The 72,089-nt window shown below is 45.4% G+C and overlaps 1 non-coding gene and 1 pseudogene across 1 annotated transcript; both read right to left on the minus strand.

Annotated features, from left to right (window-relative positions):
• Nucleotides 1-16,812: 16,812 nt before the first annotated feature.
• Nucleotides 16,813-16,920, minus strand: LOC129715697 (U2 spliceosomal RNA; annotated as a pseudogene).
• A 27,214-nt stretch (nucleotides 16,921-44,134) lies between these two features.
• On the minus strand, nucleotides 44,135-44,207 carry trnav-uac (transfer RNA valine (anticodon UAC)). Its single transcript has one exon. It is a non-coding gene; the product is annotated as a tRNA-Val (tRNA).
• Nucleotides 44,208-72,089: the final 27,882 nt, after the last annotated feature.

Here is a 72,089-nt window from a genome sequence, read left to right on the forward strand (position 1 = left end):
CATCTGCCATCTTTCAGCCCATTCTTCCAAATGGCCTAAATCACTCTGTGGACTTTGGAAATCCTCTTCATTATCCACAACACCCCCTATCTTGGTATCATCTGCATACTTACTAATCCAATTTACCACACCTTCATCCAGATCATTGATGTACATGACAAACAACAAAGGACCCAACACCGATCCCTGAGGCACCCCACTAGTCACCTGCCTCCAACCCGACAAACAACCATCCACCATTACCCTCTGGCTTCTCCCATTCAGCCACTGTTGAATCCATCTTGCTACTCCTGCATTTATACCCAACAGTTGAACCTTCTTAACCAACCTTCCATGAGGAACCTTGTCAAAGGCCTTACTAAAGTCCACATAGACAACATCCACTGCTTTACCCTCGTCAATTTCCCTAGTAACCTCTTCAAAAAATTCAAGAAGATTAGTCAAACATGACCTTCCAGGCACAAATCCATGCTGACTGTTCCTAATCAGACCCTGTTTATCTAGATGCTCATATATATTATCTCTAAGTATCTTTTCCATTAATTTGCCCACCACTGAAGTCAAACTAACAGGCCTATAATTGGTAGGTTTACTCTTTTTAAACAATGGAACAACATGCGCAGTACGCCAATCTTCGGGGACTATTCCCGTTTCTAATGACATTTGAAATATTTCTGTCATAGCCCCGGCTATGTATTGATTTAGACTCAGTATTGGTGAAGGAGCAATAATATATTTCCAAGTCAGGATGGTCTGTGACCTGTAACGAGCAGTACTCCTGTGCACTTTCTGCCTTTGTCCAACAGTGTCGACATAAAGGTGTTTGGGAGGGGCCATCCAGAGCAGCTGAAGAAAATAACTGATTAGCATTTTTCAAAGTAAACTTTGAAATCCTTTTCGTTTATCCTTTGAAAAATGAGCATACGACCTGCATGCGGCAAGCGCGAGCAAACCGGAAGTGGGGGCCGCGCGGAGGTCAAGTGAGTGATGTGAAGTTCGAGCAAAGTCCGCAGCGTCAAGGCGCTGCATACGGCGTTGAGGCGGCTGCGGGCCGGCAGGCCTTTGCCACACAAAATTTTTGAACGGTCAGTTTTTCGGGATGTCGGGACCTGCTCCGCACAACTCCATACAGCTCCGGCGATTGAAGTGGAACTGGCCCCGCGAGGCCGTACAGCTCAAGCGACAATGTTAGGTCATGCTTGCCGCATGGAGTCTCATGCTCATGGGACAGGCACTTAAAGTGATCGCAATTTTACAACAACTAATGGGCCTGTCCCACTTAGGTGATTTTTCAGGCGACTGCCGGTGACTGTCAAGGCTACTGCCGGTGACTGCCGGTGACTGTCAGTGACTTTCCCCTGAAAAACAGGCAACTGGAACGCCGACTATCAGAGGGGAACACAAACACATCGCTTCCTTCATCAGCCCGTTATGCAGGCGGGGGACAGGGCAAGTGGGGGGGAGCGCTGTCTGAGTGAAATTCACACTGTGCAAAGCCAATGTGATACAGACACACACCGTAAGGTTGGTGCTGTAATTAAGTAGCTAAAAAGCATAGTGTACAGTAAGTCCTTTAAAGGGGGGGGGGGGGGGGGGAAAGAGGTGGGAGAGAGAGGAGAGTGGGGAGAGAGGGGGTAGAAGGAGTGGAGACAACTTTTAATAAGCCAGAGATACACGGCTGTGAAGCTCGGCAGACATTTAACATTACCGGTCGGTTATCCTCGGTTCTGAAAACTACTGCTTATCTTTTTTTTCCCCAATGAACCAATTCAGTCAGCACCAGCTACAACCTACGAGAACCTCTGAGAACCTTTGACCTCCTGGCAACCCACTAGGACTTCCTGGTGACCCACATACGGCTCGAGAATTCTCGCTGCTCTCCAGGGTGGCTTCATTCTGGCCGCCGCTAATTTTCAACATGTTGAAAAATTGGTGGTGACCATAATGAGGCCGCGACTAGTTTCCAGAATGCGGCAACGCCTCACGATCATGAAGGTACTCCCCGGCAACTTCACACAGACACGCTGATCAAGAAAGTACATCAACATATGGATTTTCACGGGCTTCTGTCAAGATTCAGCATGTCTGCGAGGATTCCCACGAATTTCTACAGCAGCTTTACTGAAAGCATTCCCATGGCATGCATCTCAGCCTGGTACAGCAACTGCTCTGCTCTTGGACACATGAACCAGTAAAGAGTGATCAATACAGCCCAATCCATCACTTCCATCATTCCTTCCATCCAGCCCATCTTCACTAGTTTGCAACAGGAAGGGTGGAAGTCATGTTAAGGATGCCGATCACCCTGGCCATTCCCTTTTGTCTCTACAACCTTCTGGAAGAAGATGCAGGTGAGAGGTCGGACATCCATGCTTAAGTGCAGCTTCTTTCCCACTGCTATGAGACTCCTGAACCAATCACCTCTTCCACATACCGTTTTCAGACGTGTTACCATGCACTCGTACTCTGAACTCTACCTCTTTGGGTTATTCAAGAAAGCTCAAGAAAGCCCACCTGTCCCCCCGGATCCTGACCAACTTTTACCGCTGTACCATAGAGAGTATCCTGACCACCTGCTTCACGGTATGGTACAGCAGCTGCACTGCTGTGGACAGGAAGGCACTACAACGGGTGGTGAAAACCGCGCAGCACATCATCGGTGCCCCGCTCCCTGCCATGGATGCCCTCCACCGAAAACGGTGTCTGAGACGGGCTGGGAAGATCATCAAAGACCCCTCACACCCCAACCATGGACTGTTTGCCCTCCTCCCATCAGGGAGGCGGTACAGGAGCCTCAGGTCACGTACTAGTAGGATGAGGAACAGCTTCTACAATAACACAATCACATTGCTGAACTCGGAGTCCCGACGATAGATTTCTCCGGTCCCTCCGTCCCCATTGTTTAATTATTCTGTATTTCTTGATTATTCTGTATCTTCTCTCTTTCTATTTTTTTTAATTTCTTTATGTACAACTACTACGGACTGACGCAAAACTGCATTTCGTTGTACTCATACTTGTATTTGTGTGATGACATTAAAGTTGAATTGAATTGAATTCCAATATTGTACTTACATTTTGAACTACTATCTAGCACCATTCTACTGGTTTGTATTTGTTGTTTAATTGTATTTATCATTAGCGCATGTACATGGTTTACTTTGTGAGCTTCGTGTTAACAAGGCATTTCATCACACTTTCATGTACATGATGACAATACTCTAATCTTATTTTACCTAATCTAATCAAATCTAATCTAATCAAATCCAATCTAATCTAAATGATTATCCAAATTTTGTTGCAGCTATATCATACTGTCAGCTGTTGAGTCACTTTGTCTTCCAATAAAACAAAAATAATCATATAGTTAGGCAGGTTAACAATCCCATTCTGTTTGAGATGGTCAGCAACTCTGATCAGAGGGAGTTACTTTGGAATAATCAAGTTATTATCATAAAGGGGTGCTCTTCTGGGATAACTGTGGGGATTTGCTGAATATAGAACCGATATAGATCTGCTGACATATCGGTGAGACCAAGCGGAGGTTGGGCGATCGTTTCGCCGAACACCTCCGCTCGGTCCGCAATAACCAAGCTGACCTCCCGGTGGCTCAGCATTTCAACTCCCCCTCCCACTCCGCCTCCGACCTCTCTGTCCTGGGTCTCCTCCATGGCCACAGCGAGCAGCACCGGAAATTGGAGGAACAGCACCTCATATTCCGTTTGGGGAGTCTACACCCCGGGGGCATGAACATCGAATTCTCCCAATTTTGTTAGTCCTTGCTGTCTCCTCCCCTTCCTCAGCCCCCCTGCTGTCTCCTCCCATCCCCCAGCCTTCTGGCTACTCCTCCTTTTCCCTTTCTTGTCCCCACCCACCCCCACCCCCGATCAGTCTGAAGAAGGGTTTCGGCCCGAAACGTTGCCTATTTCCTTCGCTCCATAGATGCTGCTGCACCCGCTGAGTTTCTCCAGCTTTTTTGTGTAACCTTCGATTCTCCAGCATCTGCAGTTCCCTCTTAAAAACTAAAGGGGCTGTCTACTGTACGAGCTAATTCAAGAGCTCTCCTGAGTTAAAAAAAAAATCAAACTTGTGGTAAGCACGTAGAATGTACATAGCGGGTACGCCGGAGCTCGGGACGTCTCTTGGCGGCTTGTAACGCTAACGGCAGGTACTCGGGAAACGCGGTAAGCTCGGGAAAAATGTTGAAAAATGTCCACGAGTACCCATGAGCGGCTATTACCGTAATTCTCCGAGTTCGAATTGAGGTAAATTTGAATTAGCTCATACAGTGGGACAGCCCCATACACTGTCCTACACACACTAGGGCAATTTACACCAAGCCAATTAACCTACATACAGTACCTCGGAGAAAACCCACTCGGTCACGGGGAGAACGTACAAACTCCGTACAGACAGCATCCAAAGTCAGGATCGATCGCAAGTCTCCGGTGCTGCCAGCACGGTAAGACAGCAACTCTACCGCTGTGCCATCGTGCCGCCATGCTTCACACCATTTAGAAATAAGTTTCTAGACAGGATTGACGTTGTGGTGAGACATTTGACGTCATTAACCTATCAAGGGTAAAGAAATGACAACTCCTCAGAAGCTGTGGTACACTATTATGCTGAAAAATATTAAAGTGCTTGGAGGGGGACCCCTAAGTGACCAAAGTCGATGGATATGAATAATGGAATATTTGACAATATATTTGAGAAATATTTGGGCTGAAAAGAAAGCCTGTGTACAATGTCGGGAAGACTGAAAGAATCCAAACCATTGCACAGAACTGGGATTCTATTATATTCAGCATGGAAGTGATGGACATCTACATAGTGCACGGTAATAGTAAGATTAAACGAGAACTTACCAGTTTGAAGTTTGATCTGTATTTTATGAGGAGTTATGATGAGGGATTACGTGAAGAAGCCCGCTCAGGGCGCAGGCGCGGCATGCTTCCAAGCAGCGGTGTGGAATCACAGACAGACACACGTATTTGAAGTAACATAGTGAAGAATAAAGAGACATCAATTATCAGTTTGATCCATGTAATGAGGGTGGGAGCGGAGGGCACGTAATCCCTCATCGTAACTCCTCATAAAATACAGATCAAACTTCAAACTGGTAAGTTCTCGTTTAATCTTACTATTTTACTTCGGAGTCACGTGAGTGACTTCGTGAAGATTTCAAAGCTCTGTGATTTCAAACCGTGTAAGAGTTTTACTCACTCACTGCCGAAAGCTCTTGAGGAAGGAAGTGTTATTGTAATCAACCAATTAATCTGTTTTCAAAACAAAACGGTATTTATTAACAATAACAAAAACAAATAGCTCCCCCGGGCTTTAAATTAAATATTTGCAGTTTCTAAAATTTTTGCTGCAAATAAATCAGGCTTCACCATCGGCTTGTCATAGAACGTCCGGAATGTGGATTCCCTCGACCATCCTGCTTTGTTTAGGATAAGGTCAATAGGCACATTCATCCTTGCTGCCGATGATGTGGATGCTGCCCTGGTGGAATGAGATTTATATACATTAATGTCTATCCCAGCAGCTTCCAATACCTGTTTTAACCATCTTGAAATGGTCTGGCTCGTTACCCTGCCATGTGGTTTTTTGTGGCTGACCCATAAGGCTCTTTCACTTCCTCGGATATTATGGGTTGTGTCAATATAAATTTTTATGTGGGTCACCACACACAATCGTGGCTCAGGTGGGTAAGCCCGGAATACCACTAGCGTGTTGGATGTTCCTGGCCTGCTTTGTTTTATCAGACCTTATATAGTGAAGGTTACCTGGTCTGACGTTGTTTCCATACTGTCCAGTCGAAGTTTATGCAATGACTGGACCCTCTGTGCAGATACTAGAGCCATAAGCATGAGCGTTTTTAATGTCAATTGCTCAAGGCTGAGGGATCTTGCTGGTGGTCTGTCCCAAAGGTATGTGAGCACAATACTGATGTCCCAAATTTGAGTATATCTAGGCTTGGGGGGCTTGATGTTAAATATGCCCCTCATCAGTTTGACCACCAGTGGATGGGACCCCATGGGCTGATGTCCTGCAGGTTTCAGGTAGTTGGAGAGGGCACTACGTGCCGTGTTGATGGCACTGTAGCTCATATCCTCATGATGATGTAAGTAGGCCAGGAACTCGAGAACATTGGCTACTGTGGCTGTTTCGTAAGCAGTCCCCGTTTCTTGGCAGTACCTCTCCCATTTCTTGATGTTGGTTAGGTACTGCCTCTTTGTAGATGTTCTCAGGGATGCTGACATGGTGGTGATGGTTTGTTGCGATAATCCCAGGTCCAGATAGGGTCGGTTTAAAATCTGCAACCCAGGAGATTCATGTCTTGATGGCATGGATGGCTGATGCCTGACACTGGGTGAGTCAATAACCCTGGATGACTGGGAAACACCATTGGTGATTCCACCACCATGTCATGGAGTATTGGGAACCATGGCTGTGTAGGCCAGTCGGGCACCACCAAAATTCCAGATGCTGAATCCATCTGGATTTTGCGAAGTACCCGACTGATGAGTCAGAAGGGAGGAAAGGCATAGAAAACAAACTTTCCCCAATCCAGCGTGAATGCATCTACCGCTGCTGCCTCTGGATCTGGTTCCCACGCGACATACGTAGGTAATTGGTGATTCAGTCTTGATGCAAATAAATCGATATCTGGCTTCCCATATTGCTTTACAATTTTAACAAATGCTTTAGGATTTAACATCCATTCGATGTTGTCATTGAATTTGCGTGACCTGGTGTCCGCCACTGTATTTAGCTTACCTGGTAGATAGGTAGCTGAAAGCCAAATATGTCTTTCGACACACCATTGCCAAATCGTATTGACCAATTTGTCGCATGATAAAGATTTTATGCCGCCCATATGGTTAATGTAAGCCACCACCGTAGTATTGTCTATTTGTAATCTAACATGCAAGTGATGCATATTGGATACATATGCTTTCAAACCATAAAAGGCGCCCAACATTTCCAAATAATTAATGCCCAGTGTAAATAGTAATGATGATTCTAAGTTAGTCCATCTACCACCTGTGCTGGATATGGAGTTAGTTGCTCCCCAGCCTTTAGCACTGGCATCTGTTTGAAGTACTAAAGTAGCATTAGTAATAACAATAGGACTACAACTATGCCAAATGTTTTGTATCCACCACTGTAGCTCTGATACTGCTTCAGGGGGTAAACTCATGACTCGGTCATAATGACCTTTATGTTGTTTTAGTGCCTTTACCTTTGCTCTTTGCAAATTTTGATAGTGCAAAGGTCCAAATTGGATAGCTGGAAATGCTGCTACCATTTTGCCAATTACTGCTGCCACTTGTCGAATAGTTGGTTTTTTGTTAATCTTTAAGTTATTACATGATTGTACTAATGCAATCATCTTTTCCCTTGGCAGGGTAATAGTCATTTGGACTGAGTTAATTGTGAAACCCAGGTAGTCCATTATCGTGGATGGATTTAACTTGGATTTATCTGGATGTAAGACGAACCCTAGAGCTTCTAGGAGCTGTTTAGTAGCTGATACTGCTGCTACAGCCAATTCCATAGTTTTGCCAACTATGAGGATGTCGTCCAAATATGCCATGACTATATGATTAAGTTTCCTTAACGTTGCCTTGGCTGGTTTTAATATTTTAGTGAATAGTCTAGGGGCTGAAGTAAGCCCATTAGGCAGTGCTTTATACTGCCACAGCTCCCCCATCCAGATAAATTTAAGGTATCTGCTATAATCCTTATGTATAGGTACCAGATAGTAAGCATCTTTGAGATCAATGCTTGCCATATAGTATCCTTTGGAAATCAGTTGTCTAGCAGTCACAAATGTTTCCATTTTTAAATGTATATACTTAACAAAATCATTCAGGGATGTTAAGTCAATGATGATGCGACATCCACCATCCTTTTTAGTTTTTGTAAATATGTTGGAAACAAATTCCAAGGGCTCATGTTTAGTTTTTTCTATGACCCCTTTGTTTATAAGTCTCACCAGTTCAGCTTGTCCCTCCTGTTGTTCTTTTTTGGAGAGAAAAAATACCCTTTCGGGCCGGTGTTGAACTGGCGGTATTTTTGAAATAAATTCAATTTTATACCCTCCAATGCTATTGAGTATATATTTATCATTAGTGATCATTCCCCATGCTTCTTTAAACAAGTGTAACCTTCCCCCTGTTAGTAAGGCACCCTTATTCTCTGTATGCTGGTAGGAACCAGATCCACCTACCTCCATGGTTATTGACGGCTTTGTGATTTTTTCTTCCGTTGTGCTTTGCCTTGTCGACGTGCTGGCGATGTTGGGGGGAGGCGCATTTTCCAGGGGGTCCGCGGCGGGCCCTGACCTAAAAAAGGTCTTTGGGGATAGTGCGGCCCCAAGCTTTCACCAGTCCCATGTTCCGGACGCCGACTGGTGGATGCAGTGGTGTGCTGCCGCCTGGGTGTGAGAAATGTTCTCAGCTTGTTTGTCGCTGGGCCTGCCCTCATGAGGCTAAAGGTTTTGGATGCCTCCTCCATATCCTTGAGTTGTTTATTGAGGTCATTCCCAAATAATAATGAGTCGGATTCCATAGATGGAGTTTTACACAAGCCGGTAAACTTTGGGTTGAGGGCAGGTCTGATGTTTTCTCTCTGAAGGTTATTCAACTCAAACTGAGTTGTGCACATTAATGCGAGCACATCCTGCTGGTGTGTAGTCATCTCCTCCGTCTGTACGCAACGAGCATAAGCTGTGATGGCCGACGTGAGGAGGCGAAGTATCCGCTGGAGTTTTACTTCTTGTGCCCGTATTGGTCCCCCCACATTTCCCCAGATTTGACTGTTGAGACTCTTAACCTTAAGAGCCTCGCAGTTGTCTGGTGCTGTGTGCTCCTCCAGCACTTGGGCGAGCACCTTCTCCTGAAGAGGTTTGTTCGACAGGTGATTTATACTGGCCGCCATCCTCGGCTCCAAAGGTGCTCCAACCCGTGGGGTAGCGACAAAACGATCCACAACACCCAGCAGCTGTTCTTCCTGCACACCCTGCACACTCTCGATTCCTTCCGCCTGCCCCTTATTCAGACCAGCCCTGCCCTGGTCACCGATGCTAGCCTCCAGTTCTAGGTCTGAGGTTGCAAAGGGAAGTGCCGGACTCGACACTATGGAGGAGGCGCCTGTCCTGTCTGCCCGAGAGCGCTGCTGTTCTCGGTAGACCATCCCCTCCAAGAGCTGCTGTATGCAGCCCAGGCGGTTGTCTCTCCTCCGTTTTGGGGAGGACATTTCCCCCTCCGACGAGTCGGAGTCGACCGGCCGATTGGTTTTCCGGGTGGCTTTCCCAGCCCGCCGTGTAGGCTCTGGCGTGACTGGGACCGGCTCGGTCTCAGGGATTGCAAACCGCTCCTCGAGCGGTACTACCGCCGGTTGCTGCCCCGCTGGAATAGGCTCCTCCGGTGGAGTTGGAGCCCGGGCAGTTTTCTGAGAAAGCTTTCTGCGTTGGGACATTTTGCTGTGCAAAAATACTAACGCCAACTCTCTCCGGTTTCCCAACGCACCGTCCACTTACCTGACGGTCCGTTTTAAAGTGCAGCTGGAGAGCCTGACTCCAGCTGCCGCCGGTGTTGCACTGCTGGGCGTAATGGCCGCGCCTGCGCCCTGAGTGGGCTTCTTCACGAAGTCACTCACGTGACTCCGAAGTAAAATCCACCAATATGCTGCAACTCCTGTCTGGGGTCACTTTGCATTTCCACACAAGCCTAGAATTTATTTTCAGATTCAGATTCAGATTCAGATTCAGATTCAATTTTAATTGTCATTGTCAGTGTACAGTACAGAGACAACGAAATGCATTTAGCATCTCCCTTGAAGAGCGACATAGCAAACGATTTGAATAAAAAAAAAATATATATAATAAGTGTCCGGGGGGGGGGAGGTGATTGGCAGTCACCGAGGTACGTTGTTTAGTAGAGTGACAGCCGCCGGAAAGAAGCTGTTCCTCGACCTGCTGGTTCGGCAACGGAGAGACCTGTAGCGCCTCCCGGATGGTAGGAGGGTAAACAGTCCATGGTTGGGGTGAGAGCAGTCCTTGGCGATGCTGAGCGCCCTCCGCAGACAGCGCTTGCTTTGGACAGACTCAATGGAGGGGAGCGTGGAACCGGTGATGCGTTGGGGTTTCTCTCCACAATTGTGGAGTTTCTCTCCACAATTGCCCTTGTGCTGAGCTGATGTTTGAACTGTTTGGTGAAGGTACTCTCATGGGGCTGTTTGATAAGACCCAACAACGACTAAAGAATGATAATGTTTATCCAAGGTTGGGCTGTACATGTCACTTAGAGTCACTTAATTATCTACTTTTTTAACCAGCTTTTCAACTGCTGTTTTAATCTGAAGAAAGGTCCTGACCTGGAATTGCCAGAGGTGCTGCTGAACTGCTGTGTTACTCCAGCATTTGATGTTCTACACAAGATTCCAGCACGTCCTCCGTGTATCGTTCATACCATGCTAATGTATCAGGACCAACAGCCTGAACTGTGCTTATTGTAGGTCATTGCCTATTAATCAATCTAACTCAGTTGCTATTAGGCTCCAGCCCATGGATATATATATATATGTGTGAGTGTGTGTATCTATATATATCTCTATATATTCATATATATTCAAATATATATATAATATTCAAACAAAACTCTGAATATTAATAACCCATTGTACTTAATCTGCTTATTTATGTGTGTGTGTGTGTGTATATATATATATATATATATATACACACACACACATAAATAAGCAGATAAAGTACAATGGGTTATTAATATTCAGAGTTTTGTTTGAGTTGAGTTTAATAGCCGGATGGCTGTGGGGAAGTAGCTATTCCTGAACCTGGTTGTTGCAGTCTTCAGGCTCCTGTACCTTCTACCTGAAGGCAGCGGGGAGATGAGTGTATGGCCAGGATGGTGTGGGTCTTTGATGATACTGCCAGCATTTTTGAGGCAGCGACTGCGATAAATCCCCTCGAGGCCAGAGGTAGGGAGGCCTGAGCCGATGATGGACTGTGCAGATGGATGTTTATATCTTTTTGCAGTCTTTTCCGTTCCAGGGCGCTCAGCCATGATGAGCCATGATGCAACTGGTCAGCACGCTCTCTACTGTGCACCTGTAGAAGTTAGAGTCCTCCTTAACAAACCGACTCTCCATAATCTTCTCAGGAAGTAGAGGCGTTGTTGTGCTTTCTTTAAACTTGCATCAGTGTTCTCGGACCAAGAGATATCTTCAGAGATGTGCACGCCCAGGAATTTGAAGCTTTTCATATCTGTGATCAAATTTATCACCTTAATCTCCATAATATTCCAGTTGTAATTAATTCAAATCATTACCATATGTATAGTTTACTCATAGACGTTTTAGCTATATCTATATCTCAAAACAAAAGGCTTTCAAAATGCCTTTGATAAGGTCACGCACGGGAGACTGGTGACTAAAATTAGAGCACATGGTATTGGGGGTAGGGTGTTGATATGGATAGAAAATTGGTTGGCAGACCGGAAGCAAAGAGTAGGAGTGAACAAGTCTTTTTCAGAATGGCAGGCAGTGGCGAGTGGAGTGCCGCAAGGCTCGGTGTTGGGGCCGTAACTGTTTACCATATATATTAATGATTTGAAAGAGGGAATTAGGAGCAACACTAGCAAGTTTGCTGATGACACAAAGCTGGGTGGCAGTGTGAACTGTGAAGAGGAGGTTAAGAGGTTGCAGTGTGACCTGAACAGGTTGAGTGAGTGGGCAGATGCGTGGCAGATGCAGTATAATATAGATAAATGTGAGGTTATCCACTTTGCCGGCAAAAACAAGGGGGCAGATTATTATCTCAATGGGGTTAGGTTAGGTAAGGGGGAGGTGCAGCGAGACCTGGGTGTCCTTGTACACCGGTCACTGAATGTTGCCATGCAGGTAGAGCAGGCAGTGAAGAAAGCTAATGGATGTTGGCCTTCATAACAAGAGGATTTCAGTATAGGAGTAAAGAGTTTCTTCTGCAGTTGTATAGGGCTCTGGTGAGACCACATCTGGAGTATTGTGTACAGTTTTGGCCTCCTAATTTGAGGAAGGACATCCTTGTGATTGAGGCAGTGCAGCGTAGGTTCACGGGATTGATCCCTGGGATGGCGGGACTGTCATGTGCGGAAAGATTGAAAAGACTAGGCTTGTATTCACTGGAGTTTAGAAGGATGAGGGGATATCTTATAGAAACACATTAAATTATAAAAGGGCTGGACAAGCTAGATGTAGGAAAAATGTTCCCAATGTTGGGCGAGTCCAGAACCAGGGGTCACAGTCTTAGAATAAAGGGTTCATTTAAGACTGAGGTGAGAAAATACTTTTTCACCCAGAGAGTTGTGAATTTATGGAATTCCCTGCCACAGAGGGCAGTGGAGGCCAAATCACTGGATTGTTTTACGAGAGAGTTAGATAGAGCTCTTGGGGCTAGTGGAGTCAAGGGATATGGGAAGAAGGCAGGCACGGGTTATTGATAGGGGAAGATCAGCCATGATCACAATGAATGGTGGTGCTGGCTCAAAGGGCCGAATGGCCTCCTCCTGCACCCATTTCCTATGTTTAAGATTGTAGCATAATAGAATGAATCTCTGTTTTTTTGCTCCTTATGTTTAAGAGAATGTGAATGGCAACAGGATCCATAGTTAGATGCTTCTATTCAATGCACACATTTCTTCAAAATCTCAGTCAATTCATGCAAAGCCAATCTGATTTAGAAGTACTCCTTAATCCTTGAAATGTGATTAGCCGGCAATATGTTGTTTGCTTTGGTCATTGAATCATACAGAACAGACTCAAGCCTATTGGCCACCATTTCCACACAAACCCTCAAACACTTATGTACATGAATCCAATTTTTCCTCTTGCCTTCCTTGCAACCTCCCCCACCCACCCAACTAAAACATGAGCGCATGCACACACACGCTAGTATGTAAGCATGCATGAATGCACACCCCACACACACACATGCGCGCGCGCGCACGCATACACCACACACACACGCACACATGCATGCACGCACACACACATGCGTTGATTCTCCTGCTGCCCAGGTACCAAAAAAAATTTTTTTTAAATGGGTAGGCATATGGATGAGAAGGGAATGGAGGGTTATGGTATGAGTGCAGGCAGGTGGGACTAAGGGGAAAAAAAAGTTGTTCGGCACGGATTGTAGGGCCGAGATGGCCTGTTTCCGTGCTGTAATTGTTATATGGTTATATGGTTATATGGTACATTAGAGGCAATTTACATTCACCTATAAATCAATCAATCAAGCACATCTTTGGCTCACAGGAGGAAACCAGAGTCTTGTGGACAACCACATGGTTACAGGGAGATCTCCAAACACACAGCATCCAAGGTCAGGATCAATCCTGGTTCTCTAAAGCAATGTGACAACATCACTAACCACTTCATCAATGATCCTTATGCCCTTGGGGCTGGAAAGTGAGCTTACTGAAAACAATGGCGAGATGAGGATGTTCACATGTAGCTCCTATAACCTCATATACTGCATCCGGTGTTCCCGATGTGGGCTCCTGTACATTCGCAAGACTTCTTCTTCTTCTATCATGTGGCGTGCACAGCCTACAGTTGTTGGACAACTTATTCTATTTGATCTTCCGTTTGTGCATGTCGAGTTGATTGCATTAGTCTAAACAGGGTGGACCAGGTGAAGGTTGCAATCTTCCACCCCATTAGCAAGACAAAGCGTAGACTCTACATCCTTTTTGCTGAACACTTGTGCTCGGTTCTGCAAGGCCCATTGGATCTCCTGACTGCTAATCATTTAACTTCCCTTACCATTCCCATACTGACCTTTCTGTCCTGGTCCTTCTCCATTGCCAAAGTGAAGCTACATACAAATTGGAGGAACATTACCCCTCGTTCTTTCCCCTCTTCCTCCACTAAAGGTGTGTTGATCAGTTTCACAGTTCACAACGATGTGTCCCACTTGGGCTCACACTATATCAAGGAATCTCCTTGCCTGAGGTCATCTGTTATCAGCCCAGATTTGTCCTGTTTTTTCCTCCGTTTCCAGTTCCACCGCCCCCCTACAATCAGTCTGAAGGAGGGCCCAGACCCAAAACCATGCCTATCCATTTTCTCCAAAGATGCCCAAAGTTACTCCGGCATTTTATGTCTATCATTGGCATAAACCTGCATCAACAGTTCCTTTTTATTCCAGAGAGATGAGGGACATTGTAACCGCTGCAAGAAAAGGGTTCTGATTCAGTTCCTTTATTTTATTAGGACATACAGAAAGATAGTAAGATTAAACGAGAACTTACCAGTTTGAAGTTTGATCTGTATTTTATGAGGAGTTACGATGAGGGATTTCGTGAAGAACCCCGCTTCCACGCATGCGTGTCATACTTCAAAGCAGCGGTGTGAGGTCACAGGAACCTATAATGATCTAACATAGTAAGATTATCAAAGAGATACCAGTTTTTGATATGATCATACGAGGGTGGGAGCGGAGGGCACGAAATCCCTCATCGTAACTCCTCATAAAATACAGATCAAACTTCAAACTGGTAAGTTCTCGTTTAATCTTACTATTTTACTTCGGAGTCACGTGAGTGACTTCGTGAAGATTTCAAAGCTCTGTGACCTCATGCCGTGGAACGAGTCCATGCTTCACAACTGCCTTGGGTATTGGGAGAGAGCATCATTAGTAGTTTTAAAACACAATTATACAAAGAGTTGTGTGGTATAACAAAAAAATATAACACTTTTTAAAATTTTGAGAATCATAACCCTGTAACCTATCGGGCAAATTATTTTGTTGAACCTAAAATGTTTTCTTAATACAATGATGGCTCCAAATAAACTGGTTTATTATACAACCTGTGGAAAAACCCTTCTTTAAAATGACCCTCCTGCCATTCTGGGGATTTGGTCTGTGGGTACCTGTACAATATTGCTGCGGATGTTGCTGCAGTCCTGGTGGAATGAGAGTTGGAACATCAGTGTCTATTCCTGCCATTTTGAGCCACCTTGATATAGTTTGAGTCGTGACCCTATCATGCAGTTTCTTGTAAGAGATAAACAACTCCATACTCTGACCTCGAATGTTCCGAGTATATGCTATGTATTGTTAGATGTGTCTTGTTATACACAGTCGTTTGCCATATGGGTGTACCATAAAATCAAACCCTAGACCCGAGGAACCCGATCTGTTTTCTTTTATTAAATCCTGTATGACAACACCAGTTTCTCGGTGAGATGATCAGGGAGTCCAGGCTCTGTTTGCTTAATGGCTGGACTTGTTGTGCGGTAAATAACACCATGAGCATAACCATCTTCCTGGTCTGTTACTGAGGTGACAACGCTGTTATGAGCTACAAGCTCCTCAGCATGTTGAGAAAACAACACCCACGTCCCAGATTTCGGAGTACCTGGTTTGCTTACCAGGGGTGCGCTCCCACCGCGTGCCATTCCGATCCTTGTGATAGGTAATTGGAGAGTGCACTTGTGGCACTATTAATGGCACTGTAGCTCCATCGATTATCCTAATGGAGGCTTGTTAAAATCCCAATACGGCCAGAATGTTTTTGGCCGAGATTGTTGTCCAAGCAGTATATGCCCCATTTCTTGATGTGTCCAAGGTACTGCTTCCGTGTTGACAGTCTTAGTGCAGATGAGATGAGATTCATCGTCCTGTCTGACAGTATAGTGGGTCTGTTAGACTCTACAAATCAATAAATCCATAGTGTTATGGCATGGAGTCTCCAGTCACTGGATAAATCAACAATTTTTTGGCAATGTTCATAGGGAACATGGTTCTAACACCATCCCCTGTAAGACTGAAATACCATGATTGCTTGGTTTATGTAAGGACAAAATGCCCTTCTGGTGTATGATGTACTGTGGTTATTGGGATGAGAAAAAACCCTATCAGATAACCCTGAATACTGCTGAGATTATATGAATCTGTAGTGATTATATACCATACATAACTGTAGTGTTGCAACCTCCCCTACCCTCGTAGGTCCCTATTTTAACAGAAGAAAATAAGGTTCTGGTTTAATATTTCTTGTTCAGGGTTGTGTGGGAGGTTTAGGCTTCCGCATCTTCCAGGGTGGCCGCCCTGGCCATACCCTAAAACGGATCCTGCAGGTTATATTGATTTCTGACACTGCTACTGGTATGAACCACATTTTTTATGGCCTTGCCTGTGGCTGGTATCATGCTCCAAAATAGGCCCTTGCGCTGGCCTTAATGAGCCCCAGTGTCTGGCTTAGTCCACACACGGTTCTTTGTTTGCAAATGGTAGCATTATTGGGGTCCTAGTGCTGGCTGAATGGCCGCCTTCCACTTGTAGTTCAGGTCATATTGCATATTATTAAACAGATCTAGTGCGTCTTGATGGTCTTTGGTTACCTACGTTTAGTCCAGGGTGCTGGTGTATGCTATGATGCCTTCCGTCAATCCCTTGAAGGTTCTCTGGATCTTGAGGTCCTGGTTCCTGATGTTCGTCCATATGCTGCCAAATGCATTGGTTTACACTGGGCACCTGTAATGCCTCACCGTTGCCAGGTGGCCTGGCACAGCTGCTTCCATCTATTCCTTTAACCTGGCTTCAACGCTCTCAGCACTCCTGGCTGCTCCTTTATCGTAGACCCCTGGGACCGACCCCCGTACTGACGGTACTGGTCCCTAGTGGTCGTTGCAGCCGGCCAACCCCACTCTAATGCCCTCAATTCTGGGCACTCCTACTTATATGGTCCTTAGCTAAGGGACATATAAGACATTAAAACTGATGATAACAGCTACTATAGTTTTTATTTAATATATATGGTCCGTAGATAAGGGGTGTATCAGATATTAAACTGATAAGAACAGATACTACACTTGATCTTAGCCAAAAAGCCGAGAAGCGATTATTGTAACTAAAACCCCGATGGGACTGACCCTGGTACTCACATACTGGTCCCTTGTAGTAGATTGCAGCCAGTCAACTGCAAAGTCCTTTGCTGCCGAGAAATGAACTTTCTCACCATGCTGGAGCGAAGTTGGGCACAGGTGTTTTTCCCCCCTCCGGGAATCGATGTGCCCATGCTGCTCCTGCCGTTGCCAGCTCCTCACGAAGTGCCAGCTGCCACTGCTGCTGCCTGTGCTGCTGCCGCTGTCTGTGCTCCTGCCGCTGTTAGTGCTGCTGCAGCTGCCGGTGCTGCTGCAGCTGCCGGCTCCCACTGCCGCTGCCGCTGCCGCTGCCGCTGCCGCTCCTCCGTGGTTCTCCCGCCGGCCTTACATGGACCTGGTCCATGTCTGCACCTAGAAGGTAAGTTGAAGGAAACGCAGGGTCTCTTACCTGCTGTTCCCGACTTTCCTTCTCCCGCTGGTGACCGTCGTTCCCTGTGTCGGGTTCGAGCCGCTTGGACCGACCCCGGTGTTCACGGGCCTGGTCCTTCGCGGCAGTTCCGCAGCCGGTAACCCCGGCTGTTCCTATGGATCCCCTGGACCCTGGGCCTTACCTTTTGAAGAAGGTTTTCAGCCCGGACGTCCCGTTCCGACTCCATAAGTGCCGCTGCACTCGCTGAGCGTTCCGAGCCCCTCGCTGGTCCGAGCTGTCTGTCCCGCAGCCTCTGCGCTGGCTGCTACCGACTGCTCCCAAGCCAGTCTCGTTTGAGACTGGCATAGGGACCTTTTTTACTTTGCTTCCCGCCCGGCCGAGAGGTGAATTTTGCCGGTGCGGGAGCAAAGTCGGGCTCAGGTTGTTCCCCTCCAGGGAAACTCGTGCTGTTGCTGCTGCTGGCTGCTCGCCCTCCACGGGTCTCCCCGCCGGCTTTCCGCAGCCACCTAAAAGTAAGTAGAAAAAAAGGAACGCAGAGTCTCTTACCTGCTGTTCCCGACTTTCAAATTCTCCCGCTTGGGGAACGCCGTTCCCCCCTGTGTGACTCGTTGCAATGCGTGTAGCGATATGACACGCATGCGTGGAAGCGGGGTTCTTCACGAAGTCACTCACGTGACTCCGAAGTAAAATTACTATTTCCTTCTATTTATTTATCTTGTCTTTGTTTACCTTGTATTATTTTCTATCACATTAGATTGAATTCATTTTTTGATCATGTATAAGCTTTGAGTGTTTGTCCAAAAAATTGAAGCTATTCTCACTGGATGATTGATGTTATATTATTTTATGGCCTTTTTGTAGGAGCAGTGAATTTTTTGCTAGGTGAGAGTATTTTATTCCTGCAGTTTCAGATGGATTTGTTTTTGGCAAATTTGTATTTGATTGGATTTGATTGGATTTTGTTGGGAACAAGTATTAACGTGTATGAATAAAACATGATCATTTGTACAACGTATGACTGTTCAAATTTCTTCCTTGCTGAGAGCTTTCTGAGAATAGCATGTGTATTGGAATCACATTGCTCCAAGAACCATTAGAGCAGGTCACAGCCTCTGTCCATTGTGTTCTGAAAGATTCAGTTTACTAATTCCTGATTACCAAACAGAGGTCCTCAGGTCAGCAACAAATGCTTATGATTGCCAACAGCTGAAATTACTTGGCAGGAACAAATTTCTTTGCATACTAAATCAACAAACACAAAGTGGGAGAGGATCCTTTTGGGTGGAAGAATTAGCAAAACTTTCAGCAACGCATTTAGATGTTTAGAAAATCAATCCTGCTTCCTGCTCTCAGAGAATGGGGAATTAACCTTGTGAACCTATGCTGCACTCCCTCAATAGCAAGAATGTCCTTCCTCAAATTAGGGGACCAAAACTGCACACAATACTCCAGGTACACAATACTGCCATTGTCTATGTATCTGCCATACCCTGTTTCAGTTCAGATGCTTACCAAAACATAAATTATCCATAAATTGTACAAGACAGTGAAAAGAAAAATAATGTGCGATGAAATCAAGACGTTAGATCAAACAGCCCAAACCCCAGTACAACCCGTTCCACCTTAATCCCTCTGCCTGCGATGGTTTTGAACCATAATCTCCTCTCAGCCTTCGCTCCTGCTAAAAGACATTCTCCAGTATTGCAACCAAACTTCCAGGTCGCAGGGCTGTTCTAAGCAATAGACACAAAATGCTAGAGTAACTCAGCGGGGCAGGCAACATTCCCAGAGAGAAGGAATGGCCGATGTTTCAGGTCGAGACCCTTCTTCAGACTGAAGAAGGGGCTCGATCAAAAACGTCACCCATTCCTTTTCTTCAGAGATGCTGCCTGTCCCGCTGAGTTACTCCAGCAATTTGCGTCTACCTTCGCTGTAAACCAGCATCTGCAGTTCCTTCCCACATTGTTCTAGTAAATCTTGTCTGCGCTCTCTGCCGTGCTTCCTTGCTGTATAGTGCAGTGCCCAATATCCCAGCCTTAATGACACCAATGTTTTAACAAAGTTCGACACAACCTCCTGGCCTTTGTACCCAGCAGCACCTTCAGTTACAAACCTGTGCAAATGGTTGGCATTGTTGATACTGCATATTTGGCATAGTGTATATACTGCATAGTGGAGTATCTTGCTCCGCTCTATGATCTTTGGCCAGTTGCATCCTCGAAGGGGCGGGGGATCTATGTGACATGTGATTTGCTGCCCGCCATCCGGGAGGGGATGGGGATGGGATCCATCTGTGCACGTGATAGATGTGGCCCGCACGCCATCCGCTTACAGATGTGCGTCCCAGCCCATCTGCAGAACAAGGTTGCCCACCCCTGCTCTATAGAGACAAAGAACGCAAAGAAACCAGTTACAGTATTTTTTCAAACAATATTATTATTGTTATTAGAAATGCTGCAGAATATTTAGCAGTATCCATCAGTCCTGAGAAAGAATGTCACAGCCCGGCTTTGATGGTCGCTGGTTATACATAAAACCATGTGGAACATCTGCTGGAATGTCACATTCCCTACAGTCCAATACCTGCGCCAATGAATAAGTTATAGCTAGATAAGTATTTAGCTTTCTGTGAAAAGCAACCACTGGTGCTTAAATTTACACTGTGAGTAACCCTCAGCAAATGTGGGATCAAGAGTCAAGAGTTAATAGCCATGGGTTTGTCATTATGTTCCAACTATGGAACAATGAAATTGTTACTAGAAGCAGTGTAAGAGGCCTGTATTTGCTATATGTACAGATAATATATAATAAACAAAATATATATCAATATATTAATACCATAATACCAGCATGGAAAACTTGAAGTCCTTACTGAGACCAAAACCTGTCCATAGATGATCATAACTCAATTGCTGCCCACCTGTATCCGAGCAGAGCTGTCTGCTCCAATGCAGCCCCCTGTGCAGTCATTCATGTGGAGTGAGTGTCCCAGAACTGCAGTATGTTTGATCAGGTATCATTCAGACAAGCAGCCAACTAAATTCCCCTTTGATAGTTGGTGATGTCCTTTCTACATATCTACTGCTGATAGCTCACTTATTTCATGCTAGGCAGTGTTCAAGAACGTGAAGGTTGTTGAGAAGAAGAAGGTTGTTTTTGAACCTATGCCTTCTTCCCGATGGTAGGAGCGTTGAGAGCATTGCCGGGTTGATGTGGGCCTTTGATGATATTGGCTGCATTGCAGGTCTGTTTTCAAGTGGTTTGAGATTGCACTAAGCTAGTCTACATGCCTGCTCGACATGCATGAAATAAGTGAGTCTTCAGCAGTAGATATGTTTGTCATTGGCAGGGGAGCAGAAAGGTCAACATTATGTATGTGTCTTGTTTCACATTTTAATTGATCGTAGTGCTGTGAAGCACCTTTGGTTCTACTACAGTGGGTCTGCTGTATCTTTCAATCAATCTTCAACAATGTTCCTGTCCACACTGACTGACAACCCCACAGTGTCTGGTGGTTGAGGGGAAGGGTGGGTTGAGGGCAGGGGTATAAATCCTGGGGGGACACTCCCCCCTCCCCCCCACCTGATTCGAGAGGTGGGGACGATCCCCTCCCATGTTTTGTAATCCGGACTTTATCAGCTGCTTTCTAAGGGCTGATAAAGTCCAGAACTAGGGGCCAATATTTAAGAATAAGGGGTAAGCCATTTAGAATGGAGACAAGGAAACACTTTTTCTCACAGACAGTGGTGAGTGTGGAATTCTCTGCCTCAGAGGGTGGTGGAGGCAGGTTCTCTGGATGCTTTCAAGAGAGAGCTAGATAGGGCTCTTAAAAATAGTGGAGTCAGGGGATATGAGGAGAAGGCAGGAACGGGGTACTGATTGGGGATGATCAGCCATGATCACATTGAATCACACTGCTGTCTTTAAGGGCCAAATGGCCTACTCCTGCTCCTATTGTCTATTGTCGATTGTCGATTGTCTATTGAATTGTATTGTATTGTATTGTATTCAAATTTATTGTCATTGTCTCAATTAGAGATAATAAAATTAATTTCCCTTTAGTCAGTATCATAAAAATAAATAAATAATAAATAGTAAAACGTATTAAAAAAATAAAATAGAATTTAAAAAAAAGCACAAACACAGAAAGTCCACGACGCAACACAACACAGTGGCACCAAGGTGAGGAAGGCACCATTGTCCAGCCAGCCTCCCCTCCGATCTTCTCAGGTGTTCATCCGTGGTTGGGGCCTTCCGAGCACCCGCAGTCGCCGCCCCGGGCGGCCCGATGTTCAGGCCCTCACGCCGGGCTGGTGGAACGCCGACGCCGAACCCCGACAGTGAACATCCTCCTCCTCAGCGGCCCGGACCTCCAGATCAGCCGCCTCCCGCAGCCGGAGTCCGCAGCTCCCGAGTCCGCTGGCCGAGCCGGGCAAAGTTGCAGGACCCCGCGTTGTTGATCAGCGCCGCCCGCATTGGGAGTCCGCAAACCACAGCTCCATGATGTCGGTGCAGCAGGTCCAGCACTCCGGGCTCCAGACGGCGACCCCCGGTAAGGCATCGCCAGCCCCGCGATGTTACAGCGCTGTCCCGCCGCTGCTGGAGCTCTGGCCGATCCCGGCAGGAAAGGCCGCGCCAATCCAGGTAGGTAGGCCGCTGTGGGGGGGGGGGGGGGGGGGGGGGCGAGGACGCGACCCCCCACTGAAGGACGGTATCCCCCACACCGTGCCCTCTTCCCCCACATAAAGACATTTAAAAAATCATAAAAAACACACATCAACATAACTAAATAAACAAGAAAACAAAAAGATAGGGCTGAAGGTGGAGGCTGCTGGCACCAGCGCCACCGGAAGTACAATATGGGGAATTGGACCATTCGCAGGGCCATTCAGCGCCCAGCGTGGCTTAAAATTAAAATGCTGCATCAAGGCGATCAAGGCTCCCGATGTTGAAGCCCCCGTCAGTCGATAAAAGACCCCGTGAAGGGCTGATTCAAACCCCACGATTCAGGGCAGACGAAGCTGCTGTTGCTGGAGTTTGGAGTCGTTCACCAACCAGATCAGCTCCCAATGTTACCGTCCACAGGCCCCACAGCCGAAGCCTCGTATGTGCGCTCAGCCGCCATGAATTTGAGACCTCGCATGTTTTGATAGCGATTTCCGTGCCTGGTTGGGGAGAGGAGGGAAACAAGGCATCACCAAGTATCGAAGGGGAATTTGGCTGCTTGTCCAAATGATACCTGGTCAAACATAGTTCTGCGACTCAGACTGCACTTGAATGACTGCACAGGGGGCTGCATTAGAGCTGACTGCTCAGCTCGGACACAGATGGGCAGCAATTTTTGGGAAACAGATGATCTGACAGAGTATTTATTTATAACTTGACTAAGTGGGACCCGTTGGGTCCCATGTTCACACGGGAGGGCTGGTCCCCCAACAAAATATTCAACCTCTCCACCAATTCCAATATTGGCGACCGGGGGGGGGGGGCTTTCTGGAGTGCTGGTGTGGGTTCTTGAGGTGGCAGCTCAGTCCCTCAAACCTGATCTGCTGGCAGCTCACTCACGGCTGGTGGGCTGGCAGTTGACTCATGACTATTCCTTGAAATTCCATTTCAAGCAAGGTGCAAGGCCACCAAAATTCAAGTGCAGTTTCTTACCACTATGGGCAGGGTGCAAGGCCACCGAATTCAAGTGCAGTTTCCAACCACTTCAAGCAGGGTGCAAGGCCACTATATTCAAATGCAGCTTCGTACCATTTCATGCAAGGTGAAACCACCATAAAACCACACAAAACACCAAACTCACAGTTCCGTAGACATTCAGTGTGTTCAGTTGATTCACAGCTCAGACAGAGTCATGACCTCTCCCTCCCCCATCATGCAGAGACTGAGGCACACCCACACTTCCGGGTTTTATAACCTCTCCCCCTCCGAACAGAAAAGATGTAGCTTTCAGGGCGTGATTGACAGGAGAGAGATTTGTTTCATTGACGGGAAGAATTCTCTGCACCTGCTCAGCGGAGGAGGGACTGAGTAAGATGGCCAAAAATCACAGACATAAGTGGCAGCGTTTTATCTAAAATCAATATACAGTGCAAACAGGAAATGTGCATTTGCAGTAGTGCCTTTTAACTTCAAGCCAAATCACCCAAGCCACCATTTGCAGTAAGTAGTGCCATTCAAGCCAAAGCACCCAAGCCACCATTTACTGTAAGTAATGCCTTTAAACTTCAAGCCAAAGGACCCAAACAACAATTTGCAGGCAGTGCCTTTTTACTTCAAACAAACCATATTTCCATTTTCAAACCACATTAAGGGTACTCACATTTGTGTAGACATTTGTTCAGTGTTATTCAGAGCTCAGAGAGACGTGACCCTTGGCTTCATCCATCTTGCAGAGACTGTGAGGCACACCACTTCCTGGTTTTATTGTCCCTCCCTCTCCCTCCAGCAGGCGCAGCAGAGAGAATGGTGATTTTTTTTAAACTTCAAGCCAAAGCTCCCAAGCCACTATTTGCAGTAATTAGTGCCTTTCAACTTCAAGCCAAAACACTCAAGCCACTAATTGCTCTGTGGTGCCTTTCAACCTCAAGCCAAAGCACCCAAGCCATCATTTGCAGTAAGTAGTGCCTTTCAACTTCATGCCAAAACACCCAAGCCACCATTTGCAGTAGCAGTGCCCTTCAACTTCAAGCCAAAGCTCCCAAGCCACCATTTGCTATAAGTAGTGCCTTACAACTTCAAGCCAAAGCACCCAAACAACCATTTGCAGGATGTGCCATTTTACTTCAAACAAACCATATTTTCATTTTCAAACCACATTAAGGGTACTCAAAGTTGTGTAGACATTTGTTCAGTGTTATTCAGAGCTCATAGAGACGTGACCCTTGGCTTCATCCACCCTGCAGAGACTCTGAGGCACACCACTTCCTGGTTTTACAGTCCCTCCCCCTCCCTCCAGCAGGTGCAGCAGAGAGAATGGTGATTTTTTTTAAACTTCTAGCCAAAGCACCCAAGCCACCATTTGCAGTAAGTAGTGCCTTTCAACCTCAACCCAAAGCACCCAAGCCATCATTTGTAGTAAGTAGTGCCTTTCAACTTCAAGCAAATAACCCAAGCCACCATTGGCATTAGGACGTGCCTTTTAACTTCAAGCCAAATTACCCACCACCATTTGCAGTAATTAGTGCCTTTCAACTTCAAGCCAAAGCACTCAAGCCACCATTTGCAGTAAGTAGTGCCTTTCAACTACATGCCAAAACACCCAAGCCACCATTTGCAGTAAGTAGTGCCTTTCAACTTCAAGCCAAAGCACCCAAACAACCATTTGCAGGCTGTGCCATTTTACTTCCAACGGACCACATTTTCATTTTCAAAGCACATTAATGGTACTCACAGTTGTGTAGACATTTGTTCAGTGTTATTCAGAGCTCATAGAAATGTGACCCTTGGCTTCATCCACCTTGCAGAGACTGCGAGGCACACCACTTCCTGGTTTTATAGTCCCTCCCCCTCTCTCCAGCAGGTGCAGCAGAGAGAATGGTGATTTTTTTCAACTTCAAGCCAAAGCTCCCATGCCACCATTTGCAGTAAGTAGTGCCTTTCAACTTCAAGCCAAAGCACCCAAGCCACCATTTGCAGTAAGTAGTGCCTTTCAACTTCATGCCACCATTTGCAGTAAGTAGTGCCTTTCAACTTAATGCCACCATTTGCAGTAAGTAGTGCCTTTCAACTTCAAGGCACCATTTGCAGTAAGTAGTGCCTTTCAATTTGTAAAGACGTGTCAAAACGCACTACGTCTTCACTACTGTTTTATTACTATTAACAATACCCAGATACATCACTGCCCTAGCTGTCCGAGGTCTGTCACCAGAGCTAGAGAGCGATCTAGAGGTGGGGTGGTTACAATTATACTGGTGATGTGGGGAGTGGTTAGTAGTGGTGAGGTCACTATGTTAAAGGAACATGCACTAGTCTACACAACTTTAAGCCAAAGCACCCACGCCACCATTTGCAGTAACTAGTCCTTTTCAACTTCAAACCAAAGCATCCAAGCCACCATTTGCAGTATGTAGTGCCTTTCAACTTCAAGCCAAAGCACCCAAGCCACCAGGTGCAGTAATTAGTGCCTTTCAACTTCAAGCCAAAGCTCCCAAGCCACCATTTGCAGTATGTAGTGCATTTCAACTTCAAGCCAAAAGACCCAAGCCACCATTTGCCTTAAGTAGTGCCTTTCAACTTCAAGCCAAAGCTCCCAAGCCACCATTTGCAGTAAGTAGTGCCTTTCAACTTCAAGCCAAAGCACCCAAACAACCATTTGCATGTAGTGCCTTTTTACGTCAAACAAATCATAATTTCATTTTCAAACCACATTAAGGGTACTCACAGTTGTGTAGACATTTGTTCAGTGTTATTCAGAGAAGAGCCGTGACCCTTGGCTTCATCCATCTTGGAGAGACTGAGTGAGGCACACCATTTCCTCGTTTTATAGTCCCTCCCCCTCCCTCCAGCAGGGGCAGCGTATAGAATGGTGAATTTAAAAAATATATATTATATCTCTCTGATTTGTGATTGATAGGAAAAATCCTCCGCACCCGTAAGGCGGAGGAGGGGGGCTCTGAGCGAGGTGGCCAAAAATGACAGCCGTAGGTAGCGGCGTTCTGTCGGACATCGCAGCACAGTGGGCCAAAAGCAGTCATGATCAGAGATTTAGTAATATAGATGTAATGTTTCAATCAGCATTGTTAATTAATTAACAATGTTAAGGATGTAACTCATCACTGTGCCATGAATAAATTTGAATGTGCCTCTTCGAAGTCATTAAAATATATAATTAATAGCATGCATCCAAAGCAAATACTTGAGAGACGGCACTATTCACATCAGCCAATTACAATACCTGTCTATTACAGTCTCTACCATCTCTGGCTCAGTCACACTACTAATTTTTTAATTAGTCCTCATAAGAATTAGCATTAAACTCTAATTGCATGTGGGGGTGTCAAAGAGAGGCCTTCTGGAAGTCATATGATTAGCGACCATGCATGTTTCCTTATTCACTGCTTTACTTGCTTCTTCAAAATATTCAATTAGTTGCATCAGGCGTGACCCGTGTATGAAAATGTGATTACAGATCTGCATCAGTGTTCACTCCAGCAGAGGGGAAGCAGTGGGTTGTAAATCAACCATGAGAGAGATGACAGTGACAGAGTATCCTGAAGCTGGAATACCAAGCAAAGTACTTCCAGTTCTCACTGATCAGCTGCACCTGACACAAACATTGTGCTGTACCATCCCCTATTACCAACACAGGTTCAGACGAAGTGGGCCACCAGTTCCTCTTTAGTTCCACCAGTCGGTGGTCATTGAGGTACATCGTTTTACTCTTTTTGGCCACCGGTATTATTAATGCCCTTTTAGAACAGGTCGAAACCTCAAACCTCAGCAATGAGAGGCTGTCGATGTCCGCAAAAACTCCATCCAGTTGATCTGCAGAGGCGTTAAGAACAGGGCCAGGGATACCATCAGGTCCAGTCACTTTTTGAGGGTTTGCCCTCCTGAAGGATTTTCTGATGACAGCCTCTGTGACTGAGATTGTAATACCTTCGGAGGCTATGGGGGCCTGGGATGGCACATCATGGTTCTCCCTATCAAAGCATGCGTAGAATACATATAGATCATCTTGGAGTGAAGCTTCATTGTCGCTTTGTAGGAAGTGATGGCATGCAAGCCCCAACATAGCCCCAACATAGCCCCTCATCCTCCGATTCGGAGTGAAAGTCCCTTTTAGCCTTTTTGATGGGCTTATCAAAGTCAGGTCTGTGCAATCATTGCTGAGGGTTCACTCTTCAGTCGCTGCCTATGTGCCGGAAGAAAGAGCACTGCTGAGTGGTGGGCTTTCCCACATTGACGGTGAGGGATGGAGCGGTGTGCATTCTTGATGGTGGTATAGCAGTGGACAAGGGCGTTTGCTCCTCTGGGGCTGCCAATTTATTCTCCCCGCACGCCTCTCACTCATGCACTAGGGGTAATTTACAGTGGCTGATTAATCTTAGTCTGCACGAGTTTGGAATGCAGGAGGACACTGGAACACAAGGATGAAATCCATGCAATCACCCGGGGGAATATGGGACTGCATGTGGACAGCACCAAAGTGTCACTGGAGGTGTGCAGCAGCAGCAGCAGCAGTTTTACTAGCCATGCCAATGTGCCATCCAACGAATATCAAGCTATGTAATGCCCCTGTCCCACTTAGGAAACCTGAACGGAAGCCTCTGGAGACTTTGCGCCTCACCCAAGGTTTCCGTGCGGTTCCCGGAGGTTGCAGGTGGTTGCCAGAGGTTGCAGGTAGTGGAAGCAGGTAGGGAGACTGACAAAAACCTCCGGGAACCTCCAGGAACTGCACGGAAACCTTGGGTGAGACACGAAGTCTCCAGATGAACAAATAGGAACAAATTCCTATTTGTTGGTGATTAGAGTCAGGTGGTTGGTTGCTGTGTGTGAATGTAACAGAGTACAGGGTGGAACAGGGGATTTAGGTCCTCTAATACAGAAATTGTGGACCCATGTGGTTAAAAGAACATTTTGAAGTCCTGAGCCATAGTTGTAACAGGTCATTTTTAAGCATGAGTTAACATTCAGGGAAAGCCAGGTGAAAGAATCTCCTGAAACCTAAAAGTTCTAGTTGCTATGCTTTTAAGGAACAGAGATTCTAAAGAATAATCAGGTTCAAGTTCAATAGCCTCATGGGATGGAAATCTTAATATTTTGGATATGGACAAACGGTTCCTTCAAATTATCTATTTACAAGTAGGAGTACAGTTTAAGTGACAAGACTAGTTATGAATATTCAAACAACTCATTTGAGTCAAAATAGTTTGTGTTAATCTTCTAAAAACTTGCAGCAATGAAAGAAAACACAGACATCCGAAACATATTTATTTTACAACAACATGGAGGCATGGCTCTCTGGCCACACTGACACCACAGGTATTGATGGACAGAACAAATATAAAAATAATCAGTTTTGAGGTGATAGTTTGCAGAATAGCCATTCTGAAACTTCCCCTGTGATTGTAGTAGGGGGAGAAAGCTGGAGACACGTTCCACCTCCGTCCTGCTAATGTGGATGGGGGTGTGCGTGCTGCCCCTAGACTTTGTGAAGTCTACAATGAGCTCCTTGGTCTTCTTGGAGTTAAGGGCCAGGTTGTTGTCAGCGCATCATGCTGCTAGGAGCTGGACCTTCTCCCTATAGGCTGACCCATCATTGTTGCTGATGATGTTGTATGATGATGGTGTTAGTACCATATACAGGTGTGCAGTCGTAGGTGAAGAGGGAGTAGAGGAGGGGGCTCAGCACACAGCCCTGTGTGAAGACAATTCTTCTGAATGTTCTGACTATTATGGGACCATGACCCCGAGTTTAAATATTGGTAACAAGTATAGTTACTTCTTAGTGTATTAACATGTCTTTTACCTTAAATTCATACTGAATCGTTATTAAACCTCTATGACTATCAGAGAGATCTAAAGGCGAGTGGTGAATCTCTGGAATTCTCTGCCGCAGAGGTAGTTGAGGCCAGTTCATTGGCTATATTTAAGAGTGAGTTAGATGTGGCCCTTGTGGCTAAAGGGATCAGGGGGTATGGAGAGAAAGCAGGAACAGGATACTGAGTTGGATGATCAGCCATGATCATATTGAATGGCGGTGCAGGCTCGAAGGGCCGAATGGCCTACTCCTGCACCTATTTTCTATGTTTCTATGTTTCTATGTTTCTAAAAAGACGTGACAGCTGCCCAGGTTGGGCATTGGTTTCTATACTAGATAGTTCTAGACAGTTCTAATTGCATTAAAGTATTTATAGATAAGGACATGAGAAAGCACTGGCAGATATGATTGAGGAGAATCCAAAGATATTTTATATTAAGGAAAACAGGGTAACCAGAGAGAGAATAGGGCCCCTCAGGAACTAAAGTGGTCTTCTACATGTGGAGCCACATGAGATGGGGAAGGTCATCAATGAATATTTCTCCTCTGCTTTTGCAACTGAGCAACCTGGGCAAGTTAATAGCGATGTCTTGGGGACACTCCATATTCCAGCCAAGAAGGTGCTGAATGTACTAGAATGAAAATAGATGAATCTCCCGGGATTGAATAGCTATACCCGAGAGCACAGTTGGAAGCTAGAGAATAAATTGCAGGAGCGCTGGATGATGTATATGAATCGTCATTAGCTATAATTGAGGTGTCAGAAAAACTGTAGGGTAGCTACTGTAACAACTCTATTTATAGAGGGCTGCAAGATAAACCTGGCAACTATTGGCCAATAAGCCGAACATCAGTGGTAAGAAGTGTTTAAGAAGGAACTGCAGATGATGGAAAATCGAAGGTACACAAAAATGCTGGAGAAACTCAGCGGGTGCAGCAGCATCTATGGAGCGAAGGAAATAGGCAACGTTTCGGGCCTAAACCCAAAGTTACTTGATAGGATTCTGAAGGATAAGATATACATGCACATGGAAAAACTGGGGTTGATTAGAAATAGTCAGCATAGTTTAGTGCATGGGATATTGTATCTCACAAATTTTGTTGAATTTTTTGAAGAAGGTTTATGAGGGCAGAGTCATTTAATGCAGTCTTGCATCTGCAAGACCTTTTATACAGATCTGCATTGTAGGCTATGCTGGAAGGTTAGATCGCATGGGATTGAGGGAGAGTTAACTAACTGGACATGGAATTGGCTTGGTGACAGGAAGCAGAGGAAGGCGATGGAAGGTATATTTTTTTGGACTTAAGGAATATGATGTTCCATGTCTTGGTATTCATGCTAGATCTATTGCAATTTAGCATTTGTAGCAATAATTTGAATGAGAATATATAAGGAATGATTAGTAAGTTTGCAGATGACTCAAAAATGGGTGGTATCATAGAGAGTAAAAGATAGCTCTGGCAAATAATATATAGGAACATTCAAAGGGATTTGCATTTTGAGAAATCAAACCATGGGCAGGACCTTCACGGTGAATGGCAGGGTCCAGGAGAGTATTGTACAGCAGAGGGATCTAGGAGTGCAGGTACATAGTTCCTTGAAAATGGCATTGCGGATAGAAAAGGGAAGATAGCTACATAGAGTGGTTAAGTAGGCTTTCGTGACATTGGCCTTCGTCAGTCAGGGTGTTGAGTATAGCAGATGGATGTTATGTTGCTGTTATACAAGATGTTGGTGAGGTTCACTTTTGGTCATCCTGCTATAGGAAGGATTTTGTTAAGCTGGCAGAGAAGATTTACAAAGATCTTCCAAGATTTGAGGGTCTGTGTTATAGGGAGAGATTCTTGTAATGGACTTTATTTCATGGAGAGCATGAAGAGGAGGGGTGATCTGATGAAAGTGAGGGGTGATCTTATAGAGGTGTATAATATCATGAAGGGAATAGATAGTGTAAATAGGTAGATGGAACAATCCATGCAAAACCAGAGACAAAACTGTAGGAGCCCTGAATAACATATATGAACCATGTGTAGATGCTGGTTTACACTGAAGATACTGTAGATACAGTACAAAAAGCTGGAGTAACTCAGCAGAACAGACAGCATGTCTGGATAGAAGAAATGGGTGTTGTTTCAGGTGGGCACCCTTCTTCAGGTGCCATAGAGGGAGTGCAGAGAAGGTTCACCAGACTGATTCCTGGGATGTCAGGACTGTCTTATGAAGAAAGACTGGATAGACTTGGTTTATACTCTCTAGAATTTAGGAGATTGAGAGGGGATCTTATAGAAACATACAAAATTCTTAAGGGGTTGGACAGGCTAGATGCAGGAAGATTGCTCCCGATGTTGGGGAAGTCCAGGACAAGGGGTCACAGCTTAAGGATAAGGGGGAAATCCTGTAAAACCGAGATGAGAAGAACTTTTTTCACACAGAGAGTGGTGAATCTCTGGAACTCTCTGCCGCAGAGGGTAGTCGAGGCCAGTTCATTGGCTATATTTAAGAGGGAGTTAGATGTGGCCCTTGTGGCTAAGGGGATCAGAGGGTATGGAGAGAAGGCAGGTACGGGATACTGAGTTGGGTGATCAGCCATGATCATATTAAATGGCGGTGCAGGCTCGAAGGGCTGAATGGTCTACTCCTGCACCTAATTTCTATGTTTCTATGTTTCTATGTTCAGACTGAGAGTTAGGGTAGGGAGACACAAAGATAAGGAAGTGTAAGGTGTGAGAATGAGACATCAGTGGGCATGAGGTTCAAGGACAATGTATAATATATCATTGTTAGCTCGGAGAAGGTGACAACGAAGCAGATCATAAAACCATGGTTGAGGTTGACAGGCAACCACAATTGGGTAGTATCGCAGGCAACAGTGGGTCCCTCCCCAATGAGTTCAAAGGATTATATGCCCACTTTGAACATAAGGTTGGTGGAGAAACATCACCCATAATTACTAACGAGCAATTAGTTAATCCATAAAGGTGAAGGAAGGTTTATTAATGGAATACAAGGAAATGGGTTTGTATAGGGGTGGTGTTGACAATAGATAATAGACACTAGGTGCAGGAGTAGAGGCCATTCGGCCCTTCGAGCCAGCACCGCCATTCAATGTGATCACGGCTGATCATCCCCAATCAGTACCCCGTTCCTGCCTTCTCCCCTGACTCCGCTATTTTTAAGAGCCCTATCTAGCTCTCCCTTGAAAGCATCCAGAGAACCGGCCTCCACCGCCCTCTGCGGCAGATAATTCCCCAGACATGTGGAGCAGCCATGATCTTGCTGAATTGAAAAGCTGACTTACTTTCTCCTCTTTCTGAGATCTTCTGACTTCAGTAACTGTATATACTGTATATACAGAGTAAATTTAACATTACTGCAATTTGAACATGGATGCTTACTTTAAAGGCCACGAGCCAGGTGACAATGATATGTGCCATTTCCCTGCAGTGAGGTCACACGATAACTGTAGACACAAAATACTGGAGTATCTCAGTGGGGCAGGCAGCATCTCTGAAGAGAAGGAATGGGTGACGCTTCGGGTCGAGACCCTACTTCAGACCTGAGATCCTGTCTCGACCCGAAACGCCACCCATTCCTTCCAGAGTTGCACCAGCATATCGTGTCTACCTCCAATTTAAACCAGCATCTGCAGTTCTTTCCAACACACAAAAAACTGTATTTCCCTCACGAACAAATATTATTTCTAATGTTGGTACACAGATCAGGTGCACAGTTAATTGATAAAATCAAACATTCAACCATAATCCATTAAATACAATGTAATGATTAGTATTATCTGCACAATTGAGTGAAGATTATCCACAGTTCATGCGGAAATGTACACAATCTTGAATGAAAGCCAAAAATATATTTAAGATTTCTAAACAAAGCACATTATTTAATGACATATACAAATATGCTCAGGTATTCTCAAATAAAATGGCTTGTGACAATACATTTGGTGAGTCACCTGCCTATTTAATACATGTTTCACGTCCTGAATTAATAGTCCATTGTAATGAGTCAAAGATAATCTGTCTTCATTCTGTTTCACTATGCAGCTAATGATGCAGCAGCAGCAAGAATCATTTGCAATGCAATACTTTTTTATCACCTAGTTACAGTAAGTGCAAGGGAAATTTTCCATCACTTTAATGGAACTGAATTTTTAAAAAGTATCAGGTTACATGTGATTGCAATGTAGCACATTTAATGCAACTGATTGGGATACATTTTGAAACATTGAAAAGTCATGAATACAACATCAACCACACTATCCTCATTAAATCCCCTTGTCACTAAGAGCCATAGTCATACAGCATGGAAACAGGTCCTTCTGCCCAACTTACCAACCAAGATACCCCAACTACATTTGTCGCACCTGCCTGTGTTTAGCTCATATTCCCCTAAATCTTTCCTATCCACATACTTGTCCAAATGCCTTTTAAATGGTGTATTAGTACCTGCCTCAAATACCTTGGGATCAGTAACCACAGTTCTATTTGCATTAAAGTAGTTATAGATAAGGACATGAGATAGCACTGGCAGATATGATTGAGGAGAATCCAAAGATATTTTATATTAAGGAAAACAGGGTAACCAGAGAGAGAATAGGGCCCCTCAGGAACTAAAGTGGTCTTCTACATGTGGAGCCACATGAGATGGGCAAGGTCATCAATGAATATTTCTCCTCTGCTTTTGCAACTGAGCAACCTGGGAAAGTTAATAGCAATATCTTGGGGACACTCCATATTCCAGCCAAGGAGGTGCTGAATGTACTAAAATGAATGAAAATAGATTAATCTCCTGGGCTTGAATAGCTATACCCGAGAGCACAGTTGGAAGCTAGAGAATAAATTTTGGACGAGGAATATGATGTTCCATATTGGAAACAGCTCTGCCTAAGATCGCAACAATGGACCAGTGGTCCTAACATTTGCAGTATGTAAGTCACTGGGGGAGATTTTGATGGATAAGTAATACATGCTTTTGGAAAGATAGGGGGTGATTAGGAATAGTGAGCATAGTTTTGTGCATGGAGATTGTGTCTCACAAATTAAAATATGTTGTTTGAAGAAGTAATCAAGAAAGTAGTTCGGCATAGGAAGGCATAGTCTATATGGACTTTAGCAAGGCCTTTGATAAGATTATGCATGGTATGCTGCTCTGGAAGGTTAGACTGGATGGGATCCGGTAGGCTCCGGTAGGCGACGCGACTCTTGTCAGCAGCGGCCTCTGCAGCCCGTCCGCGTTTTTATTATTTTCTGTCTATGTTTTTTATGTAGTTTTTGTTTTTTTGTTGGGGTGTGTGTGGGGGGGGGGGTGGGGGGGGGTGGGGTGGGAGGGGGTAACTTTTAAATCTCTCCCTGCACGGGAGACCCGACCTTTTCTTGTCAGGTCTCCGTTATCGTTGGGGCTGCAACGAGGAGCGGCCTCCAACAGGAAGAGACCGGGGACTCTGTTGTTGACGACTCACCTCACCGTCGCGGGGCTGGCCGAGTCCGGAGCGGGTGGAGCGGTGGAGGAGCGCTGCTGCTGCTGCTGCTGCTGCGGCCCAACCGGAGAGTCGGAGGCTTCAACTGCAGGTTTGGTGGACGGCGGCACTGGGAGCCCGCGGGTCCCTGGAGGGAGACCGCTTTTCAGGGCTCTCGCAAAGGCGACTTCTCCCGCCCGAGTTGCAGGGTTGAAGAGCTCCTGGAGCGGGGCCTACATCACTGCCCCGCGCGGCTTGGAATGGCCGCGGGACTCTGCGAGCGCACGCCGGGGGCTTCAACACCAAGACCCGGTGTGCGACCTTGCACCACCCGGCGTGGCTTTAATGGCCGCGGGACAATTGCCATCGCCAGCCGGGGGCTTTGACTTTGACTCTGACATCGGGGGGGTGGAGAGTGCAGTGGAGAGATAAGTTTTTTTGGCCTTTCATCACAGCGATGTGATGGATGTTTATGTAAATTATGTTGTGCCTTGGGCCTATTTGTTTGTAATGTATGGCTGCAGAAATGGCATTTTGTTTGGACCTCAAGGGGTCCAAATGACAATTAAATTGTATCTTGTATCTTGTATCTTGTATCTTGTATCTTGTATCTTGTATCTTGATCCAGGGAGAACTAGCTCATTTATCCTCTAATCAACAATTTGGATGAGAATGTATGGCATGATTAGCAAGTTTGCAGTTGGAACTAAAATAGGTAGTATCATAGATAGTTATCAAGAATTTCAGCATGATCTTGATCAACTGGGCAACTGGGCTGAGGAATATGAAATCAGGTTTAATTCAGATAAAGGTACACAAAATTGCTGGAGAAACTTAGCGGGTGCAGCAGCATCTATGGAGCGAAGGAAATAGGCGACGTTTCGGGCCGAAACCCTTCTTCAGACTGATGGGGGGTGGGGGGGAGAAGGAAGGAAAAAGGGAGGAGGAGGAGCCCGAGGGCGGGGGGATGGGAGGAGACAGCTCGAGGGTTAAGGAAGGGGAGGAGACAGCAAGGGCTAGCAAAATTGGGAGAATTCAACGTTCATGCCATCCGGACGCAAGCAACCCAGGCGGAATATGAGGTGCTGTTCCTCCAATTTCTGGTGCTGCTCACTCTGGCAATGGAGGAGACCAAGGACAGAGAGATCGGATTGGGAATGGGAGGGGGAGTTGAAGTGCTGAGCCACCGGGAGTTCAGGTAGGTTATTGTGGACTGAGCGGAGGTGTTCGGCGAAACGATCGCCCAACCTCTGCTTAGTCTCCCCGATGTAAATCAGCTGACATCTAGAGCAGCGGATGCAGCAGATGAGGTTGGAGGAGATACAGGTGAACCTTTGTCGCACCTGGAACGACTGCTTGGGTCCTTGACTGGAGTCGAGGGGGGAGGTGAAGGGACAGGTGTTGCATTTCTTGCGGTTGCAACGGAAAGTGCCCGGGGAGGGGGTGGTATGGGAGGGAAGGGAAGAATTGACAAGGGAGTTGCGGAGGGAGCGGTCTTTGCGGAAGGCAGATATGGGGGGAGATGGGAAGATGTGGCGAGTGGTGGGGTCACGTTGGAGGTGGCGGAAATGGCGGAGGATTATGTGTTGTATTTGCCGGCTGGTGGGGTGAAAGGTGAGGACCAGGGGGACTCTGTCCTTGTTGTGGATGCGGGGATGGGGAGAGAGAGCAGTGTTACGGGGTATGGATGAGACCCTGGTGCGAGCCTCATCTATGGTGGCAGAGGGGAATCCCCGTTCCCTGAAGAACGAGGCCATTTCCAATGCCCTGGTATGGAATATCTCATCCTGGGAACAGATGCGGCGTAGGCGGAGGAATTGGGAGTAGGGGATGGAGTCTTTACAGGGGGCAGGGTGGGAAGACGTGTAGTCCAGATAGCCATGTGAGTCAGTTGGTTTGTAGTGTATGTCGGTCAGAAGTCTGTCCCCTGCGATGGAGATGGTGAGGTCAAGGAATGGTAGGGAAGTGTCGGAAATGGTCCAGGTGTATTGGAGTGCCGGATGGAAGTTGGTGGTGAAGTGGATGAAGTCAGTCAGTTGTGTGTAGGTGCAGGAGGTGGCCCCAAAGCAGTTGTCAATATAATGGAGGTAGACGTCGGGGATGGGGCTCTGGTACGTATTGAATAAGGATTGTTCAACGTACCCGACAAAGAGGCAGGCGTAGCTGGGGCCCATGCGTGTGCCCTTAGATACGCCTTGTGTTTGGAGGAAATGGGAGGAGTCAAACGTAAAGTTGTTGAGGGTGAGGACCAACTCCACTAGGCGGAGGAGAGTGTCAGTGGCTGGGTATAGGTTGCTCCTCTGGTCGAGGAAGAACCGGAGGGCTTTGAGGCTTTGACTCAGATAAATGTGAGATTGCAGTTTGTGAAGTCAAACCATCTACACAGTGAGCAGTAGGGCTCTGTGAAGTGTTGCAGAGCAGAAGGATCGTGTACTACAAGTATAGTACAAAGTTACCTGAAGGTGGCATCATGGATTGATGGAGAAGGGAAGAAGGGTTTTTGCAACCTTTGGTCTTCACCAGTCAGAGAATTAAGTATAGAAGTCGAAACATTATATTACAGTTACACAAGTATTTGCTGAGACTGCACTTGTGGTGGTGAATTCAGTTTTTGTCACTGTGCTCTGGGAACAATGCCATGAAGGTAGATGAGTGTGGAGACGATTTATGTGGATGTTGCCAGGACTTGAAGGCCTTGAGCTACAGGGAGAGAGTGGTCACGGAATAAAGCCTAGACTGAGGGGTGATCATATGGAGGTGTATAACTTCATGAGGGCATAGATAGGGTGAATATATAGGGGCTTTTTTTCCACATGATAGGTGAATTAAGAAATAAATTATATAGGTTTGAGTTGAAAGGGGAAAGCAGCCATCCAGAGCAGCCTACCATACATAATCTTATCAAAGCCAAACGATTTGAAAGGAACATGAGGGCAACCTTTTCGTATAGAGGGTTGTGGGTATATGGAACAAGCTGCCAGGGGAAGTTACCATAGAAACATAGAAACATAGAAAATAGGTGCAGGAGTAGGTCATTCGGCCCTTCGAGCCTGCACCACCATTTGATATGATCATGGCTGATCATCCAACCCAGTATCCCATCCCTGCCTTCTCTCCATACCCCCTGATCCCTTTCGCCACAAGGGCCACATCTAACTCCCTCTTAAATATAGCCAATGAACTGGCTTCAACTACCTTCTGTGGCAGAAAATTCCAGAGATTCACCACTCTCTGTGTAAAAAATGATTTTCTCATCTCGGTCCTAAAAGACTTCCCTCTTATCCTTAAACTGTGACCCCTTGTTCTGGACTTCCCCAACATCGGGTTGTTGAGCCAGATAGAATGACAACATTTAAAGACATTGGACAGGTGCACAGATGCATAGATAATGTTTAGAGGGAGATGTGCCAAACATGGGCAAATGGGATGAGCTTAGACAGAGCGTCTTGGTCGGCATGGACCACTTGTACCAAGGAGCCTGTTTGCATGCTGTATGACTCCATTAATCTGAACTAACTCCACAATCTCTCTGGTCTTAGCACGAGGGAGGCAACTTACCTTTCTTGCTTTTCATAGAAACATCTGCCTTTTCTCCTGTATTGGAGCCACTAAAAGTTTGTCAATACCATCAAAGATCCTCACTGTCTTGGCCATGTTCTCATCTTACTATTCCAGTGGGAAGATGGTACAGGAGCCTGAACACCGTGACCTCCTCGATCAAAAACAACATTTTCTCGGCAACCATCTTGAGCATTGCACAAAACTACCCAGCAACTATGAACTTCTATAGACTTTGTCTTTGGTTGCACTACAGACTTTAGTTTTGAACTATTATGGTCTGATTAGCAGGTATTACTGATTATGATTTCACTGTATTATTGATTATTGAATATTTCTTTGTGTGTTATTGCATTAATGGGCTGTTGAGCTGTAGCGAGTAGAAACATAGAAAATAGGTGCAGGAGTAGGCCATTCGGCCCTTCGAGCCTGCACCCTCATTCATTATGATCATGGCTGATCATCCAACTCAGTATCCTGTACCTGCCTTCTCTCCATACCTCCCGATCCCTTTAGCCACAACATCTAACTCCCTCTTAAATATAGCCAATGAACTGGCCTCGACTACCTTCTGTGGCAGAGAATTCCAGAGATTCACCACTCTCTGTGTAAACAATGATTTTCTCATCTCGGTCCTAGAAGACTTCCCCCTTATCCTTAAACTGTGACCCCTTGTTCTGGACTTCCCCAACATCGGGAACAATCTTCCTGCATCTAACCTGTCCAACCCCTTAAGAATTTTGTAAGTTTCTATAAGATCCTCCCTCAATCCTCTAAATTCTAGCGAGTAAAAGCCGAGTCTATCCAGTCTTTCTTCATATGGAAGTCCTGACATCCCAGGAATCAGTCTGGTGAACCATCTCTGCACTCCCTCTATGGCAATAATGTCCTTCCTCAGATTTGGAGACCAAAACTGTACGCAATACTCCAGGTGTGGTCTCACCAAGACCCTGTACAACTGCAGTGTAGAACCTCCCTGCTCCTATACTCAAATCATTTTGCTATGAATGCTAACATACCATTCGCTTTCTTCACTGCCTGCTGCACCTGCATGCCTACTTTTAATGACTGGTGTACCATGACACCCAGGCCTTGTTACATCTCCCCTTTTCCTAATCGGCCACCATTCAGATAACAGTCTACTTTCCTATTTTTTCCGGCCAAAGTGGAAAACCTCACATTTATCCACATTATACTGCATCTGCCATGCATTTGCCCACTCACCCAGCCTATCCAAGTCACCTTGCAGCCTCCTAGCATCCTCCTCACAGCTAACACTGCCCCCCAGCTTCGTGTCATCCGCAAACTTGGAGATATTGCATTCAATTCCCTCATCCAAATCATTAATATATATTGTAAATAGCTGGGGTCCCAGCACTGAGCCTTGCGGTACCCCACTAGTCACTGCCTGTCATTGTGAAAAGGACCCGTTTATTCCTACTCTTTGCTTCCTGTTTGTCAGCCAGTTCTCTATCCACATCAATACTGAACCCCCAATATCGTGTGCTTTAAGTTTGTATACTAATCTCTTTTGTGGGACCTTGTCGAAAGCCTTCTGAAAGTCCAGATATAACACATCCACTGGTTCTCCCTTGTCCACTCTACTAGTTACATCCTCGAAAAATTCTATAAGATTCGTCAGACATGATTTATCTTTCATAAATCCATGCTTAATTTGTCCAATGATTTCACCACTTTCCAAATGTGCTGCTGTTGTATCTTTAATAACTGATTCTAGCAGTTTCCCCGCTACCGATGTAAGACTAACAGATCTGTAATTCCCCGTTTTCTCTCTCCCTCCCTTTTTATAAAGTGGGGTTACATTAGGTACTCTCCAATTCTCAGGAACTACTCCAGAATCTAAAGAGTTTTGAAAAATTATCACTAATGCATCCACTATTTCTGGGGCTACTTGCTTAAGTACTCTGGGGTGCAGCCTATCTGGCCCTGGGGATTTATCAGCCTTTAATCCATTCAATTTACCTAACACCACTTCCCGACTAACCTGGATTTCACTCAGTTCCTCCATCTCATTTGACCTCCGGTCCCCTGCTATTTCCAGCAGATTATTTATGTCTTTCTTAGTTAAGACAGAACCAAAGTAGTTATTCAATTGGTCTGCCATGTCCTTGTTCCCCATGATCAATTCACCTGTTTCTGACTGCTAGGGACCTACGTTTGTTTTAACTAATCTTTTTCTCTTCACATATCTATAAAAACTTTTGCAGTCAGTTTTTATGTTCCCTGCCAGTTTTCTTTCATAATATATTTTCACTTACCTAATTAAGCCTTTTGTCCTCCTCTGCTGGACTCTGAATTTCTCCCAGTCCTCTGGTTGGCTGCTTTTTCTCGCTAATTTGTATGCTTCATCTTTTGTTTTAATACCATCCCTGATTTCCCTTGTTATCCATGGATGCACTACCTTCCCTGATTTATTCTTTTGCCAAACTGGGATGAACAATTGTTGTAGCTCATCCATGTAGTCTTTAAATGTCTTCCATTGCATATCCACTGTCAACCATTTAAGAATCAATTGCCAGTCTATCTTGGCCAATTCACGTCTCATACCTTCAAAGTTACCTTTCTTTATGTTCAGGACCTTTGTTTCTGAATTAACAATGTCACTCTCCATCCTAATGAAGAACTCAACCATATTATGGTCACTCTTGCCCAAGGGGTCACGCACAACAAGACTGCTAACTAACCCTTCCTCATTACTCAATACCCAGTCTAGAATAGCCTGCTCTCTTGATGGTTCCTCTACATGTTGGTTTGGAAAACTATCCCGCATACATTCCAAGAAATCCTCTTCCTCAGCACCCCTGCCAATTTGATTCACCTAATCTATATGTAGATTAAAGTCACCCATTATAATTGTTTTACCTTTGTTGCACGCATTTCTAATTTCCTGTCTGATGTCATCCCCAACTCCACTACTACTGTCAGGTGGCCTGTACACAACTCCCTCTAGCGTTTTCTGCCCCTTAGTGTTTCGCAGCTCTACCCATACCGATTCCACATCCTCCAAGCTAATGTCCTTCCTTTCTATTGCATTAATCTGCTCTCTAATCAGTAACGCTACCCCACCTCATTTTCCTTTCTGTCTATCCCTCCTGAATGATTCCTGGGATGTCAGGACTGTCTTATGAAGAAAGACTGGATAGACTTGGTTTATACTCTCTAGAATTTAGAAGATTGAGAGGGGATCTTATAGAAACTTACAAAATTCTTAAGGGGTTGGACAGGCTAGATGCAGGAAGATTGTTCCCGATGTTAGGGAAGTCCAGGACAAGGGGTCACAACTTAAGGATAAAGGGGAAATCCTTTAAAACCGAGATGAGAAGAACTTTTTTCACGCAGAGAGTGGTGAATCTCTGGAACTCTCTGCCACAGAGGGTAGTTGAGGCCAGTTCATTGGCTATATTTAAGAGGGAGTTAGATGTGGCCCTTGTGGCTAAGGGGATCAGGGGGTATGGAGAGAAGGCAGGTACGGGATACTGAGTTGGATGATCAGCCATGATCATATTGAATGGCGGGTGCAGGCTCGAAGGGCCGAATGGCCTACTCCTGCACCTAATTTCTATGTTTCTATGAATATTGAATATCCCTGGATGTTCAGCTCCCAGCCTTGGTCACCCTGGAGCCATGTCTCTGTGATCCCAACTATATCATAGTCATTAATAACTATCTGCACATTCAACTCAACCACGTTAATACGAATGCTCCTTGCATTGAGACACAAAGCCTTCAGGCTTGTTTTTACAACGCTGTTACAATTATGTTGAAAAGTGGCCCTTTTTGATTTTTGCCCTGGATTTGTCTGCCTGCCAATTTTACTTTTCACTTTGCTACCTATTGCTTCTACCCTCATTTTACACCCCCTCGGTCTCTAAGCTCACACATTTAAGAAACCCTTTAACTCCATCCTCGACTATCCAATTTGACACCCCACCCCCCTTATTCAGTTTAAAACCATCCGTGTAGCAGTGGCAAACCAGCCTGCCAGAATGCTGGTCCCCCACCTGTTAAGATGCAATCCGTCCCTTTTGTACAGTTCCCTCTTACTCCAAAACAGATCCCAGTGATCTAAGAATCTAAATCCCTGCCCCGTGCACCTGGATTTCATTGTTCTGTTTCTGGTACATATGACAATTAAATACTTTTGGCTTGACTAGACACTAAACCTGGTTCCCTTTTATTCCTCTCTCTGTCAGATGATCCCGATGGTGCTACCAGTCCCACTGCTGCTGCTGGGCCTTTACTCACATTCCCACAGTCCCAAGGTAAGCAAAATAGCATATCATTGGGAACCATTCTCTCCACCAGCAAACCTAGCTGACCTGATAGAAGTGATGGTTCATATATTAATATGAGAAGGACAGATATAAAACAATATTTATGACATCATTGATCATTTACCGGATTCAAATGCTGAATTTTGAAGCATTTTCTCTTCTTCCAGTCCATCAAATCCTCAAAATGTAACATTTGACACGTGGCGTGGAACCAGAGGGACTCGCGTGGCTGCAGCCCCTCCACTTTTTTGAGAAGTCATACTTCATAACTCGAAATTATCCAGCCCACAGGTGTATTTTTCTCTTCTTCTGAGGACCTCCGACATCCAGAATCTCAGAACAAGCGCACAGTGAGCGCGGTAAAACCAAAGATGATAGAGCAGAGCTCCGCTCTACGATCCTTGGGTAAATCCACAACCAGCTGTGGCGGAAATCGACTACTCCCCCCCCCCCCCCCCCCCCCAAAACTCTCCCTCCCCTCCGCTCACAGGTCGAAATATGGGGCAGTGAACGAAGCGCTGTGATTAGCCGACAAGTGGACGGGAGGGTGGGTGGGTCCCGTGGGCCCTGAGAGAGAAACAGAGAGAGAGTCAGTTGACCCCGAGAGGCAGGGAGAGAAAGAGGGGGGGGATGGGGGATATATACCCCCCACTTTTTAAGTTGGGAAATGGCCTGTATTATCTCCCAGTTTTTGGAGGTACCCTGCTCAGTTGCTCCAATCCATCACCGGGTACCCCCCCGAAGCCAGTGATCAGTGATCGCTCAGCCCCCCCCCACTTTCAAAAACGTTCCATGGCCACTGTTTGATATGAAAATATGTAGCAAATTAATATTTGTGATGATTTTCCTTTCCTAGTGCTTAATTTCACGGGGATCAACAGATTAGACCCTTGATATGGTTTCCGAACATAACAGCTGGCAGCTAAATGACACAGAAAAATATAATGTTTAAACTGGCATTTGAGTGCTATAAAAGTGTCATGAAAACTTTGACTGAAACAAAATTGCCTTTGGGGGTGAAAGAGGAAATTGTTGATCATAACTTGTAAATTATTTTTATTCTTTAATGAGTCACTGAATTTATTGGCTGAAATTTGGCTTTATTGTTGGACACCGCACATCTTGATGAAATGCGATTCCTCCTAATAGATAAATCAGACCAATTCATAACGAGTTGGTCTCCATTTGTCGTCATTTTGGAATCACATGGTGCAACACAATTGTAAAAAATAACTGTTTCAGGACCGGACAAGGGTTGGTCAAGATTATAAACAGTGATCTCCTTACTTTTTTTGTTTTATTCTCTTTTTTCTATTTTCTTTTTCTCAACTTTCTTCACTCATCCGGCTTTTTTCTTTTTACCACACACTATATATCTCACGTCTTTCTATCCTTTACTATCTAATCTCTTTTTCTTTTTCTAATCTTTCTTTAATATTAAAAAAAAAAGAAGTTGTACATAAAATGTATTATGAAAATATATATTAGGCACTTTGGTGCCAAATGATTGTACTTACTTATATAACCATATAATATAATATAATATAACCATATAACAATTACAGCACGGAAACAGGCCATCTCGACCCTTCTAGTCCGTGCCGAACACATAATCTCCCCCAGTCCCATATACCTGCGCTCAGACCATAACCCTCCATTCCCTTCCCGTCCATATAACTATCCAATTCATTTTTAAATGATAAAAACGAACCTGCCTCCACCACCTTCACTGGAAGCTCATTCCACACAGCTACCACTCTCTGAGTAAAGAAGTTCCCCCTCATGTTACCCCTAAACTTCAGTCCCTTAATTCTCAAGTCATGTCCCCTTGTTTGAATCTTCCCTACTCTCAGTGGGAAAAGCTTTTCCACGTCAACTCTGTCTATCCCTCTCATCATTTTAAAAACCTCTATCAAGTCCCCCCTTAACCTTCTGCGCTCCAAAGAATAAAGACCTAACTTGTTCAACCTTTCTCTGTAAAACGAAGACTTGGTTCCACTGGGGCTCGAACCCAGGACCTTCTGCGTGTAAAGCAGACGTGATAACCACTACACTATGAAACCACACACTACACTATGAAACCGCATACTTCTAATAAAAATTAAATTTAAAAAAAAATAAATAAATGATTGGCTGAACATGCACAGCAGCTGCACATTTTATAAGTTAAGTATTTTATCGATGGTACATTTATTCTTTGTTAGTATTGTTCCATGAAGATGTGTGCCTTGAAATTCAATCACATAGGATATATAATGCTTGAAGAACCGAGAAAAATATACTGAGCAATTGGATCAATGCGATTGTTTAACTTTACACAAGAATATTAACATGTAGAATGAATGAATAATGATTTGTTTTGGTCCAGGCTTCAGAATATTGACCGGCACAAATTACGTTAATCTCCTCTACTTTGAACTGATTAACAGTCGATGTGTGAAGTTCTCACATAATTTATTTTGTATGCATTTTAAATGCTTATCGCCACAATAGAGACTCGAAACTTGACGAAAGTTCCTTTCGGTTGAAAGGAAATAGTAAAAATTGGAAAGAGCCATGGTTTAAGGGAAATTGGACACTTGGTTCGGAAAAAGAGAGAGATCTACAATAATTATAGGCAGCATGGAGTAAATGAGGTGCTTGAGGAGTACCAAGAATGTAAAAAGAATCTTAAGAAAAAAATTAGAAAAGCTAAAAGAAGCTATGAGGTTGCTTTGGCAAGTAAGGTGAAAGTAAATCCAAAGGGTTTCTACAGCTATATTAATAGCGAAAGAATAACGAGAGATAAAATTGGTCCATTAGAGAGTCAGAGTGGACAGCTATCTGCAGAGCCAAAAGAGATGGGGGAGATATTGAATAATGTCTTTTCTTCGGTATTCACCAAGGAGAAGGATATTGAATTATGTGAGGTAAGGGAAACAAGTAGAGTAGCTATGGAAACTATGAGATTCAAAGAAAAAGAAGTACTGACACTTTTGAAAAATATAAAAGTGGGTAAGTCTCCAGGTCCGGACAGGATATTCACTAGGACATTGAGGGAAGTTAGTGTAGAAATAGCAGGGGCTATGACAGAAATATTTCAAATGTCATTAGAAACGGGAATAGTGCCGGAGGATTGGCGTACTGCTCATGTTGTTCCATTATTTAAAAAGGGGTCTAAGAGTAAACCTAGCAATTATAGACCTGTTAGTTTGACGTCAGTGGTGGGAAAATTAATGGAAAGGATACTTAGAGATAATATATATATGCATCTGGATAAGCAGGGTCTGATTAGGTACAGTCAACATGGATTTGTGCCTGGAAGGTCATGTTTGACTAATCATCTTGAATTTTTTTTGGTGAGACCAATTCTGGGGCATGGTGTACAATTTTGGTCGCCCAATTAGAGGAAGGATGTCAACAAAATAGAGAGAGTGCAGAGGAGATTTACTAGAATGTTGCCTGGGTTTCAGCAACTAAGTTACAGAGAAAGGTTGAATAAGTTAGGGCTTTATTCTTTGGAGTGCAGAAGGTTGAGGGGGGACTTGATAGAGGTCTTCAAAATGATGAGAGGGATAGAGTTGACGTGGATAAGCTTTTCCCATTGAGAGTAGGGAAGATTCAAACAAGAGGACGACTTCAGAATTAAGGGACAGAAGTTTAAGGGTAACATGAGGGGGAACGTCTTTACTCAGAGAGTGGTAGCTGTGTGGAATGAGCTTCCAGTGGAAGTGGTGGAGGCAGGTTCGATTTTATCTTTTAAAAATAAATTGGATAGGTATATGGATGGGAAAGGAATGGACGGTTATGGTCTGAGTGCAGGTAGATGGGACTAGGGGAAAATAATTGTTCGGCACGGACATGTAGGGCCGAGATTTCCTGTTTCCGTGCTGTAATTGTTACATGGTTATATGGTTATAAAAGTGAACTTGGTATTGCAAAGGGGTCGGAGGAGGTTTACGAGAATGATCCCAGGGATGATTGGGTTGACATATGATGAGTGTTTGATGGCTTTGGGACTGTGGTCGGTGGAGTTTAGAAGGATGAGGGGAGGACCTCAGTGAAACTTTTCGAATAGAGAAAGGCCTGTATAGAGTGGATGTGGAGAGAATGTGTCCACTAATGGGAGAGTCGTGGACCAGGAGGAACACATTTATAAATAGTTGAAGAGGAATTTATTTCGTCAGAGGGTAGTGAATCTGTGAAATTCACTGCCCCACACAGCAGTGTAAGCCAAGTCATTGGGTATTTTTAAAGTGAAGATTGACAGGTTTTTGATTCATAAGGGCATCAAACGGGGAGAAGGCAGGAGAATGGTGGGAAGCATGGTGTAGCAGTGGTACAGTTGCTGTCTTACACCAAATGCAGCGCTGGAGACCCGGGTTCGATCCTGACTATGGGTGCTGTCTGTATGGGGTTTGTACGCTCTCCCCATGATCGCATGGGTTTTCCTCGAGTGCTCCAGTTTCTTCCCACACTCCAAAGATGTGCAGGTTTTTAGACTAATGGGCTTGGTAAAAATGAAAATTGTCCCTAATGTGTAGGATTGTGTTAAGATTATGTTAACGCAATTTTTTCGGCGACTTGCCGGCACCCGTCATAGTCGCAGGTGGCCGAAAATTTTCAACATGTTGAATATCCAGTAGGGACCAGAAAAAGGTACAGCTCATTGGGGTGACTGTACAGGTGTTACCCGCAACATGTTGACAATTTTCGCTCACCTGCAGCGACTATAATGATTGCTGGCGGTCACCGATAAAAATGGTGTAAGTGAGACAGGCCCTTTAGTATGAGAGGATGTCTGGTCGGCGTGGACTCTGTTGGCCATAAGGCCTATTTCCGCATTGTATCTCTAAACTAAACTGAAACTAAACTAAACAATCAAGCTATCAGCTGTGCATCAAATTCCCATTTTTGTGGATTTCTAGGCTTTATTACCTCTACTGCAGGCTGGGATCCCACCAAACTCCCAACTCACCCAGTGGTAACAACCTCGCAACTGCTGCTTCCACCCTCCCTACACAATAACAGACCCATCTATGACCAGCGACTATTACCCCCCATCAAATCTGAAAACAGACCTTCCATCCAATCCACTCTCTCTCCAATCTCCCATCAAGCCCAATTTATTTCTGGTTGACTTATCTACTTTAGTTTGTTCCACAGCACATAAAAGAAAATATGTAGCATGGGCCAAGTCGCACCATGGAGCAGGGAGGGGTCTGAGGTGCCCCTGAAGTCTGCTGTGTGGAGAAGAACCTTGGGCAAGATCCAACTCATCCATTTCCAGTCATCATTGTGCTGTGCAATGACATATTGAATGCCTTTTAGGAAACACACTAAATATTTAGGCTATTATTTGTACAACATTCCAAACTCTTTCAATGATATCCCAGTTTCAATTTGTGTCAATAGGCTCCTTTGTGGTTAGTGCTGTGCTTTATTACAACAAAGAAAGTAAAATTATATTACCCAGGACAGTTATAACCTCATTACTTTGGTCACTAAAGTATCAATTACTTTGGACAGCAACTATGTGGAGTGAAAGACAATTCATTTGAACTGTTGACATTTATTCATGTCGATAAGTCAAACATAAAAATGTTTGCAGTGATGTTGCAAATCAGGTCCCTATGCACATGATCATACAGTAATGCATTAATTGAGTTGTGTTCAGATACGAATGCAGCAGAAGATAGTTTCTAAGAACAAATTAAGTTCTTGCTATAAATCCCTGGGATTGATTTGCAATACTTTTAAAGTCTGGAACAGGTGATATCATCATGACAAATAGTATTTCCAGTATTTGAAATGTTGGAAGATTATTTGTAGTATTGTGTTCAATTCTGATCGCCCCATTACAGGAAGGATGTGGAAGCTTTGGGGCATTTGCAGAAGAGGTTTACCAAAAGCTGTCTGAATCAGAGTCATTCATCAACACCATTACTGACTTCATCACTTCCGGATCTCTGTCCTCTAAAGCCTCCAACCTAAAGCCTCAGTCCCACAAGGCCCAATTTTATTTTCTCCCCAAAATCCACAAACAGAACTGTCCTGGCAGGTCTAGTGTTTCTGCTTGTTCATGTCCGACTGAATTAATTTCCACAAACCTCGACCCCATCCTATCCCCCCTGGTCCAATCCCTCCCTACCTATGTCCAAGACACCTCACACACTCTTTGTCTCCTCAATGACTTCTGTTTTCCATGCCCCCACTCCCTCATCTTTACTATGGATGTGTAGTCACTCCATCCCCCACCAGGAGGGACTTAAAGTTTCTTCCTCGACCGCAGGACCATCCGATTTCCATCTCCTAATACTCTCCTCTGCCTTGCAGAGCTGGTCTTTGCATTTATGCACTAATGCATTTCGTTGTCTCTGTACTGTACACTGACAATGACAATTAAAATTGAATCTGAATCTGAATCTGAATCTTTACCCTCTGCAACTTCTCTGACTCCTCCCACTTCCTCCAACTCCAAGGCATAGACTATGGGGACTCGCATATGCCTGCTTTTATAGGGTACTGTTCCAGGCATACACTGGCCCTATCCCCAAACTCAACCTCCGCTACATTGACGATTGCATTGGTGCTACCTCCTGCACCCATGCAGAACTCTGTGTTTAAGAAGGAACTGCAGATGCTGGAAAATCGAAGGTACACAGAAATGCCGGAGAAACTCAGCGGGTGCTGCAGCATCTATGGAGCGAAGGAAATATGCAATGTTTTGGGCCGAATCCCTTCTTCAGACTGATGGGGGGGGGGGGGGGGGGGGGGGGGGGGGGGGGGGTGGTGGGAGGCGGGGAGAAGTAAGGAAAAAGGAGGAGGAGAGTTGGAGGGAAGGGGGGAGCAGTTAGAGAGGAGGTTGTGAGACTGTCTCCGGAGGGAGGAGGAGAACTTCTTCAAAGTAAGCATACCTTGAGCAGATTTTGCAGTGGAGTAGACAAAGTGTTTAAGAAGGAACTCACAGTGGAGTAGACAACTGCAGAACTCACTGACTTTATCAATTTTACCACTAATTTCAATCCTGCATTCAAATTCACTTGGACCGTCTCCAACATCTCACTACCGTTTCTAGATTTCACTGTCTCCATCACAGGAAACAGACTATTGACTGACATCTACTACAAACCTACTGACTCCCTTAGCTTAGCTTAGGGCCGACAGATGGCGCAATGGGCTAAGTGTTCGGCTGGCGACCGGAAGGTAGCTGGTTCGAATCCCGCTTGGAGTGCAAACTGTCGTTGTGTCCTTGGGCAAGACACTTCACCCACCTTTGCCTGTGTGTGAATGTAATGTAATTATGTGAAGCACTTTGGGGTCAATGCAAGTTGACTAAAAATGTGCTATATAAATAAGATTATTATTATTATTAGCTATCTTGACTACACTTCTTCCCACCCTGCTTCCTGTAAAGACTCTGTGCCCTACTCCCAATTCCTCCGTCTACTCCGTACATGCACCCAGGATGAGGTGTTCCATACCAGGGCATCCGAGATGTCCTCATTCGTTGGGAAACGGGGGTTCCCGTCTTCCATTATAGATGAGTATCACTAGGGTCTCCTCGATATCCTGCAGCTCCGCTCTTGCTCCCCCTCCCCCCATTTGTAACAAGGACAGAGTCTCCCTTGTCCTCACCTTTCACCCCATCAGCCATCGCATACAGCAAATAATCCTCCAACATTTTTGCCACATCCAACGGGATCCCACTATGGGCCAGATCTTCCCATCTCCACCCCCCTCTGCTTTCCGCAGAGACCGTTCCCTCTGAAATCACCTGGTCAATCAATCCCTTCCCACCCAAACCATTCCCTCCCCAGGGACTTTCCCCTGCAACCGCAGGAGATGCAACACCGGTCCCTTTACCAGCTCCTCGACTCCATCCAAGGACCCAAACAGCCTTTTCAGGTGAGGAAGAGGTTCACTTGCACCTCCTCCAACCTCATCTACTGTATCCGCTGTTCCAGGTGTCAACTTCTCCACATCGGCGAGACCAAGCGCAGGTTCAGTGATCATTTCGCTGAACACCTCCGCTCACTCCATCTTAACCTACCTGATCTCCCGATGGCTCAGTACTTCAACTCCCCCTCCCATTCCCAATCTGACCTTTCAGTCCTGGGCCTCCTCCATTGTCAGAGTGAGGCCCAGTGAAAAATGGAGGAACAGCATCTCATATTTCACTTGAGTAGTTTACACCCCAACAATATGAACATTGATTTCTCTAACTTCAGATAGCCCTTGTTTTCCCTCTCCATCTCCTCCCCTTCCCAGTTCTCCCCACTAGTCTTACTGTCTCCGATTACATTCTATCTTTGTCCCGACCCCTCCCCTGACATCAGTCTGAAGAAGGGTCTTGAATCGAAACGTGACCCATTCCTTCTCTCCAGAGAAGCTGCCTGTCCCGCTGAGTTACTCCAGCTTTTTGTGTCTATCCCACAAAGTAAAATGGTCATCATTGTAGGAAGACAGTCAGCCCTCTTCAGCACATTATTGGAAGAGATTCTCCAGCCATGAGGTCCTGGACACCAACATCATTAACTGCATCATCATTGATATTACTTCCATCATAAAGTCAGAATTAAAAATGGCCAATGCTGGCTGTACAGTGTTCAACGCCACAGGAGAGGAAGAGATCCATGCCTCCATGCAACAAGATATCAACAACATTTGGGCCACAAAATGATCAGGCAATGACCATCTCCAACACATGGAGATTGGCCACCTGTAACTCCTCAAGGACAGAGTCTGGGAACTGGAGCAGCAGCTGGATGGCCTGTAGTCCATCTGGGATGACAAAAACTTCCTGGACAGGATCTACAGTCAGTTCGTCACTCCAAGAGTGCAGGAGGTGTGACGTGTAGCGTTGGAAAGAAATTGGATGAAGCGAGTGCAGAAGACCTTGGTGGAAGTACAGGTACCTTATGAAAACAGATACACCCTCTTGGGGTCTGACGACGCTTTCAGTCCAAGCAGCGGACAGGTCTGGGCTTGAATTCTAGCGCTGAGACTCGAACGGCGAGATCGGCATCAATCAGTGGTGGGTGATTCCATTTTCCGAGATACGGACAAGAGATTCTGTGGCGACAGGCGAGACTCGAGGAAGGTGTTTTTCCCTCCAGGGTCTACGATGGACCGACTTAAAAAAAAGTCAAAGTATCCCTTATTGTCATTCTGACTTTTCAGTCTGAACGAAATTTCGTGCCTTGCAGTCATAACATAAAATAAAATAACAAAACACACACTGAACACAGATTTATCATCCACCACCGTGAGTTCACCAGGCACCTCATTGTGATGGAAGGCAAAAGTCTTAAAGTCCTTGTCTCTTCCCTCCTTGTTCTCCCTCTGCACTGAGGCGATCCAGGCTGCCGATGTTGTGACCCCGCCGGGTGATGGTAAGCCCCTCGTCCGAATCTGAGCTCCTCGAACGGGCCGGTTCACACTCCGCGGCCTGGGGCGGTCGAAGCAGATGCAGCCGCTGTTGCGGGAGCTCCGGAGAACCGGTCATCAACACGGGACCTGCGAGCTCTCGACGATGTTGTCCACTGGCCCCGCGGCCGAGCCTCCGAGACTTCGGTCAGGTCGCCGCCGCTGCAACGCCACCACTACCCCGAAGTCGGCCAGCCTCGCGTTGGTAAGTAAGTCCTGGCTCTGCCTCCGGAGCCTCGAGGTCGTTCCCAGTTGGAGACCGCGAGCTCCGCTATTAGGCCTCAGCGCAGAAGGACACGGAGACGGGGGGATATGACAAGAAAAGGTCGCATCCCCCCCCCAAAGGAGGAGACTAAAAACAAGTTTCTCCCACCCCCCCACACATATACAACTAAAATAAACTGAATAAACTAAAACAACAGGAGAGAAAACAAAAAAAAAAAAGACAAACGGACAGCAGGGCAGCGCTGCCACTCCCGGGTTGAAGAACATCCTCAAGCGGGAAGGCGAGCAGCTGGAAGTAGATGTGCATGTAGGCACAAATGGCTTGGGTCAGAAGAAGAAGGCGGTTCTGCACCATGAGTATAGAGAACTAGGTAGGAGGCTGAAAAGCAGGACCTCTAGGATGGTTATCTCTGGGTTGCTTCCAGTACCTCGTGCTAGTGGGGGTAGGAACAGGGAGATAAATGATCTGAATATCTGAATATGTGGCTGGGGGTGGTGGGGGGTCACAACGTGGATCGTATGCGTGCAGTTAACGGGGAAAGAGAATGTAGGAAAGGTCACGTTTAAACTAACAGGGCCCCAATGCAAGGAGACAGAGGGCCATAAAAGGAGGACAGAAGCAAAAGGTAGAAGGGAGATAAGAAAAACTAACTTGAAAGCACTGTGCCTTAATGTGAGGAGCATTTGAAATGTGGATAAATTGAATGCGCAGTTAGTAGTTAAGGTATATGATATAGTTGGAATTACGGAGACATGGCTCCAGCGTGACCAAGGCTGGGGTATTCGATATTCAGGAAGGAAAGGCATAAAGGAAGAGGTGGGGTGGCATTGTTGGTTAAAGAGGAGATTAATGCACTAGCAATGAGAGACATTAGCTTGGATGCTGTTGAATTGGTATGGGTAGAACTGCAAAACAACTAAGGGCAGAAAAAGCTGGTTGTAGTGGTGTACAGAGGACCAAGCAGCAGTAGGGAGGTCAGGGATAACATAATGCAGGAAAATAGTGATGCGTGTGGCAAAGGTACAGGGCTTATCATGGGTGACTTTAATTTACATACTGTATAGATTAGGCCAACCAAATTGGTAACAGTGCTGAGGAGGAGGATTTCCTGGAATGTATATGGAATGGGTTTTTAAACCAATATGTAGAGGAACCAACTAGAGGGCAGGCCATCCTAGACTGAATATTGTGTAATGAGGAAAGATTAGTTGTTGTGCAAGGCCCCTTGGGCAACAGTGACCATAATATGGTTGAATTCTGTATTAGGATGGAGAGCGACACGGTTAATTCAGAGACGAGGGTCCTGAACTTGGATGAAGCTAGGATAGACTGACAAATTATACTTAAAAGGTTGACAGTGGAGATTCAATGGCGAAGATTTAAAAAACGCATCGATGAGCTCCAGAAATTGTTCATCCATGTCTAACAAAAAAAGGCAACAAAAAACTGGAAAACTGATGAGGGAAGTCAAGGATAGTGTTAAAGCCAAGGAAGAGGCTGCAGACCAGAGAGGACTGGAGACATTTAGAACAGAGGACAAAGGGGTTAATTAAGAGTGGGAAAGAACAGCATGAAAGAAAGCTGGCGGACACTATAAAAGCTGGCTGTAAAAGTTTCTATAGGTACTGTATGTAAAAAGGAAAAGATTACTGAAGACGAATGTAGGTCCCTTACAGTCAGAGACAAGTGAATTTATAATGGGAAACAAGGACATGGCAGAACAGTTAAACGACTACTTTGGTTTTGTCTTCACTAAGGAAGACACAAACAATCTCCCAGAAATACTAGGGGACCGAGGATCTAGTGGGAGGGAGAAACTGAAGGAAATCCACATTAGTCAGGAAATGGTGTTAGTAAACTGTTGGGACTGAAGGCAGATAAATCCCCAGGGCCTGATGGTCTGAATCCCAGAATACTCAAAGCCCTAGAAATCGTGGATGCATTGGCCATCATTTTCCAGTAATCTGCTTCAGTTCCTGTGGACTGGAGGGTAGCCAATTTTTAAGAAAGGAGGGAGAGAGAAAATGGGGAATTATAGACCAGTTAGCCTTACAATGATAGTGGGGAAGATGCTGGAGTCGATTATTAAAGATGTTATAGCAGCGCTTCTGAAAAGCAGTGATGGGATCGGTCAATGTCAATATGGATTTATGAAGAAGAAATCATGCTTAACTAATCTTTTTACATTTTTGAGGATGTAACAAGTAGAATGGATAAGGGAGAGCCAGTGGATGTGGTGTAAAAAAGCCTTTGACAAGGTCCCACACAAAAGATTAGTGTGCAAAATTAGAGCACATGATATTGGGGGTAGGGATTACATGGATAGAGAACTGTTGGCAGACAGGAAGCAAAGAGTAGGGATTAATGTGTCCTTTTCAGGATGGCAGGCAGTGACTAGTGGGATGTCGTAAGGCTCGGTGCTGGGACCCCAGTTGTATACAATATATATTAACGATTTAGACGAGGGAATTAAATGTAACATCTCTAAGTTTGTGGATGACACAAAGCTGGGGGGCCGTGTAAGGTGCGAGGAGGATGCTACGAGGCTGCAGGGTGACTTGGATAGGTTGGATGAGTGGGCAGGAGCATGGCAGATGCAGTATAATGTGGATAAATGTGAGGTTATCCACTTTGGTGGCAAAAACAGGAAGGCAGATTATTATCTGAATGGTGTCAGATTAGGAGAAGGGGAGGTGCAACGAGACCTGGGTGTGCTTATACATCAGACACTGAAAGCAAGCATGCAGGTACAGCAGGCAGTGAAGAAAGCCAATGGCATGTTGGCCTTCATTGCGAGAGGATTTGAGTTTCTGAGCAAGGAGGTCCTACTGCAGTTGTGCAGGGCCCTGGTGAGACCGCACCTGGAATATTGTGTGCAATTTTGGTCTCCTAATTTGAGGAAGGACATTATTGCTATTGAGCGAGTGCAACGCATGATGAAAGAATGGGTCGACTGGGGTTATTTTCAGTGGAATCTAGGATGAAAGGAGATCTTATAGAAACATAGAACATTTCTTAGAGGATTGGACAGGGTAGATTTCCCATTTGAATTCATAATTTTGTACTTGCTAGTGAGGAGAAAGCATACGTGTGCAATCCATTTTCTCTTGCAACATTGCTCATCACATTTAACATACTGCTCTCAGGCAGTGTAAAATAAACTGGAAGTTGGTGCATCTTTTAACTGAGCTTTATTACTAAGCAAATTAACCAATTTTCAGAAACATTAATAAAATGTTTGGAAAAAATGCTAATGTTGGAACAAAATAAAAACAGAAAAATTCATTTGTTTTTTAAATATTCAAGATCTGGTATATTAGAATCATCCTTTATCCGAGCCATTGATAAGAATTATAAACAACTGAGACCACATAACTCATCCTTGCACACCACAGTGTCACATCCTGTCTCTTTAATAATGACACATTTAATCCGTCTGTTTTCTGATTTTTGACCAAGCCTTGTACTTACAGAGAATGCGGCAACAGGACTGTCGCACTGTCATTCACCAGCACACCATAATCATGTCATTCACTCATTGTTTAAATAATTCGACGCAATAAACAATAAAACACTCCACATTAAAAGACATAACATAATCATTTATTTCCCCAATCTTTTGGTTTACATTCCATCTAATCTTCATCTGAATATTCTTCATCAGATTCCAAATCTTTTGTAGTGAGAGAGTCTCTGCATTCAACACATTTACATAATTCTGTACATGGCACACCATGCTGTTGACATGAGCATCTTCCTTTCGTATCATTACCTTTCTTCCTTTGAGACCTTGTATAGCTCGATTTATTGTTACGATAGCACTCGCCATGGTAACCCGAGATACAGTGCTGCCTCCTAATAATAGAAGATAAAATGTGTCAGGGAGTATTTCACATCTTTTCATGTTTTATTTTATGTAAGACAGTATCAACATATCAATGGGGAAATATACATGTACGCGTCCGAGTAGATGGGATGGCATCAGCAAATGATCAAATTAGTGTTCATTATGTGGCACAGTGCCAACAGTGCATGTCCACACAACACTCTTTTATGTGTGAATGTGCATGAGGCTCTGAAGAGTGGAGGGGAAGAGGCTACAGAATAGCTACAGAAAGAAAACATCTCATAGTACTTAAGTCTGCATGGGCTTCAATTCATAAAATGTCAACTTCTTATTGATGTTAATGAGACTTTTATGCCCCTGTCCCACTTAGGAAACCTGAACGGAAACCTCTGGAGACCTTGCACCCCACCCAACATTTCCGTGAGGTTCCCGGAGGTTTTGGTCACTCTCCCTATTGGTGGAAAGTGGTTTCCGCGTAGTCGAGGCTTCTTCTATGTTCCTGCGATTATTTCAACAAAATCAAAACCGGCCTCGACTAAAAATAGGTTGCCGTTTGGTCGAAGCCAGTGGAGTGGGGTCGCTATTTACTTACAGGCAGTCGAAGGCAATCTCCTTCACTGACCGGCCATTTTGATTGGCTCATCGGAGTTTTCAGCAAAGACCCTGTAGGATCTTTGGTTTTCAGGACCTAGAAGATCTGCCGGAAGGTAAAATGCCCGCTAACTTTATTAAACTATTTAAAACTGTCTCCACTCCTTCTACCCCCCCCTTCTCCCCCTTTATTCCCCTTCTCTCTCCTCTTCTCCCCCTTTCTCTCCCCCCTTCTCTTCCCCTTCGCTCTCCCCTTCTCTGTCCTTCTCTCCTTCTCTCCCTTTCATTCCCCTTCTTTCCCTCCCTCCCGCGCTCTCTAAAGGACTTACCTTTACCTTCTTCTTCATTGCACAGGCAGCGCTCCTCCGCTGTCCCTGGCCCCCAACTTCGCGATGTGTTTGTGTATGCGTGTGTGTTTGTGTGTGTGTGTGTGTGTGTGTGTGTGTGTGTGTGTGTGTGTGTGTGTGTGTGTGTGTGTGTGTGTGTGTGTGTGTGTGTGTGCGTGCGCGTGTGTGTGTGTGCGTGTGTGTGTGTGTGTGTGTGTGTGTGTGGCCCCGTGTGCGTGTGTGTATGTGCGTGTGTGTGTGTGTGTGTGTGTGTGTGTGTGCGTGTGTGTGTGTGTGTGTGTGTGGTGTGTGTGTGTGTGTGTGTGTGTGTGTGTGTGTGTGTGTGTGTGTGTGTATGTGTGTGTGTGTGTGTGTGTGTGTGTGTGTGTGTGTGTGTGTGTGTGTGTATGTGTTAGTGTTTGCGGTCGGTAGCAGATGCAGCTCACGCTTCGGTCGAGGCTTTCCAGGCAAGTGACTAAAACCTCTGGCTACTCATGCAAACCTTGGGTGGGGCACTGCGATGGAAGGCAATAAAGTGCAGTAAATCTTCCTCCTTTGTTCCCCGTGGTCGGGGCCTTGAATGCTCCGCAGTTACCGCTACGGATGGCACTATGTAAACCCCCCCCCCCCGCGTGGAGATGATCCAAACACACTCCGCGGCTCCGAGTTCCCGAATCGGCCACTTCTTACTGGAGACAGAGGCTTCACTATGTTAAGTACATAGGCCCCGTGGTCAGAGCATGTTTTCTCGGTAAGTGATCGCAGACAGCTCCGAGATTAGATGTTTGAGAAGGCATTAATGACAACTTTTAATTTAATTTGTTATGGATAGACACAGTTCAACTTCAGTCTCCAGATCTAATTGTTGACATTATAAGAGGTTGAAATTAACTTAATAAATCAGAGCATTGAGTATAAAAGTTGAGATGTAATGTTAAAATTGTACAAGGCATTGGTGAGGCCAATTCTGGAGTATGGTGTACAATGGATGTCAACAAAATAGAGAGAGTACAGAGGAGATTTACTAGAATGTTGTCTGGGTTTCAACAACTAAGTTACAGAGAAAGGTTGAACAAGTTAGGGCTTTAGTCTTTGGAGCGCAGAAGGTTAAGGGGGGACTTGATAGAGGTCTTTAAAATGATGAGAGGGATAGACAGAGTTGACGTGGAAAAGCTTTTCCCACTGAGAGTAGGGAAGATTCAAACAAGGGGACATGACTTGAGAATTAAGGGGTAACATGAGGGGGAACTTCTTTATTCTGAGAGTGGTGGCTGTGTGGAATGAGCTTCCAGTGAAGGTGGTGGAGGCAGGTTTGTTTTTATCATTTAAAAATAAATTGGATAGTTATATGGACGGGAAGGGAATGGAAGGTTATGGTCTGAGCGCAGGTATATGAGACTGGGGGAGAATACGTGTTCGGCACGGACTAGAAGGGTCGAGATGGCCTGTTTCCGTGCTGTAATTGTTATATGGTTATATGGTTATATAATTAAAGTCCATACAGATTAGTTTTCATAAATTGAGACTTTAGATCTTACCTTTAATTTGCAGTTGTTTCACAATGTGTCACTGGTTTCACAACTTGGCTGTCCTGTCCTCTTTGTGTTGCAGCACCTTTGCTTTCAAGACTTTCTTCCACTTCTAACCACTTAGCAGCACATTCTTCAGACATTAAAGCTTTTCTCACTAAATTCAATTACCTTGCTGTGAGTTACTACGACATGTATTCCACAGAACAATAAAGAACCTTCATCGGAGTCTCCAGTAACACTGGCATCAGTAGAAGTACCCTCCGCCATGATGAGTGCTCCTTGCCTTGCTAACCTGAACTAAAATGCGTAATTGGACAATTGGAGTCCAACTCAATGTTAATCGCCCTTGGATTGGGCTAAAGTACTTGAATAATTTGAGGTTTTTCTCATATTTAAAAAATATGTGCAGGTTTTGTTCTTGAAGAGTTTCAGGTATGATTTATATAATTATTTTACACAATATGTTAAAACTTCATGTAGTTTCGTGAGTTGGGTCACGAACTTGAATGAAAAAGCTCCTCGGCCCACAGCCTAAATAATCCCACCACTTCCATGTGAAAGATCAGCACCTACCAACAACAAAGGCACTATGAAATCAGCTGCCGCAAGCCCTTCCCACTGGCTTGACTATGTCCAGTGTGAGTGTTGGGGGGTGAATCACTCTGTGTGTTGGTCAGGGTCTGGGGGTCGGGGGAATAGAGACCCAGCCTACCTAACCATTCACACCCTGTAGTCCTGGAAACATCCTCGTAAATCTTTTCTGAACCCTTTCAAGTTTGACAATATCTTTCCTATAACATGGTGCCCAGAACTGAACACAATATTATATGTGCGGTCTCACCAACGCATGGTGAGCCCAACCAGTCTATGCTGACCCAGGTGCCGTGCTCACTTTTATTTTCTTTCATTTTCCCATATCACTTTGAACCTTTGCTATCCATGAACCTGCCCGAATGTCTTTTGACATTATAATTGTACCCACTGCTCCCACATATTCCAACCACACTCCCATTTAAATCTTTTCCCTCTGACATTAAACTTATGCTCAGACACGGCAGCACAGACATGACACCATCTAATGAAAGGCAAGTGAAGTCAAATTAACTATGGGCTGCCAGACATAAATGAGTCATATTTAAAACTTGGATTATTGTTATTGAAATCCAGAAATACGGATGTCAGTTGATGTTATTCGTGGTACCTTTTTACGGTTCAGGACCGTAGCAAACTTGGCCATCAGTGCTGGGTAATATACTAATGAGGGTGGCTACATGGTGCTCAGAGTTGGCTACGTCAGGCCATATTGGTCCTTGTGAAAATAGGCTGGCAGAGATAATGGACTGGCTTAGGCATTGCCTGGCATTATATGCTACACTTCACTTATGACCACTTTCATTTCACTGCTCATCTTGTATGTGTATGTGACAAATAAAGTTGACTTGACTTGACATTTACTGTATGTTGGCCCATGAGTCCAAATGTTTGATGATTGGAGACATTTAAAAAAAACTGATCGGAAGGATTTGAGTAATTTAATACTATTTACACAGAAACTCATTGTAATAGAACTACTCAAGTGATAGAAGATAATTAAAGTATTCAAATTAAATAATATAAAAAATCTAAAAATAAATCCTTTTAACCTGCAGTTTTATTTTCAATTCAGGCTGATGATCTAATTCAAAAGAATGGGAAAATGTGCTTGACTTGAACGAATGCATTTCATTGTCTCTGTACTGTACACTGCTCAATTAAAATTGCTCCGAGTGCCTCCAACATGTCTAAGCTCCACTCCTGGACTCAATGCAGAGTTCAACATTGGGGCTGGCAATTGTTGTGCTAGCATCGGACTGCCAGCTCGATCTGATTCCTGTGTTGAAATGCCCAACTAGTAAAGGGCATGTTAATCCATTCACTGAAGCAAGATGATATTCTCCATATAACTATTGGGTTGTGGGCAGCATAATGCCCCATGTCCCACTTAGGAAACCTGAACGGAAACCTCTGGAAACTTTGCGCCCCACCCAAGGTTTCCGTGCAGTTCCCGGAGGTTGCAGGTAGTGGAGGCAGGTAGGGAGACTGACAATTACCTCCGGGAACCGCATGGAAACCTTGGGTGGGGCGCTAAGTCTCCAGAGGTTTCCGTTCAGGTTTCCCAAGTGGGACAGGGGCATAATTAACTTGTTTCAAATTTCCCTTGATTGTCCAAAAACGGAATATTCCTCAGATAAATCTGACCATGCATATTATAGAATGTAGCTGGTATTTGGATCTCCTTTGGTCCTTATAGGAGATAAAAATATGGGAATGCAATTGGAGTAGACGTTTTAAAAATTTTACATATGACAGTCAAAATTATCAAAAGAACCGTATGATTCTTTTTTTAGAAAAGACTGAATGAAGCTGAATATAGAGGTGAGGAATATACTAAATTCATGCTACAATATTCAACCCTTGGGCAGAAAGAGTGCAGAATGATTTCTAGCATTCAAAGTGGGGAACTTTTACTAAACATTCCGCTCATGTCTGAGAGCAGTCTTATGTGTGATTGCGGATGACTGAATGATAGAATTCTATACCAGCCCCCACAAAGTTTCAGAATAACTATTGCTTATCTGAAACATTGTGTCTTCACCCAGAAGCACAATTTGCATGGAACCTGACGAGGTGCATAGCCAAGTCATGGCAGAGAAAAATAATTAAAATACTAATGAGAAATTAGCTATGGTCGCTAGGAAGACAAAAGTGCCAGTTGCTATTCTGAATGCCTTTAGAGGATTTTCAAGGTTGTATTATGCATTGAATTGAAAACCGTATTTGAAAAATAATCATGCTTAAATTGCCTTCTATAAAACTTGCATGCTTCAACTATCATCTATATTCGTCTTTTACGAGATACTTGGCATGTTGTTAGGATTATTGATCCCAGTACTATGTTTCAAACGTGAAATATTTGATCTCACACTGCCTCCAATTAATTAATCTGCGGAAAAAGTATGTGGGTTGGATTAAATACAGGGATTTTAATGATACACAGTTAGGATCTGGATGATTCTAAATTACTACATCCTCAGCATGGTGCACTGCTGGTTGACGAGAGTTGTTAATTTGGAGCCACCTTCTCTCATCTCTTGTGCAATACTGAAGCACTGCTGGCATTGGTTGGGGCAATGGCAAAACCATCTGTTTCTGAAATTGTGTGCCTATCTGTCTGGAGAATGGTTTCTGCGTTTGCAGCTCATCAAATTGCCTTCTCAATTTTTATTGTCATTTTATTGAGTAAGCAGCAGGCTTTACCTTCCCAGTGCTATTTCATTTGCTTAAGTGGCGCTACAGAATTCCAACTGTTTCCATGTTACTAGCTGGTTTGTTTTGTGTGTAAAAGAGAGAGGTTCAATTTTAGCCCAAATTAAGCAGTAAAACAACAATTAGATCTACAAATATTTATCAAACCTAATAAGCACTAAGTTTAAGATTCTGCTCAGCCACCAGCCAAAATATACAAAACATTTCACTTTATATTTCAATGGTTTTATACTAAAAATTAATGAGTTGCATTCAAATGTATTCCTGATCTTACAAAATTCTTAAGGGGTTGGACAGGCTAGATTTAGGAAGATTGTTCCCGATGTTGGGGAAGTCAAGGACAAGGGGTCACAGCTTAAGGATAAGGGGGACATCCTTTAAAACCGACATGAGAAGAACTTTTTTCACACAGAGAGTGGTGAATCTCTGGAACTCTCTGCCACAGAGGGTAGTTGAGGCCAGTTCATTGGCTATATTTAAGAGGGAGTTAGATGTGGCCCTTGTGGCTTAGGGGATAAGGGGGTATGGAGAGAAGGCAGTGGATACTGGCGGGATACTGAGTTGGATGATCAGCCATGATCATATTGAATGGCGGTGCAGGCTCGAAGGGCCGAATGGCCTACTCCTGCACCTAATTTCTATGTTTCTATGTTTCTATCTCCAATCTATCTAATTGAATCTTCAACTATTTTTTGCACGTTATTTATTTATTCATTTGTTTGTTTGTCTGGTTATTTACTTTTATTTTAAAGATACAACATGAAAACAAACTCTTCACCCGTCGTCCAAGGTGAGCATTGAACATCCATTCTCATTAGTTCTAAGTGCAGAGGCCAAGTACTTGACCAACGGGTCAACTAGAATCTGTGGAGGGAAGGGAATTGTTGATGCTTCAGATCAAAGTCCTGCACTAGTCCTAATGCATAGCTTTAACTGGAAATGTTCATTGAAAGCTTTAACTGGAAATGTTCAAATGGACAGTTCCTTTCCCCACATAGATGTTGAGTTTCTCCAGCAGTTTGTTTTCATTTCCAGATTCTAGCATATGCTGGAGAAACTAAACAGGTCAAACAGCATCTATGGAGGAAAGGGTTTGTTGATTGTTCAGGTTACAACCCTGCATCAGGACTGGTCCCTCATGCTCGTAACTCGCATTTTCTGCACAATGCCACTTATTCAACTATTGCAAGGCATTATTAGATACCAAACTAAGTGGGACCCATTCAGTCCCATTCTCACATGGGAGGGCTGAAACCCCAACGCAATATTCCACCTCTCCACCAATTCCAATATTCCACCACTCACGCATAGCCCCCAACTGCGCAGGCGTGGCTGACGGGTTCCCGTTGAAATGCCCCTGATCCCCCTCCTCTCCTCACCCCCTCCCCCACTCTGCCCCTTGCCCTTCCCCCCCATGTACTCTCTCTCTATCCCCCCCAACAACCCCCCCCCCCCCCCAATCCACTCTTAGCGGCTCTCCAGCAGCACAGCCATTCCCTCCCATTGGGTTCCCATTGTGACATAGAACACGCAGGTATTACTGCGCAGGTGCAGCTGACGGGCACGGCAAGCGGAAAAGGGATTTATTAAAGCTTAAAATGTGAATAACTCTATAAATATAACAACAATTTGAACGTTAAAGAGGAGATTTTTTATTCTTTCTTTCTTGTTGTGTCTCGTGTTGTGTTCTGCAGTCGGGGGAGAGGGTCGGCTTCAGGCGGAAGCTGCTGCGGGCCCGTGGAGGGAGTGTCCTGCAGTCTGGGAGCGGCACGGCCTCAGGCGGGGGCTATTGGGGGCCGGTTGTGGAGTGTTCTGCAGCTGGGGGAGGGGGACAGATTCAGGTGGTGGCCAGTGTGTGTGCGTGTGGGGGGGGGGGGGGGGGGTCTGGGGGTCTAGAATGGGTGTTGTTGACCGAATGGGACGGGTTTTCAGAGGGCCAGTCTGGACATTGTGGGCCGAATGGATTCTTGGGCTAGTCCTGCAGCTGGGGCAGGGAGGCTTCAGGTGGGGGCCGGAGGGACGGCTTCAGGCAGGGGCCAGTTGGGGGGAGTGCTGCTGTGGCCTACTGCTGCCATGGCCTGCCGCTTCCGTGGCCTGCTAGGGGGGTGCGAGTGGAGGGGGATGGCGGTGTGTGGGTTGGGCTCGTGAGCCCTGCCAGCTCCCAGCCCTGCCAGCTCCCGGCCCCGCCAGTGCCCGGCCATACTAACACCAGCCCTCATCAGTGCCCGGCTCCCTTAATCTCCCCACTCTCACTCCTCACTTCCCCAGTATCTCGAGTTCGCAGCAATCTGGCAGGTTCCACACTACGGGCCGCCTGCATGCACAGGGCGACTACTGGATTCACAGTTCACTGACTCACAGTTTCTGGACTCACAGTTCACTCAGCCATGTCTTCAGGACTCTTAGTTCACTCACTCATGGCTAGTGGACTCACAGTTCACTCGCTCATGGCTTGTGGACTCACAGTTCACTCACTCATGGCTGCTGGACCCGATTCTCACTCACGGCTTCCGGGCATCCGGGCTGACTGACTCACGCCTGACTTTCAGACTCACGCCCAGCCTCCAGGGCTTTATTCTCTTCGCCCCTGTGATTGACATCGGGTGCCGGGAGTGGCGTTACCTTCCTGGGAACTGACAGGTGAGAATACCAATCTGCTGATCTCACAATTTTTAAACCTTCATAACTTTTGTAATAATCCACCGATCGGAACAACACTTGGTGCGCTTGGAGCAGAGGAGATTGGTGAGTAAGGTGGCGAAAAGATCCTAGCAATATAGGTACCGTTTTACCGCAAATTTAAAAACAACGCGAACCAGAAGAGGACAAGATGAGAGTTTTAGTAATAGTATAGATTTTGTAAGGAACTCACTGACACGCGTCCATTCACCTTGTAAAAAAGGGTAATTCATAGCATGAGGAAGTTGGAGTAAACTGGATAAGCACAGATGGCCATTCTAACCCACTTGAAGGAGATAGTGTTCTCTGTTAATGGGATGGCCTATGTTGCAGCAAATGACAGTAGTGTCATGCCTTACCTTGCTTCACACATCCTATTCTCTATTCAGTCCACAATCTAGTTTATAAGACGCAGGCTGAAATTAATTTTAGTATTGAATTCTTTACCTTCAGATTCTGACAGGAGATTAATGTGAATTACTGAGTTAGTGCTTAGCTGTCCTCTGTGACTGCACATACCTATAATGAAAATTACCACATTGCAGACACTAGAAATGTGTTTCAGCACAACATTCAAGTATTTAATCACAACAATCTGAATACATGAATGGATGTAGAGCTGTAGTAGCAACTGCCATTAAAACTTCCCATTTACATGGTATTATCTCAGGGTTGATTTTGGATAACATTGGAAATTAATTGAACAAGCGAGTTTGTGATTTCCTTTCATTTATGATCCAGCCTTCATCGACAAGTGTTCTGTTGCCCAAAAGGTCTGAACTGACTGCTGAACAAACTCATAGTATCCTCAATGTCAGTATTATGCAACATTTCCAGTATCAGGTAATTTAAATTGAATTTTTTGGAGATATGCTGTTGTGATGTGAACAAATAAAAGTTCTCCTTAGATACTGTGTGATTATACAAAACATTGTAAACCATGTAGAAATTTGATGTAACATTTACATTCAAACAAGAGGACATGACTTCAGAATTAAGGGACAGAAGTTTAGGGGTAATATGAGGGGGAACTTCTTTACTCAGAGAGCGGTAGCGGTGTGGAATGAGTTCCCAGTGGAAGTGGTGGAGGCAGGTTCATTGGTATCATTTAAAAATAAATTGGATAGGCATATGGATGAGAAGGGAATGGAGGGTTATGGTACGAGTGCAGGCAGGTGGAACTAAGGGGAAAAAAAATTGTTCGGCATGGACTTGTAGTGCCGAGATGGCCTGTTTCCGTGCTGTAATTGTTATATGGTTATATGGTTACATAGAACATAGAACCAAACAGCATAAGAACAGATTCTTTGGCCCACAATTTCTGAGCTGTACATGATGCCAGAACATCCCTTATCTGTCTGCACATAAATCCATATCCCTCCATTCCCTGCATATCCATACACCCAAGTGCACAGATGTTGGACTGATGTTGCTTGTGTATTTTACGCAGATCAGCTTGTGGCGGCATTTTAGATTCGTGCTGCAGGGAGCTATAATTATTAATCTGCACATGGTATAAACTTCACTTATTGAGTACAGCCTCCCACTTTCTTCTTCACAATTCATTGTCACTGATACTCGCAGTTCAATTTGCCTTCAGAATTTCCTCCATTCTAATAGCCCTGTCCCACGGTATGTGTTCATTCCAAGAGCTCTCCCGAGTTTAAAAAAAATCAGACTCGTGGTAAGCACGGAGAATGAACGTAGCAGGTACGTCGGAGCTCGGGGACATCTCTTAGCGGCTCGTAACGCTAACGGCAGGTACTCGGGATGACTCGCTAACGGCAGGTAAGCACGGGAAGACTCGTGAAGATTTTTCAACATGTTGAAAAATGTCCATGAGGGCCCCGAGTACCGACGAGTGGCCATTACCGTAAAGCTCCGAGTCCGAATCAGGGCAAACTCGGGAGAACTGGTGGAATGAACTCGTACCGTGGGACTGGACTTAAAGTTCTGAATTTGTCACACTCAAAGGAACACACAGATTGAATTTTGAAAAGGACTGCATTACTTGTTTGGGACATTATTTGCTGATGCGGAAAGAGACACAAGGCTATTGACTTTAGGCTAGGGGCATCAGGCAGCCCCAACCATCATCATAACCAACATTGTAGTGTAATATATCACACGTTACGCTGAGTCAGTAAGGTCAAGTGTCCCATGTTGGTGGGAAATAACTCATGAAGGAATAAAACAGCATGTTTGTGTTCAGCAGTGCTGAATGTATAGTTGTTTATAGTCTGATGATGGCGAGCAACTGACATTGGCGATGAGGACGAACTAGGAATTGTGTAGTTCAACTTTTGAGGTAGACATGGCATTTAGTGGAGTCAAAACAGCTGGGATTAGAGGTTTTAGAGGGATTAGATTCATAGCAAAAGGATTTGAGTATAGGAGCAGGGAAGTTCTACTGCACTTGTACAGGGTCTTGGTGAGACCACACCTGGAGTATTGCATACAGTTTTGGTCTCCTAATCTGAGGAAAGACATTCTTACCGTAGAGGGAGTACAAAGAAGGTTCACCAGACTGATTCCTGGGATGTCAGGACTTTCATATTAAGAAGGGCTGGATAGACTCGGTTTGTACTCACTAGAATTTAGAAGATTGAGGGGGGATCTTATAGAAACTTACAAAATTCTTAATGGTTTGGACAGGCTAGATTGTTTCTGATGTTGGGGAAATCCAGAACAAGGGGTCACAGTTTAAGGATAAGAGGGAAATCTTTTAGGACCGAGATGAGGAAAACATTTTTTCACACAGAGAGTGGTGAATCTCTGTAATTCTCTGCCACAGAAGGTAGTTGAGGCCAGTTTGTTGGCTATATTTAAGAGGGAGTTAGATGTGGCTCTTGTGGCTAAAGGGATCAGGGGGTATGGAGAGAAGGCATTTACAGGATAGTGAGTTGGATGATCAGCCATGATCATATTGAATGGCGGTGCAGGCTCGAAGGGCCGAATGTCCTACACCTGCACCTAATTTCTATGTTTCTATGTTTGAATCTACTCGACCCAAGAGAGTATCAAGAGAGAGTCAATTTAATTGTCATTTGGACCCCTGGAGGTCCAAATGAAATGCCGTTTCTGCAGCCATACATTACACACAAATAGACCCTAGACACAACATAATTACATTTTACATAAACATCCATCACATAGCTGTGATGGAAGGCCAAATAAACTTATCTCTCCACTGCACTCTCTCCCCCCCGATGTCAGAGTCAAAGTCAAAGCCTCCGGCTGGCAATGGCGATTGTCCCGCGGCCATTAAAGCCACGCCGGGTGGTGCGAGGTCGCACACCGGGTCTTGGTGTTGGAGCCCCCGGTGTGCGCTCGCAAAGTCCCGCATTCTGAGCCGCGCGGAGCAGTGATGTAGGCCCCGCTCCAGGAGCTCTTCGACCCCGCAACTCGGGCGGGAGAAGTCGCCGTTGCAGGAGCCCCGAAAAGCGGTCTCCCTCCAGGGAGCCGCGGGCTCCCGGTGCCGCCGTCCGCAGACCCGCAGCAGCAGCCTCCGACTCAGCAGCAGCAGCAGCAGCGGCAGCGGCAACGCTCCTCCACCGTTCCACCCGCTCCGGTCTCGGCCAGCTCCGCGACGGTGAGGTGAGTCGGCACCTGAGTCCCCGGCTTCTTCCTGTTGGAGGCCGCTCCTCGTTGCGGCCCCAACGACAGCTGAGACCCGACGAGAAAAGGTCGGGTCTCCAGTGCAGGGAGAGATTTAAAAGTTTCCCCCTCCCTCCCACCCCACCCCCCGCCCCCCCACACACACACCCCAACATAAAATAACAAAAACGACATAAAAACACAGACAAAAAATAATAAAAACGCGGACAGGCTGCAGAGGCCGCTGCTGACCAGAGTCGCGCTGCCTACCGGACCCGAATGCGGAAACAAGTGAGGTGAGTGCAGGTTACACAAAAAAATCTGGAGAAACTCAGCCCGGGGAGGGGGTGGACCGAGAGGGAAGGGAAGAATTGACAAGGGAGTTATGGAGGGAGCGGTCTTTGCGGAAGGCAGATATGGGGGGAGAGGGGAAGATGTGGCGAGTGGTGGGGTCACGTTGGAGGTGGCGAAACTGATCAACAGCAGCATCTATGGAGCGAAGGAAATAGGCAACGTTTCGGGCCGAAACCCTTCTTCAGACTGATCGGGGGCGGGGGTGGGTGGGGACAAGAAAGGGAAAAGGAGGAGGAGCCCGAAGGCTGGGGGATGGGAGGAGACAGCAGGGGGGCTGAGGAAGGGGAGGAGACAGCAAGGACTAACAAAATTGGGAGAATTCGATGTTCATGCCCCTGGGATGCAGACTCCCCAAACGGAATATGAGGTGCTGTTCCTCTAATTTCCGGTGCTGCTCGCTGTGGCCATGGAGGAGACCCAGAACAGAGAGGTCGGAGACGGAGTGGGAGGGGGAGTTGAAGTGCTGAGCCACCGGGAGGTCAGCTTGGTTATTGCGGACCGAGCGGAGGTGTTCGGCGAAATGATCGCCCAACCTCCGCTTGGTCTCACCGATATAGATCTGCTGACATCTAGAGCAGCGGACGCAATAGATGAGGTTGGAAGAGATGCAGGTAAACCTCTGTCGCACCTGGAACGATTGCTTGGGTCCTTGAACGGAGTCGAGGGGGGAGGTAAAGGGACAGGTGTTGCATCTCTTGCGGTTGCAAGGGAAAGTGCCCGGGGAGGGGGTGGACCGAGAGGGAAGGGAAGAATTGACAAGGGAGTTATGGAGGGAGCGGTCTTTGCGGAAGGCAGATATGGGGGGAGATGGGAAGATGTGGCGAGTGGTGGGGTCACGTTGGAGGTGGCGAAACTGACGGAGGATTACTTTTTGTATGTGAGGTGAGTGCATGTTGATGGCATGGCCTGTGGAATTTGATGCCTACACAAACAGCCTGTGACTGTTTGTTGACGGGGCAATGCTGGTGCAGTTGACACGATGGAGAGCATTCCTATTGTAAAGTACTGGAGCTCCAGTTCAGGAAACTTTCAAGACATTTTCAGAGACAGGAAACAATGCAGATGATGCGATGGCTGTTGCTGCTTTGAAGAAGCATTATGTGGTGCAAATAAATGCTACATTTCAACGATATGTATTTTGCCAGACAACACAGGGAGAGGGGAAAAGCATTGCTCAGTTTGTCACAAGGTTGCATCAAATTTCTAAGGGATGCAACAATGGGGCTGAATTGGAAAATCAAATCGGGGATCTTCACCAATGTCAAATGTTCAGCATCATCCGATTATAAAAAATACACATTCAGCACTACTGAATACAAATGTGCTGTTTTATTCCTTCATCAATTACTTCCCACCAACATGTGTCACCTGACCTTTCTGACTCAGTGTAACGTGTGATACATTACAATGTCGGTTACGATGACATTTGGAGAGCAGTAACAGGATCGGTCCGAGTCAGCATAGATTTACGAAGGGGACATGCAGGAAGATTGTTCCCGATGTTGGGGAAGTCCAGAACAAGGGGTCACAGTTTAAGGATAAGGGGGAAATATTTTAGGACCGAGATGAGGAAAACATTTTTTCACACAGAGAGTGGTGAATCTCTGGAATTCTCTGCCACAGAAGGTAGTTGAGGCCAGTTCATTGGCTATATTTAAGAGGGTGTTAGATGTGGCCCTTGTGGCTAAAGGGATCAGGGGGTATGGAGAGAAGGCAGGTACAGAATACTGAGTTGGATGATCAGCCGTGATCATATTGAATGGCGGTGCAGGCTCGAAGGGCCGAATGGCCTACTCCTGCACCTATTTTCTATGTTTCTATGTTTCTATGACTAACTTGCTTGACTAACCTTCTGGAATTTTTTGGGGATGTAACAAGGAAAATGGACAAGGGAGACCCAGTGGATGCAGTGCACCTGTACTTTCAGAAAACATTTGATGAGGTCCCACATAGCGGATTAGTGGGCAGATATTAGAGCACATGGTATTGGGGGTAGGGTACTGACATGGAGAGAATATTGGTTGGCAGACAGGAAACAAAGAGTAGGGATTAGCGGGTGCCTTTCAGAATGGCAGGCAGTGACTAGTGGGGTACCGCAAGGCTCAGTGCTGGGACAGCAGCTATTTACAATATACATTAATGATTTAGATGAAGGGATTAATAGTAACATTAGCAAATTTGCAGATACCACAAAGCAGGGTGGCAGTATGAAATGTGAGAAGGATGCTATGAGGATGCAGGGTGACTTGTACAGGTTGGGTGAGAGGGCAAACGCATGGCCGATGCAGTTTAATATGGATAAATGTGAGGTTATCCACTTTGGTGGCAAGAAGAGGAAGGCAGATTATTATCTGAATGGGGTCAAGTTAAGAAAAGGGAAGTACAACGAGAACTGGGTGTTCTTGTTCATCAGTCACTGAAAGTAAGCATGCAGGTATAGCAGGCAGTGAAGGCATGTTGGCCTTCATAACATAAACTGTAGGCAATACTCCAGGTGTGGTCTCACCAAGACCCTGTACAACTGCAGTAGAACCTCCCTGCTCCTATACTCAAAGCCTTTTGCTATGAATGCTAACATACCATTTGCTTTCTTCACTGCCTGCTGCACCTGCATGCCTACTTTCTATGACTGGTGTACCATGACACCCAGGTCTCGTTGCATCTCCCCCTTTCCTAATCGGCCACCATTCAGATAATAGTCTACTTTCCTGTTTTTGCCACCAAAGTGGATAACCTCACATTTATCCACATGCAAAGTCTTTTCTCTCCCCTGTTCTCCATTTCTCTCCCGATGTCGGCGGGCGGGCGATGATATGTCCCACGACTATTTTAGGCCGCGCCGGGCGATGTACGGTCCCGCTCCGGTTCGTTCTAACCCCGTGACACGGGCTGGAGAAGTCACGTTGCGGGAGCTCCGAAAAGCGGTCTCTCCACCTGGACCCACGCGCTCCCGATGTCCCGTCAGTCCACAGGACCTGCGGCTGCAGCTGGAACCTCTGGGCTACGTGGTCGAGCCGCAGCAGCGAGTCAACACTGCTCCCCACGCTCCGATACCGGCCAGCCCCACGATGGTAAGTCCGCAGCTCCAAAAGCTCCGTGACTGGAGCCTCCAGGTCGTTCAGGCTGGAGACCGCTCCACGGCGCTAGGCCCCAACGACAACGGAGACCCGACAGGAAAAAGGTTGGGTCTCACGTACAGGGAAGAGAGTTTAAAAATGTTTCCCCCTTCCCTCCCCCCGCCCCCCGCATATACACAGTTAAAAAAACTATTAAAAAACACAAACAACTACATTTAACAAGACAAAAAATAAAAAAAGACAGACAGGCTGTAGGGGCCGCTGCAACAGTGAGTCGTGCTGCCACACTCAGTTATTGAAGCTGTGAAGCTGTGGCAGACATTTGAGAACAAAGAGATGCAACTGAAGTAAAGAGTTTCCTTGGTTTGGTGATTTTTTGTACAATATTTATTCCAAGCCTAGCTACTGTGGCAGAACCACTGAGGAGGTTGACAAGGAAAAATATGCACTTTGTGTTTGGTTATGAACAAAGTTCTGCATTTCAGACAATGAAACTGAGTTTGATGAGTGCCTATACATTGGGATACTTTGATCCAAGGGTCCCAACCCAAGATATTGCAGATGCACGTCCAGTGGGACTAGGAGGGGTACTTTTACAAAAGCAAGAGGGGCAATCGAGAGTCATTTCATTGGCCAACAGGTCATTGACAAAAGTAGAAAGACGATATTATCAGACAGAAAAGGAGGCCTTTGCTTTGGCGTGGGCATGTGATTGCTTTCATGCACAACTGTATGGCACCGAGATGAGTTGTTGACAGACCACAAACCACTGGAGCCAATCTACTCCCCTTGATCCAAACTGTGTGCTTGGAGAGAAAGTTGGATGTCTAGGTTCCAACAGTACAAGTACAGAGTGATCCGCATTGCTGGGAAGAAGAACATAGCTGACTCACTATCTATATTGCCGAAGGTAGACAAGGATCTACATTGGACAGAGGCAGAATCAATTTATGGTTTGTTGCAGTGCATTCTACACCAAGAGCAACGAGAACAATGGAAATA

This window comes from Leucoraja erinacea, unplaced genomic scaffold (assembly GCF_028641065.1).
Source record: "Leucoraja erinacea ecotype New England unplaced genomic scaffold, Leri_hhj_1 Leri_132S, whole genome shotgun sequence".
NCBI lineage: Eukaryota > Metazoa > Chordata > Chondrichthyes > Rajiformes > Rajidae > Leucoraja > Leucoraja erinaceus.